General features: G+C 48.2%; 2 protein-coding genes and 1 pseudogene across 3 annotated transcripts; all 3 read right to left on the bottom strand.

Annotated features, from left to right (window-relative positions):
- Positions 1 to 16,174: 16,174 nt before the first annotated feature.
- On the bottom strand, positions 16,175 to 17,927 carry LOC144140131 (uncharacterized; annotated as a pseudogene). The gene is made up of 2 exons (XR_013316344.1): positions 17,481 to 17,927; positions 16,175 to 17,398 (listed from the first exon to the last, which is right to left on the bottom strand). The product of XR_013316344.1 is annotated as an uncharacterized LOC144140131 (transcript).
- Position 17,928: 1 nt separating this feature from the next.
- On the bottom strand, positions 17,929 to 20,314 carry LOC144156065 (uncharacterized; the record flags this gene model as incomplete). Its single annotated transcript, XM_077687850.1, has 2 exons — positions 18,242 to 20,314; positions 17,929 to 18,177 (listed from the first exon to the last, which is right to left on the bottom strand). Coding segments are annotated over exons 1-2 (2,079 nt in total), but the record flags the coding sequence as incomplete, so codon positions are not given.
- Positions 20,315 to 43,139: 22,825 nt separating this feature from the next.
- Positions 43,140 to 44,288, bottom strand: LOC144156072 (putative exonuclease GOR). Its single transcript, XM_077687862.1, has one exon. It carries the CDS (start codon positions 44,286 to 44,288, stop codon positions 43,140 to 43,142), a length of 1,149 nt encoding a protein of 382 aa, XP_077543988.1.
- Between the last annotated feature and the right edge of the window lie 27,801 nt (positions 44,289 to 72,089).

Below are 72,089 nucleotides of genomic sequence, written 5' to 3' on the forward strand. Positions count from 1 at the left end.
GGCCGACTACGGACGACGGAAGACGCCGGAGGGACAAGGCGAGTTAAAGAGATGCGTCGCATCTAAAAAGCTAACGCAACGTGATAAAGCTATGAACGAAAGACGAGCGGAGCATAGCTTGCGCTCCGATCCAAAGTCTTTTTGGAAATATGTGCACGACCACACGCGCCAATCTTCGCACCACATCTCTTTGCGCGTGCGCACTGATTCTGGAACCCGTCATCTGTCCTCACCGAAGGAAGTCGCGGACACATTTTCCTCCTTTTTTAGCGAATGTTATTTGCCACTTAGCGCACGACGTTGTCCTGATTTGTGTGCAGGAGATACAGATCAAAACGCCAGTATTGATACCTGCTCCATTTTCACTATTACCGTCTCTGACATCATAGCGGCGATAAACAAGCTCCGACCTAAACGTTCTGCGGGAGCTGATGCAATCCCGCTGTTCATCATCAAAGGATGTTGCCCGCTGATCGCCCCTGCATTGGCCTATGTTTTTAAATCTTTCGCTCAACACTGGTGTCTTTCCAGAACTTTGGAAAAAAGGCATAGTCGCCCCATTTTTTAAAACAGGTGATGCTTGTATCCCGTCCAACTACTGCCCGATTTCTTTGCTTTGTGGCTTTTCGAAGGTTTTTGAGAGAATTGTGTGCAGGCGCTTCTATGCTCATCTGTCCAAGCTGTTAACAACTCAACAGCACGGCTTTGTGAGAGGGCGATCTGTTGAAACTAACCTCTGTTCCATCCTGACCCACGTGTCCCCTGTTGTCCCAAACAGAGGTCAGGTGAACTGCATTTACTTTGATTATCAAAGGCATTCGACAGAGTCCATCATGAATTACTCATACGAAAGCTAAAAGGCTATGGCTTCGTCCCGCGCTCTGTAAATGGATGCTCAGTTATTTATCAACGCGCCAAAATTATGTCCGTGTTCATGATATTTTGTCCATACCCTTTGTTCCGACCTCCGGAGTGCCACAAGGGTCGGTATTGGGCCCACTGTTGTTTCTTGTTTTTATATTTGATGTTGTCACTTGTGTAAATTACGGAAAAGTACTTCTGTTCGCGGATTATATGAAGCTGTTTTCAAAAATTCAATCAACAGAGGACTGTGTAAACCTGCAGAAGGATATTTGTGCCATTTCGCAGTGGTGTATGAAAAATTGTTTATCTCTAAACAAGTCTAACACCAAAATCATTACTCTATCGAGGCAGAAGGTGCAAGTGTTGTTTTCTTACAAGGTGGGCAACGAAGCTATTTTTCGAGTAAACGTTATCAAATATTTAAGAGTACTTATTGATAGTCATATTAATTTCAAACCGCATGTTGCGTCCCTTCGTAACACCTGTTTTAAACTACTGGGTGTAATTTCGCGCCTCACACGCAATTTCAAATGCCCGGATACCATCATCCACTTGTTTTGTTCCTTGGTGAGATCGCGTTTGGAATTTGAATTGGTTGTTTGGAACCAGCTCCCAATAACGTATTCCCACCTAATAGAATCAGTCCATAAGCGCCTGGTTCGAATTATCTATGACAGATATTTCGAACGTAAAGTTTATTATGAATACCACTCTCTTGTAAATATAATAGGCATCACCGAGCTAGAAAGTCGCCGATGTTATCGTGACGCTAGGTTTTTCTATAAGATACTAAATGGTCATTTTGACGCTCCCGATTTACTGCACAGCGTCAATTTACATGTCCCTCAGCGATTCCCGCGCCATTGTACATTATTTGCCCCCAGTATGCCACATAGCAAATCACCTGCTGAACGCCTGCAAATTCTGTGCAATCGTATGTCAACAGACATTGATTTCTTCATGCCTCAAAGTGTTTTTACTCGTGCCTTAACAAATCTGTTTCTAATGCCATGACTTGCGGTTCTGCCTTCCATGCACGGTTATTTAACTGATAAATCTGTGCTCGCGACATCGGCATTTGCTTGTAGCTATATTAAATTGGTGATGTTCTTAATTTTCACTTTATCACATTTTACTATCTGACTTGTGTACCAATGTAAGAGCCTGTATGGTGTATTGGACACGCAATAAAACATGAATGAATGAATGAATGAATGAATAGCACGGGGCATGAAATGCGGCAGTTTTTTTTTAAATGTGTTTACACGGAAAACAACAAAAAGGAAAAGGCGAATCACGTTATTTTAAAATATTATGCAAAAAGTAAGCAAAACCGAATAAGTAAAAAAAGCACCAAAACGTGTATATTGCTCTATGCTTTTCTTTGCCCTGCCTTTCACAACCAAACGTGTCATCAATGCGAAGGAAGTGAGTTCCGTGGTCAGTTTTTGAGGACAGTACAGTGGACAAGTTCCGTTTTTTAGAGATATAAATAACAACAGATGTGTCCGAGAAAACTGTTAAGGTGCGCACTGTTACGAATCGGCCAGCGCCGCAGTACTTCCCCGCATCACTCCTCGGCTGTGCAGCGAAGCCACTCGTGCGCCTTCGAAAACAAGCGCAACCATGTCAGTAACAAGTTGCGACAAGCCGCGTCAGACGCTTCGCTTTGAGCGCATTTCAAAACTTCGTCTCTTTCAGAGAACGGGCGCACCTAAAGTGCGATACAAGAAGGGGAAAACTCGGAGCAATAATGTGAGCTCGAATCGCAGCTCTCAGCGCGAGAAGTGGCCTGTAGACGCCTGACTTTCTCAATTTCATTGTTTTTACTGGAGCAGGTTTCGCCCTTTACGATTGCATTTTTTTGTGTGTGTGGGACATTTCCAATCAAGCGAAATGTCACCTTTCAAGTTTGTCACTTGTCTAAAGTACTGCTGGGCAAAAATATAACTAGAGTAGTTAGTTATTAGCGTATTTTTTTATCGCAACTAAAAGCCTGGTAGATCTTCAGTGTTGATTTGTCTTCGCACTTGCCGGCGATGCGGTTGTGTCTTCCTGTGTTGTTCTGTTGCTTGCCTGACCAAGCCAGAGACGTTCTTGGGGAGCCACTACTCGTCCAGTGACCCGCCGGTGAAGCTCCAGCACGGTGTCGTACAGCCAAGGCCTGGAGTCGAGCATCTGCCGAACACTTCACTTCGACAGCATCCCTCCGGACAACGGTTGAAGACCCTTGTCCATCGGGATCTCGGACCCCCGGCGGAGAAGCTGTTACGAATCGGCCAGCGCCGCAGTACTTCCCCGCATCACTCCTCGGCTGTGCAGCGGAGCCACTCGTGCGCCTTTGAAAACACGCGCCACCATGTCGACAACAAGTTGCGACAAGCCGCGTCAGACGCTTTGCTCTCGGCGCATTTCAAAACTTCGGCGGCTGCCTGCGAGGCTCGTCTCCACGCTCTTCAAGGACACAAAGGCCCCGTCGATCGCAACGGAGTCCTCCTCTCTCCCCTCTCTCGGACTAAACGTGCCCGAGGCTATGAACGGCTTACGAACTCTGGAAAGAGTGTTGTGTGTGTGTCTGTGACGTTCATGGCGTGTTGCCGCTTGTTTGCGTTTGACCGTTATCGCTTTTGGGTATAAATAGAGCTGCCCAAGCGTTGTATCTCATTCCTGTTAGAGCAGCGAATCGATGTTGTCGCTCTGCTCGAGTCCTGTATTGTAACCTCGCCCGTCGGGGCATTGTTCTTTGGCTTCGGCTCACCTCTCGCTATGAAGTAAACAGTTACGTTAGCCTACGCCTTCTGCACTTCTTCACGGCTGCAACAGCGGCTGGCCGCTCGCATCAGGCCGGTAAAGCTGGCTCGAAAATGTGTCTAAACATGGATGCCGCCATGATGCCACGCTGTAGTTGCCAGATCAGTAGTTGAAGATATGGCTAACAATTTTTTTTGAAAATGAGGCACAAATTTAGAGCCCTAAGCTAAAATTAAACAACTATTATGGCAATAACTGAGTTTTTTTACGAGTTTGTATGCTTTTTATTAGTTTTCTTGAAGTATTCATGCTTGACGAACAAAAATAAATGAAATTATAAGCAAAAAGAGGACGTCGGGTTGAGGCGCCAAATTCAGTTTCGGTATATTGTGAGGAGCGTCAATCGTGTGGGGCTAATTTACAAAGGTTCACTCTAACGAGCCTTAGTGTCTGCTGTGTCACTTCGTTGCTTGCGAAGACAAGCTTGCGAAGACTGCCGACGATACGGAATAAAGCCGCCACCACCTATCTTCAAGGACACCTTCTCTACATATCCGTAGTGGTTGCTGCCGATTTGAACTCGCCAATTATACCCCTGTCACACGGGCACTTTCAATCGCGATTGAGTCGATCCGGATCGAGCTCAATCCGGATCGGGCCTCTGCTACACGGCAGTTTCAATCGCGATCGAGCTCGATCCCGCTCGAACTCAATCCTTGTTTCTCAAGCGCGATCGAGGCTTCCAAGCGCGATCGAACTAGAGTTCCTGTATATGCTACGTAGGGAGCATATACAGGAACTCTAGATCGAACCAAAGCGGCGATACTCTCGTCCCCGCTGAGTAATGGCACAGAATGTGACAACTTCAACTAACGCCACAAATTGTGTCAAATAACTTGACCCAAAAAAGCGCGAGGTAATATTTACATAGTTACGTATACCTACGACCGCGCGAAGTTACCAGACGCCGGCCGCAAGTACATTGTTAGCGCCATCTGCCGTACACGAGTGCAACCGGTGCAACTTCTCGATCGCGATTGAAACGGGCCGTGTAGCAGCGGCAGTATGCCGAGCGCGCTTGAAAACTCGATCGCGATTCACTTCAATCGCGATTGAAAGTGCCCGTGTGACAGGGGTATAACGCACTTGCACAGCATTTTTTTTCCCGTGGTTTCATTAACTTGCCTTGGTTCTTGCTATGTGGCGTGTGTGGGCACATATTTAACGACGCACAGGCTTGGAATTTACTGAACATTTTCGCATGGTTTATATTCTTATAACAGGCATTAGTTATTGTCCGGGATTGGGTAATCACATCCCCGAAACACATTTTTCTGCGACGTATATATTCGAAACGAAGCCGCGTTCGTTGTCCACGCTGCAAAATGAAGCCATTGCAACCTCTCATTGTGCCAGTATCAGGTCTAAACGAAGCGACAGTAGAATTCATTTGTGCCTGATGTTTTGGAGGTGAGATGGGTGATATGCTGCTGCCGTCGCCGACGCCCGGGAGAGCGGCGACGAAGCGCGCAGAACCGCGTCCCCGGGTAGCTCTTGCAGGCGATCGCGTACTCTACGAAGACGCAGCTGCTTTTTAAGTGACCTAAACGTACTCTTTGCCTATAGACGTCAACATAAGTTTTTTTTTTTTTTTTAAGGCGCGGAAAGGCGAAAAGAAGCGAAACAGAACCAAAACACTGCACGAACCCCTATCAGCCACGCAGCACAAATCCCGTCAACGCCGCGGAGAAGCGGCGGCAGGCGGCGCAGCGATCACAAAGCTCGAGGCGTATACGCGGACGATATTACCCTCTTGGTCGCAGGAGGTAGTGACGCTCTCATTGAAGAAACCCTCCAACTTGGAGCCCAGACAGCCGCGGACGAAGCCAAACTTGCTGGACTGACCTGTTCACCTACCAAATCAGAACTACTACTCATGTCACCAAAACGTGGCACTAAAACGCCACCCAATATTAGAATCTCCATTTATAATCACCCGATCCCAGAGGTACACACTCTAAAGATACTCGGACTGCTCATACAACAAAATAGGGCAAACACACAATTCCTCACGCAGCTTAGCAAGCACGTCACACAGACTATCGGACTGATAAGACGTATAGCGAGCGACTCGGCGTCAGGGCTTACGAGAAAATGAGAGGATGCGCTTGACCAGTGTTGTACACGTTCCTCTAAAATAGGAACGAAAGCTCGTTCCTCGTTCCTTCCCAATTTTGAAACGAGTTCCCGTTACAAGTTCCTTTATTTCGAAAGGAACGCGTTCCAGTTCCAGTGTGAAAATTGGAACGTTTCGTTACTTTAACGTTACATTCGATTTTTTTAATTGAAATATAGGGTCTGATAATCTGAGGTAAAATAGAGTTAGAATTTTAAAACTATCATCGAATTACGTATATTATACGAATATGAACACCGCCGGCAGCAGATTATCTAGAGATAAAAAGAATCCAAAGGAACGCTCCCTGACAAGTTTTTTTTTTTTTTTCAGGAAGCACCGGACAAACCCCAGACATGTCTAACTGCGTTTTCGGTGTTCGTTTATTATAGGTGCAACACATATAATAGACGCAGTAAGGTTCCGTCGCGTCAGATGTGCAAATACAAAGTTACTCACGTGAAGGAAGATAATTAAATTTCTTGCATTAGAAACCGCATCGAAAGCAACAATAAATAGACCTTTACTGAATGCTGATTCAATATACAGTTTATTTAAAATACTTTACAGGACACTTTGCAGGATTTGGTTAAGGGGGTTACAAAAGTGAAGCGTTGCGGATCGTACAGCACAAATTTGCGAGTAAGAAAACACAGAAGAACAAGTAATGATTACGAGGTTGGCAATACAAGTTTAAGTCGGAAGATGATAACAAGAAAAAAAAAATTAAAGTCAACAGCGTAGTCACACAAGAAATATACCCACAAGAATTACAAAGTATACCGAACACAATCAGGGTAGTACATAAAGGAAACAACCAAAGATAGCCAAATATGTGGACGCGGCGCACAAATAAGTTGCTGGGGTTAGGAATACGCAAAAGGGAAAAAACACAGAACCTAATCACATGTGCTATGAAAAATATTACCGCACACAAAGTGCGACACTAAAAAGCAAAAGAAAGAACAATAAATACAAAATATACAAATAATAATAATACAAATATAACAAAATAAATACAAATACACACTAAAACACATGCTGTGGTAGAGAAACGACCGATTCTTTGGTTCTTCAAGCAGGAAAAAGTTAAGTACACAACAAAGTTTAGTACACAACAGATGAGAAAAAAATATAGAGTGAATGAAAAAATGTGAAAACAATTAGTGTGAAAAAATGCCGGAAGACATAGTCGAAACTTAGTACAGTCCCTTGTTCGAACTTAGCAAGAGTTGAATCTCTATGTTTGAGTCAGACAGACGAACCCGTTTTTTTGTCAGCACTTCGTTGGCAATGCTAAACAGCCGTTCCACGGAAGCGCTTGACGGTACTGACGTGTTGTACTTGAGGAAGAGTTGGTGCAATCCCTCGAAGTGTTTCATCTTCGACAGCGGGTACTCAACTGGTACCAGCAGGTACCGCGAGAGCTCGTCCTGTGCCTCGGCTGGAAGCGTTTGATGCCCGAACGAAAACAAATCCTCGGGCGTAGACCAGGTGGCGCAATCTGCGCTGGACGGCTTGGTTACCGCAGCCAGCTCTGTCTTGATGTCGTTGGTCGCCTTGTCTCGCATTGAGCTGTCGGGCATCCATGATAACTTAAACCTTGGGAGTAGGCAGCTGGCGACAACGAGCTCGCGCTTTCCTTTGAGGTGCCCAAACCTGCAATCCCCAACAATTCATTAGAAAAGAAGCATATTCAATTCAAGATTCTGACATCGCTTACCTCTTTTCGATCCCGTTGAGAACTGCACTTGCCAGAGGGCCACAATATGTCAGTCCCTTCATGGCCTCGTAGTTGATTCGCTTCTCAAGGATGCACATGCAGGGTAGGAAGAAGGTAGCCAATGAACATGTGTTCCTGTCGCTGAAGTACGTCCAGCGCGCAGGAGAGTGGCTTCATGACCTGTGGATGATAGCAAGTATGGCACTTTGTTAACCACGGGTTTATTGACCACGTGTTCGCCAGGGGGATCGCGATGTTTCACGTTTCTCGTTACGTTTCGTATTTGTTGAAACACCGTTTTGCGTAAACATCACTGAAAGCTTCGCTGTACGTCGATTCCCACCTATGCGTGGGATGCGCACATTTTTTTCTTCCCACAATTTTCCGCCTTAATATAGTAAAATAAACGTTCTCTCTCTCTCTCCCCCTCTCCCTCCCTCTCTCAGCTTGTCTGGCAGACCAGCCTCGTTTCACTCGCGCCGTAATCCCGTGCTTTTCTGCTGGCATACAGTTTGGTCTCTCGCTCTGCGTTGTGGGCGCCGAAGCCGTCGCAGCTGCCGTGAAGCGCTCAGCTATTTTTTGGAATCTTTGGCGTGCTTGTAACGCACAGCTTTATACCTCGCCGATTTCAAGCAATCAGTAACTTGCATTGCAGTATTCCTCCATGAATTTGTATTCCGCAGGCCTTTGAAGGGCCTGCAGTTTCAGGGTGCAGAACAGTCGGTCAAGGTCTTTTCCTTCGTCGTGCAGCTTAAGCAGGTGCTCTATGGCGTCATGAAGTGAATTCCACCTCGTTGGAACTGGTCGTCGTAGGTACACTCCGCAGTGACTTTTGATCAAGTCGGCTGAGACGTTGGACTGACCTTGCTTGCTCCACAGTGCAGAACACTTCCTGAACACGGATTTCGCGATTCGCGAATACTGGGTGTCAAGTTCAGCGACAGCAGTCTGATGTTGCAACCAGGTTCAGAGTGTGAGCTGCGCATCTAATGTGCGGAGGAAGCACGAAATCAGACCCGTCCGGCGAATTCAAAATGCCTGTCAGTTCCACTGGTCGGATTTCACTCTCATCGTCTGTTTCATTGGTCTCATTTTCGCCGAACACCCTGAAAGAAATAAAAAATACGAACATTAATAATGCAAACAACACTACAAGTGGCTAAACGTTTGCATTATAATTTTTTTTTTTTTGAGATTTACCTGAACGCCTTAACGAAGTTCGACCCATTGTCGGTTACCACGGAGGTTACCTTACTCTCGATGCTGTATTCTGCAAACACCGAAGACAACACCTCTGCCAGCTTGTCATAAGTTGCGTGACCAATGACACGTCTGAACGCGAGCACGGCAGTTTTCCTCTCGAAAGTGCTCGGATTTAGCCACAAGGCAACAATGCCAATGAAGCTCCTGCAAAAGTAAATGAGTAGACAAGCAAATATAGGCATCAGACAGTACTGTATAACGCTCAAGTAATCAACCGCCGTGGTAGTCAAATCTCAATATAACGAATTACGCTGGACCGTTAAAAATCGTTCGTTATTTTGAAATATCGTTCTAATGTAAAACTGGTGGTTAAAAGCCAGTGTCCAAACCTAGGAATGAGAATGACGCACGTTAGCAGTAGACGCATGTGGAGACAGTCAAACTCTCAAATAAAATGTTACGCTCACTGCTTTATTTGAAGAAATCAGTTATTTTCTTTTGGCGCGTGCAGCACGCTAGACTGATTAAGAATGCCTATACATATTCCACCTTGCATAATATCTCATCAGGTACGTCATTGCACCGAGCAATGAAACTGCGGACTTTGATCATGCGCACTAAAACACCACTGCTCGATGCAATCTCATCTTCTGTGTTCGGTGAACCACAGTCGTAACCCTTCGCGTCGTCATCGTCACTAAAGATAACTGCTCTCGCTTCTTTTTTGCTTTGCTGCTAGCTGTATTCATCGTTGGATCTCGCCCAAAATTCGCAGCAAAATCACCCCCCACAAAGAAATACCTGCCCGCACATGTGATTAGCGTGAACAACATCCGACGGACCTATAACACCCAACACAACGAGACAGGAAAGAGGCAAACGCGGCCTGCTGGGCTACTGCACATTAAACCACAGCTTTGTGCATGGTGGTGCTAGCTGTTGGCCCATGGTGATGATGATAGCTACTGCGCTCAGGAAATACACAGAGAAACGGCGGCTTTTGTTTCACGCGAGAGTTGCGGCGCTGTTATTCTTAGCCGAGTTCGTAATACTGATGTTCCTCGATTATACGGGGGAAAATAAATTACGTGCATTATTCTGAAATATGCGCTATATTTAAATTCGTAACCCCGATTTTTTTTGCATGGAAAATATAGGCAATCTAGACAGGATTCTTTAAAAAATCGCGAAGGTGAGAAACTCGTCATTGTGGGGTTTGTAGTAACGAGATTTGGCTGTAAAACACACCTGTGAAAGCTCGACCAAAGGTCGGCCGAGACCGCGATGTGGTCAACGTTGATCAATTCCAATGAGAGCTTCTGCTTCATTTCTTCAAAACAGGAGTCAAGGCGGTCGGTCAGCATTCGTCGAGTGAGTTTTCCGTCCTGGAGCGAGGTGTTCCACAAGATCCTTGAAGGCTTTTTCCTCGACAATAGAGAAGGGGTGCAGGCCTTCCACAACAAATGTCGTGACAAGTTTGTCCAGCGTGTGTTGAGAGACGGCTTGCTTGCTGTCACTGAACATCTCCAAGCGCAATTGCTTCTGGGGCTCTTCAGTCGAGTGTGCGCCTTCGGAGAGGCGTTTACGTCCTCCTTTTTTCATCAGGTTCTCGTATTCCTGAAGCTTGTGCAGGTGTGCTCTCTAAAAAAAAAGAATAGAATTGATGGTACAAGTGACGGACTAAGTACTTCGCTTCTATAATCCCCTAAAAATAAAAAAAGGCGCATGCATTTAGCACGCGCCTTTAGCACGCGCCATGAGACTGCCTGGGCCTCCGTAGTCCCACGGTCGTCTCCTCTTGCAAGCCAGCCGCGTTAACTAACGCCCCAAGCCGCGCGAATTTTCGGAAATCAGCTCAGCGAAGCGGCGCCGGCATATCCGACGCCGTAAACTCAAGTGACCCGTTATCCGAGGCGCCGGAGAACGGTAGGCAAAAGTCGAGCGTTTCAGCGTCCGTACGGGTGTGTGCGTCTGGTGCCTGATCTGAGCGGACCCAGAGAACGTATGTGAGCGGTTTAAAAGCAGCGCTGCCCATGCGCCTCGTGAGTTGTACATGAACCAAAGACCGTTGTTAAAGCTTTTGATTTGCCTTCTCCTAAAAAAAGGTGTACGGAACTTGTTATTCGACTGGGATGAAGAAAGAAGACGACCAGAGCACAAGTTAGCTATCAGAGAAAAGCTAACAATAACGTGTCACTGTTTTCTTGTTTTTCTTGCGCATACTATGAATAAGCTTTAATTTTCTGTTAAATTTGTATAGCCACCCACCTTCATCTAATGGCGAAAGGTCATTGAGGTGTAGTGAAATGATAAATAAACTCTCCTCCAATGCACAATTTCATGGGAAGCCAACCAAAAATGACGCATCACACACAAGAAATGTCCATTGCCTATAGTTATCAGGAAATCAGGCTATCTAGTGAGGTGGGCGGTGTTTGGTGCATTGAAATTTTTGAATATTCCTGAGTGGTTAACCTTTTGGTCTCGTAGCAAAGAAGGTACCGTTTTTATTGCAAACAAGCTGGCAATCACCGAACATAATTCACGAGGTTCGTGTTAGGACGATGTTAACCGTATTATAAGCACGCACGCACGCATACGAGCCTAAACGCTTCAATACAGAAACACTTTCTATACGAATTATAGGGCTTGAAGCATCATTTTTTTCGGCAGGAAACCTTTTAACGTTCGGGAGTTTTGGAGACTTTCTAGTTATTCTTTTTTCTTGTTCTTTTCGCCATTGTTACCACGTTTTCGGTTGCAGTCTCAAAGTTTACCATTATGTGAATATACGACAGGTTACCAGCACGTCATGTTTTTTTTATGCCTGTTACCTGCAATTTTCTGAAGTGCAGATACGTGCGGGCTTTTTTAACAGCACACATTTGAGTAAGTACCGCTAAAAATAAACCACCAACCAAAATGTAACCAAAATTCTGCAACTTGAGAAGAGCACAACCCAAGCAGCGAAAACGTGCACGCATGCATTTACTGAGCGTTCGTTTAGTTTTTGGAGATCAAAACCTGGTAAACACAATGTTTAACGTGAATGACAAACTAACGTGTGACTGTCTACACTTAAAATGCAGAACTCCTTTTCCCGCATGCGAATATAAATGAACAATAAATAAAACTTACCTGCACGTGCTTCTTCAAGTTTGCCGCCGACGTCTTAGACGCCGAAATCGTCTTGCTTGATGGAGCACAAGTCAAACATTGGTAGGCGATGTTTCCATTTCTCTTGTCTTCAATCGGTTTGAACATCGGTGACAGCCAGGGCCAGGGGCAATCTACATCGTCACTCATTGCAGCAGGTGACAGAATCCAGGTAGGTGCCGGAGCAAGCAAGATGGCGTTCGATGATTTTCAAATGTCCCGTGGACCCACAAAGACCCAACTTGCTACTTGCTCAAACAAAACGAAAAAAAAACAGCTATCTCTCCCTCTTATGCTCAGTCTCGGCGCCACGCGATTCCTGCGCCCCTGATAAACGAAGTTCACATAATAAACAGAGAAATGTTTAAATTAGCTAAACCTAACTAACTCACGAGGGGCTCCGCGTTCGCTCTGGTTCTGTCAACCGACCGGACTCAAGCTTCTGTAAATCGACGTTCTAGCTCTCGCTCCGACTGTCCAAGAACACCAAGCACTTCGGTTTTATTACACTAAAACCAAGTCTCGAGGACTTACTAAGTTCTAACTAACACACACTGGGCCGCTGATTGGCCAGGTCAACAAAACCCAAAGATTTGTGCACAAACAATCACGTGATCCACACTATCACTCTCACTCAAACTTCCAGGTATTCATCAAAGCACAAGAATAACATAGGTTTAACTTGAAACCGATTAACTACACCAACTCTGAGCGCTGGAAATTGACCTTCGGGCGGCCTCTCTCAGGTGTTGTCCATACGACGCGCGACTAAAATATGCCCAACAATGACGGAATTGCTGCCCTTTGTCAACACGACGCATGCAATACAAAAGGACCTTGCACTCCCGTCGGCCCATTCCCGCCAGATCGGCGACAGACCTCGCCGTGACGAACTGCGCGCGTACTCTGTAACTTCGAGCAGTACAACATCCCGAGAAAGTGCGGCGCGCCCAGCTCTTTTGAGAGCCGGCGACCCTTCGAATGACCTCACAGCGAGCGCAACTGCCCCGACAACAACGCGCCCGCGCCTCGCGAGCACTAATGCTGTAATTACCCCTGACAATATACAGAAAGGGTGGTTTCACAAGAAACCTGCGGCGCCAACAATTCTATCGGCCAGACGTGCATTTTGGCCACCCCATACAAACGATGAAAGGTGAAAAGCATTCTCGCGGCTGCACTGTTCACCCGTCGAACGCCGCGTAAGCTCAACCGTCATGAAAGTAAGCCCAAGCTGCGGCCCACTGCGAGGTTATTCTTCTGCCTTTCCTTCGAGGAAGCAGAATCCGCTGAAGGGCGGGCAAATTGTGCAGCTTATAGGAAGAGAAACACGGTAGCGACTTGTGATTTTTGTACTCGAGCTTTGGCATCAAAAACAGCCAAATCCTAGCAATGTAACGAAGGAACGCCGTTCCTGCCGTTCCTTCATAAATCTAACGAGTTACCGTTACAGTTCCACCGATCCTTAATGGAACGGTGGCGTTCCTCCGTTCCTCCAAAAAGGAACTAGTTCCAGGAACGCCATTCCTTGGAACGCCGTTACGTACAACACTGGCTTGATCCAAGCCTTCGTCGTGAGCAGGATCACGTACTCTCTGCCGTACCTCCACGTCAGCGCTACTGAACTTGAAAAAATCAACTGCCTCATTCGAAAAGCTTACAAAGCTGCACTTCAACTGCCCCTGCACACATCCACTGCCAGATTCGAACATCTAGGGGTGCACAACACGGCAGAAGAGCTAGTAGAAGCGCACCTTTCTGCTCAAATAGCCCGTCTAGCGACTATCCCTACAGGATTGCACATTCTTGAAAGAGTTGGCCTTAAAGGAGTACTGACACGAAATTTTTGTTACGTTTTTTTCGCTGCTATGCGTGCCTACCAGCCCACTAATCATAGAATGACAGATTAGACGGTCGAGTGCAGCGTAAACATTCATTTACGGCGTCGTTTATTCGTGCCAGTTTCGGTTCCGACAAAAAAACGCCGAGCGGCCGCCATGACAGCATGTATCACATGGCGTCACCATTCTTGCCGTATCGCTGCCTCTCTGGAAGCGCGCGCGAGCGAGCGCACGCGCGCGCCCAGATAGGCCGAGGTCTTCGCCGTCCCCACAGACCCGGGCAGCATGACGTCAGTCCCAGAACCATGACGTGTACACACGCCCAAGCAGCGCGCGCCAACCACAGCCAGCGCGTCGGCTTCGTCACGGGAGCCCCGACGTCGGCAGTTTGGGGCACGTAGCAGATGATGTCACGTCGGCCCGCTCTGGGCTTTCTCGTGCGGGCGAAGATTAAAATGGATTTTAAATATGTTTCGCTGAACGGTTGCTGTTGAAACTTGCTGGGAGATATCTCCTGATAAAAAGGAAGCGTTTTACATAGTTATCTCAGCTTTGAAATTTCGTGTCAGTACTCCTTTAATATCCCGGCAGGCTTAGACCGGAAAGTCTCCATTCCGCATACCACCCACGCTCAACTCATAGTTCGGCCCCTATCCCGCAATATGCATCCAACATATAACGTGGGCCGAAGAACACAGAGGGCACGAGCATTCGAGAGGCGTCTTCCAATCCGCCAAGATATCCACTACGTGGACGCTGCTGAATACCGCCACCATGACGCATATGCCATAGCCGTGATCAACAGGCCCGACACCCCTCCCATTAACTACTTACGGTGAACACTTCTCATCGCGGAGAGGCGGAGGAGGCGGCAATAGCGCTAGCGCTGTCACACAGGCCGACCCCCGCAATTATAATCTCAGATTCTCAAACGGCCGTTCGAAATTTCGCTCGTGGCCTTATTTCGCCACTCGCCCTCAAAATTTTGGCTCAAAATTCCTCAACCTCCCCGGTGGAACTAATTTGGACCCCGGCTCATGCCGGCCTCGGAGGAAATGAGGCAGCCCACGTCGTCGCTCGAGGACTTACAATCCGAGCGGGCCCCAGCCTCGTTCCCTACCATGGGGCCAGATCTGCCAGGGACAGACTGACTACTTACCACGACATTGTCAGTCATTAGACAGATTTAGTTGGGCGTTCCGGGCGTTAGCGTATTGCTGGGCGTAAAGCGGAGCGTACGCTCGTCGCGTCGCGCTCATGGATAGTTTTAGTACAGCGTTTTTCGTAGCGTGCGCTAACGCTTGTGGCGCCACCTGTTGAACCCAACGCGAAGTACCCAAATTTAACCTTGCGGCGCCACCTGTTGAACCCAACGCGAAGTACCCAAATTTAACGTTTTTTACGTGGCTAACCAAGGCAAACTGTAGCTGGACGGCGTTTTTTTTTTCAATGCGTTGACGCCGGTTTCGATTGTAAAAATCTTGCAAGTACGATAAAAAATACCCTCTTATCTTGATTCAGTATTAGGGAAAAATATGATACACCCGTCGCGATTGTTTTGCTCAACCGCGCGACGCCGAAGTTTTGAAGCAACACGCAGTGCTCGGGATACTCACTTTATTCAGTGAAATATGGCAGGACCATGCGACAAATACAACTGAGCATGGCATGCGACGCTAATGCGACGCGCAAAATGAAACAGCGGGTAGGCTGGCACGGCGGTTTAGTGATACACTGCACCCGGGTGTAGCAACTCAATAAGATACACGATGCGTTCCTATTACTCACTTCCTCTTATTCGTGGAGTCCAACTACAAATCCTTCACGTTTCACACGGTAGCGCAACGTCCTCGGCTCGCACCCGAGGGCGCGACGACGGCGCAGGCGAAAATTCTTGAATTCCCTGAATGGAGGCCGCCGATCTGCACCAACACTGCGCGCATTCCACCGCCGCGACACGCACACAAACACCGCCGCCCGCTTCGGGAGCCATCCAGGTTGTCCTTGGTCGCTCATTTCTGGTCTGCATGCCTGTTGGAACTGAAACGTTGTCGCCTAACGAGAAAAACACGCGACGGTCCGCGTTTTCAGTCGGGGAACCTCCTGCCACGACCGGCCGCCGACATCGCCGAGGCAGCAGCCATTTTGAAAGCAAGGGGCCTCCCAGCAGGTCCGCAGCGCCCCGCAAGCGCCCCGGAGCATACGCTCCCAGCCGTTGCGTGCGTAGCACCGCATCGCCGGGGCGTTTGCGTAGCGTACTGCGCATGCGCAGTCGCGAGCCGCCCCGCCGGGGCGTACGCTCGTCCGGAGCGCGCGCCCAACTAAATCTGTCTATTAGTTGGGCGCGCGCTCCGGACGAGCGTACGCCCCGGCGGGGCGGCTCGCGACTGCGCATGCGCAGTACGCTACGTAAACGCCCCGGCGATGCGGTGCTACGCACGCAACGGCTGGGAGCAACGTTATTAGATCCTGCCAGTTCTCAAACTCGCACGGCGGCCGCCGTCGATGCGTGGCCCCGTTTCGTTTCCGCTCACCAGATGGCGCGGCGGCCACGGTTAGCCCGATGCTGCGCGGCTGAAAGCGCTGGCGGAGTGCGAAGTCAACGGCGTTCGTCGCCGTGAAATCCTCATTCAATGCGCCTTAAATTTTTACTGCCGTTAGAAACCTCTTAGGACAATATGAGGAGGCTTATATAATTAAATGAACGCATGAAAGTACAAAGCAATAGCGGCGGAGCTGCCCGCAAGCTTCGGCAACGCAACGTAACGGCCGCTGTCCGCGTCAGCGTTACGTTGGTTTGCGTATGCTCGTTACTGAAAAGCAAATCTGAGCACAGAAAAGGAACTTTTATTCTCAGTGCCTCGAAAAGCGTTTATTCCGAGGCCCAAGGGACGAGCACACAATTCAAATGTTGTAACGGCTTCACAATAGGCGAGCTTTCTTCGTGGCGATGGCGACTTTCTCGCGGGTTTGAAGGCGTCGGTTGACATCCCTGGCATAAAAATGCATTCGCGTGACAATGAAAAAATATAACACCTCGCATGTAAACGTGGGCTTGTGCTGGTCACAACCCAGCGTCGTCAGATCGCACTCATCCAGCTCGTCCAGCACTTTCCAAAACAAGTCTGCACAGAGACCTTCCTCATCAAGCGAAAGTGAAATAGACTCGTTTACAACTCTCATGAAGTGTAACATCTTGACGCTGGGGTGCCTGAGACTGCCTTCCTTGAAGCTCCGGTATATGGTTAAGTATGCATCAGAACCAATCACAGGAGCTGCTGAACTAATGTCATGCAGACACAACTGGCACTCTTTGCGCTTGCTCATTTTGTGTACAACATACCCAGCTAAGTAATACACAACACTATCGTCTGGTGAACCTCTGAAGTAGCTGTGCTCATCACTCATTTGGTCAGGAGGAATACATGGAAATGATGTCACTTCCAGCAGCCTAGCTTCAATCTCATTGCGCAAACTAGCTCTGTTTGATCTATGAGCTTCTCCAGCGGTCTTCAGTGTGTCTTCCACACTAACAAGCACAGCATTCGGTTCCCCTTGAACACTTCCACGTAGTGCTGTCTTGATGGGCGTGTACAGGCTCAAGAGACGAAAAATCTGTGAGAAATTCACGACTGTAGGGTGGGACTCATCACCTCCGAACGAACGTGCAAGGCCAAAATGCCGCTGAAAGAGAAATCACAAGCGTAAGAGGGATAGTCAATTGGGTCACTACATGCTAAATTAAAAGTGAAATACGTCGTGCTACCTCCAAGGGGTCCTGGTTCAGCTTGGCGGTCAATACGTAAACTGCTTCCTTGCCAAAGAGATAACTGATGATGTCTAGCGTCGACAACAGTGTGACACGTAGGGACGCCGTTGTCTGTTGAGAGGCAAAAAGCTTTGTGCCTTTCTCCACCGCATTTCGCTCAGTCAGATTCAGGACGTCCAGGAACTCCTTTATGATCTGAAAAAAAAAAAATCGTTGAATAAATAATGAAGCCAAGGGATGGTATATGTACTGGTGCGACTAGGCTCTACGAAAAGTGGTTGGGCTGCTTGCCTGTATCTCCTTGGAATTGCGCCTGATTCCCCGGGAAGGAAGCTTCGTGTTCAGTGCGTCGAAGACATCGTTCAGCATTCTAGTAAAGGTCTCAGTGTCCTCTGAATCTTCCAATCCAGTGACTTTTGCCTCCCTATAGACGCGTAATCCAATAGCTGTCCCACGGCTGAAGAGCTATAGAAAAAAACATTGCATCATTTCCACGTATAAGAACACAAAATAAAACATAGCATGCTTTTACAAAAACAAAGTCTACCTGTGTAGCTAGCCTGACGCTCATTTTGCGTAGATTGTCAGGGGCAACATGTGCCTCAGTGAGTTTTGGCACAACTCGTACGTGCTTGTTTTTCTCTGTTTCGTACAGCGTCACGTAATGCTGGAAGTTGATGCGAAGGTTTCCAGCCTGGAAGTAATAAAACCAAACTGTTAAACTGTACCGAACATTCAACGCATGCTTTTTTCTTTACCATTCCGTAGGTGTGTTTCCTCAGGTGATTCCTCACACACTTGACGATGTGTGGCACATCACATAGGAAGTAGATATTCTGAGATGGCTCCCACGGGTGTTCAATAAAGTGGTGAGGTGCGTCCAGTTTTCCTGAAACTCCAAACTGGCTCCACATGGATTTGTTGTTGCCAGCCCCGTCACTGATCACAGCCAGCACTGACGCATTGTTCTTGTGCAGTTCGAGAACAGCACTCATGACAAGTTCCGCCAGGACTTTTCCAGGAGCTGCTCCCCTTGTCGCAAAGCTTGCGACTGGTTGCACCCAGTCTTCGAACAACGGAACAAACATCAGCACCAATGCGTGGTCAGCAAGTTGGTTGGAGCTTGGGGCTGCAACCTCACCGTAATCAACAAAACCATCCATCTTGCATGAGGCCTTGTTGAAGGAGACACCCTGCTTTAACTTCACCTCATCGAGGAGCAAGACTCCCTGCCGTCTGAGGTGGCTTTTGTCCGAGAAGTGGCCTTTGATGCTGCTCAGCGCTACTTCATTAAAACCATACTTGCACGGAATGCCCTTTATAATCTGGCGAAGGCGAGCCTTTGATGGTAGCGGTAGCAGCTGCATGTCAGCGATCAAAGTGTAGGCCTTCGGGCTTGATATGTGCAGTAGTAGGCAGGTCATTAGCCACTCCGCATCATATCGCCGACCATTTTTTGATTTTGCTTTCGCTGCCATGACAGCTGTCTTGAAGGCCAACTGCTGCCTGGAAGGAAGAACCCTAAGAGTGCTGTCAATTGTTGCCTCCGTAACTCCACTCAGCTGCCTCTTCATCAAAACAAGTTCTTCTTTCATTTTTTCTCGCCGTGAGGTTGCACGGATTGCTTTCCGTCGCATCGACTTCAAGCAGACCCTCTGCTTTCTTTTCTTGCAGTCTTTTTGCTTCTTTGTTCGCTGCAGAAAAAGCTTCTCCAAGGTCCGACATTGAGCACATGTCGCATTAAAGCTCAATACAGTGCAGGTGTTGCGTCTCCACGTTTCACCTTCCTTTGTGGCCACCACTGATGAAACGATTTTTGGGTACTTTTCAGCGGGGCATCCCTGGCACAGCTTAAGCTTATCAACGTAATGCATGAAGCATTTTAAGTCATCAAACGACTTTAGTGCAATGCTCGGCTCCCCAGCGTAGACGCTGCGAGGCACAAGTCGACCATTCGCGCAAACAGTCAAATTGAGGTCCTCAGACAGCGCCACGGACGTTTCCACACGGGGAATGTTATTTCTTATGCTGAGCTTGTACAACAGCGCCGTTTGTTGAGCAACGTCAACAGACCAACCGTCAATCTTCTGTTTCTCTTTGGCCAAGCTAGTTATCATGTCAAATAAAGGCTCAGTATTATCCGTCGACACGCTGTTCTCTGTTTCGACGTTGCCATCACTGACTTCTTGAATCGACTGCTCACCTTTCCCTTTACGGCGCTTGCTTTTCGCTGGGGAGAGTCTGCGAGCAGGGGCTTTGCGTTTCCGTGTCGGTTTGGAAAGGTAGCTCGGGCAATTCGGAAACAGCCGAGGCACGGCGTCGTCTTTCAGTGCCCATTTGTCGCGCGGTATCGCTACCACCTCACCGCAAATATTGTGCTCGAAGACTTTCGAGATGTCCTCATCGCGGAAGTGAAGGTCACACACAGAACACGTGCTCGAAAGCTCTCTGTCCAGCCTGGGCACTGCTCGCTGCCATAGTGCAAGGCGTTCAGCGTCTCGGGGTGGCTTGAAAAAATGTCTCTTCTCACTAGCAGATTGAACGGAATCGTACCCGCTTTTACACCCGGGCACGAAACAGCGTGGCATGGTTCATGCAGTTGCCAGCATGGGGCACAAACACAGGCACAAATCTGTAGGTACACAGTAGTACTCGCGCAAGCCAAACACACCGCCGCACAGAAACCGCCGCTCGCTGCCCACGACAGTCATCCGGCCGTGCGGGGTCCGGCGCCTCGTCGGGCTAACTCCGTCGCGAACGCCCCCACGCGGAGCGCAACAGAAAGGCGTCAGGCGGAGCTCCGCAGTTTGAGAACTGGCAAGATCTAGGAACGTTGGCTGGGAGCGTATGCTCCGGGGCGCTTGCGGGGCGCTGCGGACCTGCTGGGAGGCCCCTTGCTTTCAAAATGGCTGCTGCCTCGGCGGTGTCGGCGGCCGGTCGTGGCAGGAGGTTCCCCGACTGAAAACGCGGACCGTCGCGTGTTTTTCTCGTTAGGCGACAACGTTTCAGTTCCAACAGGCATGCAGACCAGAAATGAGCGACCAAGAACAACCTGGATGGCTCCCGAAGCGGGCGGCGGTGTTTGTGTGCGTGTCGCGGCGGTGGAATGCGTGCAGTGTTGGTGCAGATCGGCGGCCTCCATTTAGGGAATTCAAGAATTTTCGCCTGCGCCGTCGTCGCGCCCTCGGGTGCGAGCCGAGGACGTTGCGCTACCGTGTGAAACGTGAAGGATTTGTAGTTGGACTCCACGAATAAGAGGAAGTGAGTAATAGGAACTCATCGTGTATCTTATTGAGTTGCTACACCCGGGTGAAGTGTATCACTAAACCGCCGTGCCAGCCTACCCGCTGTTTCATTTTGCGCGTCGCATTAGCGTCGCATGCCATGCTCAGTTGTATTTGTCGCATGGTCCTGCCATATTTCAGAGCTGAATAAAGTGAGTATCCCGAGCACTGCGTGTTGCTTCAAAACTTCGGCGTCGCGCGGTTGAGCAAAACAATCGCGACGGGTGTATCATATTTTTCCCTAATACTGAATCAAGGTAAGAGGGTATTTTGTTATCGTACTTGCAAGATTTTTACAATCGAAACCAGCGTGAACGTATTGAAAAAAAAAAAAAAAAGAAACGCCGTCCAGCTACAGTTTGCCTTGGTTAGCCACGTAAAAAAGTTAAATTTGGGTACTTCGTGTTGGGTTCAACAGGTGGCGCCGCAAGGTTAAATTTGGGTACTTCGCGTTGGGTTCAACAGGTGGCGCCACAAGCGTTAGCGCACGCTACGAAAAACGCTGTACTAAAACTATCCATGGGCGCGTCGCGACGAGCGTACGCTCCGGTTTACGCCCAGCAATACGCTAACGCCCGGAACGCCCAACTAAATCTGTCTAATAGCGTCCTCGATAAACACGCACCGGTGTTGCCCCCAAAACCGGCGCGGTGCACAGTGCCCCACGACGGTGCGTACCGGCACGGAGCGTTGATCGAGGACAAACGGGGCGGTTCTACCCAGGCGCCATCTCTTAATCTAAGAAATCAACTCATAAAAACGTTCACAAGTAACAATACAGCACTGTAATGAGACACAGCGCTATTTGAAAGTGGTATTTATTGAAGGCCAATGATTATATGTACGCACAACTTAAATCCGTCACACATGCGGAACAACGTACCGCCACCGCTTCCACTAAACAGCTACATACAAGCTGCTTCTAATCTTCGTTTGAGCCATAATGCGAGTGCCTGTTTTGTTCCGCCCTTCCGTTACAGCAAAACAAGTAGGTCTTCATCGTCTAGGCACTCCGGTAACAGTTCATGATTATTCGATCGAACGAAACGAATGTCAATCCCCAACTTTCTGGCAATGCATGCAGCCGTCTTTGAAGTACACAAAGTTCGCGTCCTCATTTACAATCACTGGCCGTTGTTACCGCCCGTTAGGAGACTGTCGCATCGTTGCCCGATGAATTCACAAGCACGCCATCCTTGTCAGCAACAATACACAACTCCGTCCGCCTTGACACGAGTGCGGCGATGCGCCGTCGCTGCAGCAGACGGCGGAGGAAGCTCCTTCGCCGGCATCGTCCGCGATGCATCTCGGGACTGCACGCCGGCGCACCGTCGACTCTCTCGGTGCGCGGCGGTGCAACCAAAAATTGCCCCGTGACGGTGCACCCCGGTTTATCGAGGACGGACGGTGCACACCGGTGCGGTTTATCGAGGATGAAAAGGCGCACCGGTGTGCCCCGGTGTGCACCGGTGCGGTTAATCGAGGATGCTATAAATCTGTCTATTACCGCCTCGCCCGCCGCAAATACCCCCCCTGCCCATTCCCAGCTCACCCACGCGCAGGAACGCACATGGCGACTCCTCCAGACTCACACTCTCCCTTGCCGAGCGGTACTTCACCACATCCACCCCTCCCTTTACCCTTCCCCCAATTGTCCTGCCCGTGGCACACGCTCCACTGTACCCCACTCAATGTGGGGCTGCCCTAAAGACCCTTTCCCTCTAATTTCCTCCGACGAGCAGTGGGAGGGGGCGCTGGGTAGCTCTGACCTAGGGACACAACTCTCCCTCGTGGACAGGGCTACGCTAGTCGCCGCCAGGCTGGAGCCTGCGGCCACCCCGACCCCTTAAACCTACTGCAAATAATAAAGTTTTCTCTTTCTCTCTCTCTCGGGTATTTATGTTAATGTATATTTTGTTTCCTGCGATTGGGGGTGGTAGCCAGCGCCACTCGGACTACTCGGGGTGAAGGGGACCTTCTTTTGAACCCCCGGGCCGTGACTCGAGTGTCTACGACATGTCGAGAGTGGTCGACCAGCGTTGAACCCTCTTAAGCTACCTTTGGCACCAAGACTCAGAACAGAGGCCCTCGCTATGCATGTAGCGAATCAGAAAATGGGAAATGAGGGGCTCGGTGAATTTAAGACAGAATAAGGGTTGGCAGTCAAGAAAACCTCGGAAAGCAAAGGGGGGAATGCGGTAGGTCATAGAAATAGAAATGGTCCTGCCGGTAGCGTAGTGGTCATCGCACCAGACCGGTATTTTGGGGGTCGTGGGTTCGGATCCCACCCGGCGGGCATTTTTTCACCACTTTCTTTCTGACTCAAAAAATTCTTCATCTGTTTCTATGACCTACCGCATTTCCCCTTTTGCTTTCCGAGGTTTCCTTGACTGCCAATCCTTATTATCTGTCTTATTTCACCGAGCCCCTCATTTCCCATTTTCTGATTCGCTACATGCTTAGCGAGGGCCTCTGTTCTGGCAGTCTTGGTGCCAAAGGTAGCTTAAGAGGGTTCAACGCTGGTTGACCACTCTCGACATGTCGTAGGCACTCGAGTCATGGCCCGGGGGTTAAAAAGAAGGTCCCCTTCACCCCATGTAGTCCGAGTGGCGCTGGCTACCACCCCCAAGAAGAGGAAAATAAAAAAAACCTTAACATAAATACTCGAGAAACTGGTAGGGAAACAGCCCCGCCGGTAGCGTAGTGGTTATCGCACAAGACCGGTATTCTGGAGGTCGTGGGTTCGGATCCCACCCGGCGGGCAGTTTTTTACCAATTTCTTTCTTACTCAAAAAATTCTTGATCTCCTTCTATTACCGGCCACAACCTCTTCTTTGCTTTCCGAGGTTTTCTTGACTGCCAATCCTGATTATCTGTCTTATTTCACCGAGCCCCTCATTTCCCATTTTCTGATTCGCTATATACATATTATATATAGAGAGGATCGAATACGTTGTAAAAAACGGAGGTAGCCTGAAAGCAGCGAAGAGACGTCTTGGCGTGGGGAAAAATCAGCTGTATGCACTTAAGGATAAGCAAGGCAATGTCATCACAAATAGGGATAAAATAGTCACAGTGGCCGAGGAGTTCTATAGAGATCTGTACAGTAGCCGGGACATACAGGATTATGCCGAACGAGACAGTAGTTCAGAGGAGATAGACATCCCACCAGTAACGACCGAAGAAGTAAAGAAGGCTTTGAAAGAAATGAAAGGGGGCAAAGCACCTGGTGAGGATCAGATAACAGCAGACCTCTTGAAGGATGGCGGAGAAATTGTACTTGAAAAACTGGCAAACCTGTATACGCAATGCCTAAAGACCGCAATGGTACCGGAATCTTGGAAGAACGCGAATATCATCCTAATCCATAAGAAAGGCGACATGATGGACTTGAAAAATTACAGGCCGATCAGCTTACTGTCAGTCGTCTACAAGGTATTTACCAAGGTAATCGCTAACCGAATCTCTGCAACCTTAGATTTCAGTCAACCTAAAGAACAAGCAGGGTTCCGTAAAGGTTACTCAACAATGGACCATATTCACACGATCAATCAGGTGATAGAGAAGTGCGCTGAGTATAATGAACCCCTATATTTAGCCTTCATAGATTATGAGAAAGCATTTGACTCGGTCGAAACCCTAGCAGTCACTCAGGCATTACGGAACCAGGGGGTAGATGAGCAATACGTAAGAATACTAGAGGATATCTACAATGGGTCTACAGCTACCATCATCCTCCATAGGGAGAGCAGTAAAATACCTATAAGGAAGGGTGTCAGACAAGGAGACGCAATCTCTCCAATGTTATTCACAGCATGCTTACAAGAAATGTTCAGATCGCTGGATTGGGAACAGGTGGGAGTAGGGGTTAATGGAGAATACCTCAGTAACCTCAGATTTGCTGACGACGTTGCGTTGCTAAGTAACTCGGGGGACGAATTGCAAAGCATGCTTTCTGCACTGGGCGAACAGAGTAGAACCGTGGGCCTGAAAATTAATATGCAGAAAACTAAAGTAATGATCAATAACCTCGGTACAGCACAGCAGTTTGAGATAGGTGGCGAGGCAGTGGAAGTGGTAAGCGAATATATCTACTTAGGCCAAGTTGTGACCCCAGATCCCAACCATGAGGCAGAGATAATTAGAAGAATCAGAATGGGGTGGGGTGCATATGGCAGACATTCCCAGATAATGAATAGCAGCCTACCATTGTCGCTGAAGAAGAAAGTGTATGACAGCTGCATATTACCGGTACTCACCTACGGGGCAGAAACTTGGAGGCTGACTAAGAGGGTTCAACTTAAATTGAGAACGACTCAGCGGGCAATGGAGCGGAAAATGCTAGGTGTAACATTAAGGGGCAAGAAGAGAGCGGAGTGGGTCAGGGAGCAAACTGGTGTTAAAGACATATTGGTAGAAATTAAGAAGAGGAAATGGACGTGGGCAGGGCATGTAATGCGAAGGCAAGATAACCGCTGGTCGTTAAGGGTAACAGAGTGGATCCCTAGAGAAGGCAAGCGCTGCAGGGGGCGGCAGAAAATTAGATGGGCAGATGAGATCAAGAAGTTTGCGGGGATAAATTGGTCACGGTTGGCACAGGGCCGAGGTAATTGGAGAAGACTGGGAGAGGCCTTTGCCCTGCAGTGGGCGTAGACAGGCTGGTGATGATGATGATGATGATGATGATGACATACATATATATACATACATACATACATACACATACATATATATATATATATACATATATATATATATATATATATATATATATATATATATATATATATATATATATATATATATATATATATATATATATATATATATATATATATATATATATATATATATATATATATATATATGGGATGACCGAATGTATTGCCCCCTACGGGAAAATGAAAACTCTACGCCTATGATGCCACGTTCCACGTTCCGCTGACCGGTCGAGCAGCGACCCGGCACCAGCACCTCCGCGCGACCGCTCGTTAGCTGCTGCTTCCGCGCATCGCGGGCCGCTGCATATAGCTTGTTACCGCCTGTCCGAATGTAAAAACTAAGTTGATTGATTGTAGGGTTTAACGCGCCGACGCAGCGCAGGCGATGAGGCGCGCCGTAGTGGAGGGTTCCGGATTAATTTCGACCACCTGGGGATCTTTAACGAGCGCCGAAATCTCGTGCACACGGGCGTTTTTTGCTTTTCGCCTCCATCAGAAAAGCGGCCGCCGCGGCCGGGAATCGAACCCGCGACCTCGTGCTCAGCAGCGCAAGTAAAAACTAAGTTACACACGAGAGGAAGGGGGATGATGGTGTGTTGAAAAATTGTGCTAGGAATTGTGACTAGCGCTGGTAGTGAAAGCGGCGAACCAATATCTGCACAACTTCCCTGCATCCGAGAAATAGAAGTCGGTCATGAGCAGTTGGGGGAGAACCCCTTTCTAAAACTCGCCGCGAGCCAACTTGTTACGTTTATACTTCCCTCAGGCTCTCATTCACCAGAGGACTTTCCGTCCCGTACCTAAACGGGAACAGAACGCGCTCTTCAGGCCGAGCGGTCACCGTATACTATAGCGCCGGCACTTCCGAATATGACGCCATCTGCCGCCGACCAATCGCGAAAGGCAGCCAGGGCTCTCACCGCGCCCGCGGGCAGGGGTCGTTTGTTTTGACGAAAAAAGATGGTTTGGGCGTATTTGCACATAAAATAAACATGTTCTTCGAATTCAGCGTCAAGAAAACCACAAAGTAATGCCCCCAACAAATTTTTTTTGAAAAGCTCTTCACCAGCTCTTTTAGAAGTAATTTGACCAGGACGAGAAGGGGTGGACCGGCGTGGAACGTGCAGACTAAATACGAAGAGGATATAGACGTTCTTGAGGACACGTGAATTCCGTGACAACAAGACCATGCGTGTGCTGCGGTCAAGAAGCGAGACGACGTTCTTCTACCGGAGTTCTAAAAACGTTCTTTTACCATGGGGCGCACGGAAATGGGGGAACAGTGTACGAACTCTGAGACGGGATCCATCCCATCTCGACGCCCGATTCCTAACAGCTCTGGATGTGATCCGGCGGGCTGTGGCGAGACGTTTGCTTTGTGACTCCGTAATTACACAAATGATATTACTTTATTTTGAGTACCAAACAGCTTCGCTGGTCATCCACCTTCACAGATTGGAATGGCTGAGAATTTTGGTAACCGCGAACAGCTCTCAAGCCGGGGTTTGAATCAGTCGCTTGTGTTCCCAAGCAGGGTCACCAGATCGTTCGAATTACTAATCGCCAAATCGTCCTCCGCAGTAGCCCAAAAGTAGCTCGATGCGAAAATTTTAAATAGCCCAAAAGTAGCCCAAAATTATTTTCTGCAAGTGATTTTTTGCGCATATTAAATTATTTTTTCACAAGGGCATTTTTTTTCGTAATGACATTTGAGGTGCGAACGGTGTGGTTATCCGAGTCAGCGCGCGAAACCGCATGTGTTTTTTCTAGGCAAAATGCCATCACGAAGGCCATGCGCCACAGGAAGATAACCGGGGTCAGAATCCCGGGCGCGTAACTGGCCGCCAAACTGTACGATATTTCGACATTTTTGCTGTACGCATGCCAGGAACAACCCCCAGTCAGAAATAGCTCCTTTGTGTCACATGGTTTACATATACATATATAGTTTGTCGCAGAACAGGATCGAGCGATGACTGTATACGATGTATAAAAAAGTTAATTGCCACTTGATGCAACACAAACAAAACTTTAAGAGAAAGACAGCACAGAGAACATTTATTTAAAATATGTACAAATACATACAAAAACTGGCAAGGCTTCATAGAATCACATAAGTTGACGCAACAAACAAAACTCTAAGAGAAAAACAGCAGACAGAACGATCTATTTGCAATCTTGCGTACAGAATGACACGGCTACGTAAAATCACGTAACTATGTACTACAACAGGGTAAGAGCTTATTTACAAGCCCACATTCATATCTGCAAAAACTTATTAAAATAAATATCATAACGAAGAAGATACACTAGGCTAGAGAGTATGCAAAGAGTGCAGTATACGCTATAGAGAGGGATCTTAGCCATCATGATCTTATGTGGGAGTGGAGCTCCTTGCCCCATTCATAGCGTTTGAAGTAAAACGGGACAAAAATTCTTGGCCCGGTTCAAAACACTTGCAGCAGCCTCCGTTCCTTGCCAGACCAAACTTCACGTGAAGGAGAGCTCTTCTAATGTCTCGTTAAACATTCTATTTCGGAAATCGGTTTTAGTAAGCGAGACTTGGCTGAACACTCGTTCCACAGCAGCGTTTGCTATGGAGCTCCAGCTGCTTTACACATTTTCTGTAATACCAGTTATTTGTTTGAAGTTTGCAATAAAATTGATGTCATTTGTTAGTCTTTTTAATTAATGAACGAAACTTTTCGTGGCCACAAAACAGTGGTCGATAAACAAATGCTCACTTTCTTTGGTGGCTTGTAACGATTCACTGGAATTTCACATGGCCAACCCAAGGAATCCATGGCTCATACACTGCAGGGTAGTGCTAGTCTCCAAAAACATTTGACAGGACGACTGGAAACTAGCGCGGCCCACACGCTCCATAGGTGGAAACCAGTAGCCCACCCACACAGTGCCATAAAACAGCTAATGAATGGAGTGAGTCTCTGCTAAATATTAAGCAGGTTCAAAGGGTAGGTTCGCATTGATAGATTTTATGCCATCGTTCACTGTGCGTAGATTAACTATTTAATGGGCACAATAGTCATTTTTGTTATTTCGGACAGTTCTTGAAGGGTTGCCTAAATGTTCTTTAACAAAACAAAAAGTGAAAGCTCTCAGTTAGGGATTTTAAAAACATTGTTTAGCCTCTCCAGCAATTGTCCCAGCGTGAAGGAACTCGGCTGATAGTTGGTGCCGACTGTCGTCCTCGCTTGCTAGCTCCCTGACCAAGCACATGAATGCAGTGACTAAGAAAGATGGTGACCAAAGTGAGAAGAGAAGGTGGATCCCGTACAACAGCCCTTGATCATCTAAACACCAGAAAAAAGCGCCGATGACTCACAGGCCACGACTAGGGCGTTAAAATACCTTTTGACATACATTTACAGGGCATTTACAACCTTTTATAAAAAAAATTCTTATGATTACACACAGTCCCTCCATAGAAGGGGTTTGTTTCAGACAAGGTCGTTGAAATTTGTTATTAGTAACAACATAAACTCATCATTGGTCCCTTTCATTCAGCACACTTACGGGTTTCATTTTAAAAACCCTGCTGTACGTTTCTATTTCACGTATAAATGAACTGCTTATGCAATATTCTCTTATTTACCTATGTTCGAAGTAAACTGTGTTATACCGTAAAATGTGATGCGCCGAGTGCATGCAGGTGTAACATTCTTCAATGGGATATGCAGAACATGAAGCTCAGTGCTGATAAACTTAAATCGGGGAAAATAAAGCTTCCCATGTTGCTTCTTTATTTTTGTAACTATTCTCTCTACCAAATACCTTGGTGGTAACTTAACTAAGCTCACCTTTACCCTAGGCCTTTATAATTATTTTGCTCTGCAATAATACATTCTCAGCTGGAGCATGCCTGCTGAATTCAGGCCCCAACCACGCATTGCTATTTCACATTTGCAGCTGTATGAAATGTTGTTCTTTAGGTTTTTCCAATGATTTCCAACAGGCCACTTAACTAGTGTCAAAACCATTTTATACCTTTAATTGCTATTTATAGCAAACAGTATTATATCATTTTTCATAACACATTTTGTTGTAACCTCATTCAATGATTTTGTTACCCCGCCAGACTGGTGCATAAATCTTTGCGTGAACATGCTTGTCTTGCAGCTAATCTGCAGTAACAGACACCACACATTTTGGCTTTCCAGCGTAGCTTTGGTGTCCGCAAAAAGGAATCTTTTTCTTGGCTCGTCTGCAGCGCTTTGTAGAAAAAGATCACTTGCTGGTTTGGCTTTCCCGCAGGACTCTAGTGTAGTGCGAGAGTATCGCTTGCTTATTGCTGTTTTGTTGAGGTTTTAATGCTGTGCATCTTCCAGAAGAACCCCGGTATTTTGTTTAGAAACGGAGCTTCACACCAGAAACAGTGCACAGAAAGTAGAGCTACTCACTTTTTGCATAGACACGGAAGTTTGGCAGATCACTTGTCATTGACAAGCAATTGATTTCTCGCTTAAGGTGCAACGCTGGGATAGTTTACTAGTTGGGGGGAAAAAAACGCAGCGCTGATAAACGGTACTGAAGTACTAGGAAAGGTGCCGTGATCAACATGGTTTTCATGTGTTGGCAGCTTTTTGGTCCAGTGTTTTTCATGAATATTTGCCAGGGGGCCTTAACATGGCCTGCTTTTGTGTAACAAAAATGTCAACAGTGAAGCACTTATCAATGCTCACATGCTGCTCATTGATACCAGAGCAAAAGTATGTTCAGCAGTCATTTTATTGTTAAAGCCACCCATGATCCATACACCTTCCAGCTGTACTGCAACTTTCACAACCACCGGCAGGCATTCACATCCACGCACGTGGCCTTGGCTCCAGTTCTTGCACAAGGTATTAAGAAGTACTCTCGGTAGTGGGCAATGTCACGCTCGACACCAACCATTACCCCGAAGTTGTACTTGATGAACTATTTTTTAAGCCTGTTGGCTTAAAGGATTGTTTAAGTGCCCGTTTTTTGGAAGAAAAAGAAACAGCTAATGGGCACACAACACACAACCCGTGAATGTGTTTTCTAGCAGCTGGCTTCTGACGAGACTTGCATCATTGTGAACGAAATGTGGGACATTTTATAGTGCCCCTTACCACTAAGTAAATTCACTTGAGCAATTTTCCAAAACAGTTTACACAGTGCGGAGTTAAAAAGCAATAGAATGTGAAACGTCCCCACACAATTGGAAACTCTTCCTGTTCACTACCCCAAAGGCTTTGACAGTAGACGCTTAAGCACGCTTCACCAGTTGCGAATACAAGCATTAGTGTCAAGTTGAACTCCGCAGAGTGCTTGGGATGGGCATATAGATGTCACAGCCACTTGGAATTTGTGCATAGACTGCAAGCCTCCGAGATAAGCTCTCATCATCATTAGCCCATCCTGCTGAGAGTGAATGAAAGTATTGTGGCTGGTTATGTTCAATTCCAACCAAGCCAAACACAAGAGTAAAGAAGGAACGAGCCTATCAAAATACATACTCAAAGCAGATGCAGGAGGAAGTTCTGTTGCCTAACCAGGTTAGAGGAGGCGAAAGGTACTGGAGCGAAGGAAAGGGAAATAAAAGCCAAGCAGTAATTTTAAGCCTTGCCTATCATTTCATTAAGACTTCCTAAGTTGAAAGCAGAATGGTACTCTAAGCAACAAATCTGAGCATAGATGAACAATAACTGAATTGTCACTTGTTAACCTTATGCACACCAGACTTTTAAAGGACTATTAGCAGAAGTTCCAAACTTGGCTCACACGGCGATCTTATCGGCTGCACTTCTCCCATGCTTGCACAGTTGGAGCTTGAGCCTCCTTGCACAAGAAGCCAGCCAGTCAGCGAATGGTTTCAGTGGTATCTTGAATAGATATATCTTTGGACGGGCAGTTGGGCTCCACCCACGGAAGTGAAACTGCGCTCCCTGCACGGATTCTGCAGCGCCACGTGCACAGATCGTTTCTGCGGAATAGCCAGGATACATTTCTCGGCGACAGTACTACTGCCCCGGGGGAAAAATTGCAGAAGCTACATGCGAGATCGGATTGCGTTCGATGATGCTGTGCGCTACCTGACGACACTCGATTCGTGCACACGCTGACACTACGTCGCTCGCCACGGCGCGACGCGATGGAAAATACTGATCCCTACGTTTTATAATTGAGCCACCACTACAGAATCAGAACACAAGGCTTGGCATGGAAGAAGCGAGACACAAGTAGACAACAAATGCAGGCGCGTAAAGCCGAAAGCACGCGAACTGCAAAACAACGTGAAGCTTACAAAATATTAAACGACAACAGTACAGTTCTAGGAGCATGTAAAAAGCGGGGCGAAGCAGCGTGCAGAAAACAATGCGTTAGGCTTACCAAGACGTGCAACAAGTTCACAAAAAATACCCAATCTAAATAATTACAAGCACACCTCCCAACAAGAAAAAAGCGCCGCGAGGCAGCCGCTGTACAGGGAGATAAGGACGTAACGATGCGTCAGGCCTGCCATTCGAACCACGGGCGGAGAACATCGGGACACAAGACGCGAACACCCGGCTGCCGTCGTCGTTTACACAAAAAAGTGGCATGATCAAATGACGTAAATATGACGTTTGTTTTGGGACGTCACAGGAAGTCACGTGGTTACTTTAGCTTGACGTCACTTCTGCGTGGCAGCAGCTGTTGCCAGGGGGGCGCAGCTCGTGCCACGCGCGTGGCAGGAGACTCAACCTAAGTATTAACTCTATGGCTAGACCTTTGCTTCACTAAAATCCTCCCTGTTCTGTGGCGTGACCGCGCGCTGCGCGGAGACAATCCCGCGCTTGTTTAAAACTGTTTTTTGTGTGATGCATCGCTTTCCTGTCGCCTTTGCGAACCATATTCTATTTAAAGGAGTACTGACACGGAATTTCTCGCTTTCAGTTTTTATGCTGTAAAGACTTATTGTCCCAGTAATTATGAAAATCGAACCGAAAGCCGTCAGCCACCAACACACAATTAATTATAGCACGTTTATTGCAACCAATTTCAAATTTGGTCGCCGCGCGGGAAAATGGCCGTTCGAAGGCCAGCCTGCAAGCGGGCAGCCTTACGTCACGGTCTCACCCGTGACGTCAGGGACGTTTTTCTTTCCTCCATGCGTTCGCCGCATTGTCTGCTACGATTGTACATGGTCCGCGACTCGCCCGCGCAGTCGACATGTCGGCTGAATCTTCAGACTAGGATGAGTCACTACCACCCGACAGACAGAACAACTTTATTTGGCCAGGCGATTAGGCCGGCGATGTCTTTGCCGTCGTCCGTTTTTTAATATCACTGCGGCTCGAACCGGCGCAGACCGTGATAGCAACAGCTTGTCGCCACTCTTCTAATCAATCTGATCACGAAAAAGAAGCTCTACATGCGAGAAACTAGATGTTAGTGTGTTGAAAATTGTGCTAGGAGTTGTTATCAGAGCTGAATTTAAAAGTGGCGTTCAGATATTTGCCGCGATGGGAAGCCTACGCTGACCGGCAGCGGAGGTTCGGCGCTCCGACCCAGCACTGTCGGCGTGGCCTCCGCGATCGGCTACCGGCGGCGCGCTCGGCTACCGGCGGCGCGCCGTTGCTCCGGCCGTCCCAATCGCCCGGAGAGAGCGTAATTCCGAAGAGGCCGTTTCGCCGTTTTCCGCCGCACGGCGGCGCGCGTAGCCTAAGGTCGTTTTCCCTGTCGCAGGCGGGTGCAGAGGACCAAAACTCGGCCTTCGCAGCCTGTGTGCGACGTTTAATAAAAAAAGTTACCGCACACCAATGTCGGTGAAAAGTAGAAGTAGTTACTGGTGCTAAGGGTAGTTACTGGTGCCTTGAATTTTTGACGTAGACTATGCCCGGGGTGACGCATAAGTGAATTTATTGCACACCAGTATTCTTTCTTGTAGTCACGCATGGTTCCAAAACACAACACGTTTTCCGGTTTTATTTCTGAAAATCTCGTACATGTTGTTTGGAACGCACGGAACGCATATTCCGTGCGTTCCGAGCACGAACCAAATTAGGGGAATTCAACCGACCGGAGTCAAACCATTAGTAAACACGAAAATACCCCCTATGTCGTTTCCTTTTTTCTCCTTTAAACGTGCGGTCTTCGACAGATAAAGTAGATGACATGGCAACACTACTTGAAACGTTTGGCGTAACTTTTACCGCGATACTATTAACAGAGACGTCGTATACTTCAGCATCTGAAGTGTATACTGTCCAAAAGGCTATCGGTATTTCTTCCGCAATAGGCAGGGTAAACGTGCTGGTGCCGTTTATTGGCGTGCATGCTTGCATATACAAAGGTACAGAGAGACTTCCAGTCTACCATAAATGGACGTGGTCTAGGTATAATAAAAATCTTTACCCGAGTTACGATTGGTATAGTTCTCCACTTGATTTGTTTATTCACTAATATCCCGAACAACTTACTTACAGCCGATGTTGTGCATACAGATATTAGTGATCAGTTTCACTGCTCCCCGAAAAAAATAATGCCCTTAATATGTCATGACAACCAATTATGTGCAGAATTTATTACCCCAGCAAACCTAGAAATTCAGAAACAGTCTTTGGAAAAAATACATATGTAGAGTCGATAGCGATATGAAAGGCATCGCGGAATACCATGACTGTTTTCCCTCACAGCAAATAATTTGGTAGCGTGATTGCAGTCGGTACTTGACACCCCTAAGCATGTTAAATAAAACGCAAAAATATGATTGATTCGTACGTACCCGTGGAAGCCTAACAGATTATTTGACTATCGTAGTCGCGTGCCTATAAACAATACACGAGAGCTTATCGGTATTACGCTGTTTTCGCGCACGTGCACTCGCACAGACACACACATACACGCCGCACACACGCACACACACACACACACACGCACGACATCCGAAGAAAATGTTTGATGGCAGCAGGCCTAAATTTGCAGCAGGACACGCATTACCATCGGCGGCTCCATGGTCCTGCCTATATAGACTATATCGGGGAGGCCAACCTAGTTTCCTGGATATAGATCTGACCCGAATGGTGTCTACTAAGCCTTGAGGCCATTAAATAAACGAACACGCACACGCACACGCACGCACGCACAACGGATACCCAGAGCGTTCGAAACAACTCAAAAGGCAAAAAAAGCATATTTTCTCGCAGCGATATCGCGCGAAAATGATGTAAAAGAATTCAGCGCGCGCTGGCATTCACTCTGCCCGAGATGACAGAACCCTGGGCTATGGCATTCGCCTTTCAAGCAAACGACCACTAAAGCTGCGTGCAAAGGCAATCGTGGGTGTTAAACAAACTTTGTACTTGTAGGATCTAGTCAAAATACATAGACCGTATATTGAGAATTTTCTATCCCGAAAACGCGACAACGAAGGCTGATTTACAACTCAAAGCGCAGGCAGCGTCGGCCAGACCAGCCTCGCTTCAACCTTAGGCTAGCGGCGCCGCCTTGCGGCGTGTGTCGCAGTTAGCAAAATTACACCGCTCCCCTTGTTTCCGCGCCGAATGGGACGGCCGGAGCAACGGCGCGCCGCCGGCAGCCGATCGCGGAGGCCATGCTGTCGGCACCACGGTGCGGCGAGCGGCCGAAAGATGGCGCCACCTGCGCGCTAGAATCAAAACAGGCCGCGGCAGATGTCTTGGTCACCGATCGCAGAAACGGAAATTATTGCCAAAATAAAGCTTCATATGCGAAAAAGGGGATGATAGTGTGGTGAAAAGTTGTGTAAGGGATGGTCATTCGCAGTTGTACAGATACCAGCGATCAAATAGTCGCCACGATACTAAGTTTCCAACACCCAAGGTGACCCGTGCAACCCCGAGCCCGCTGGCTTGGGCGACAGTTCTTGCGGCCGCCGGCGTGCACGAACTCCACGAAGTCCACATTTAGCGCTGCATGTCGTCGCGTGGAAAATAATGCATCTTGGCGTCGTCGTCGATTTGCTCGGGCAGGCTTCCACGAGCAGTACTTCGCATACCGCGAGCTTGCCATAGCACAACTTGGGCGAGCTCGGCGACGCGCACCGCCGCGTCGCCGCGGTGCCCGTCGATATCGCGCACCACGCCGTTTTCGGCACCAGTGTCGAACACCATGCGCCGGCAACGAACTGAAGAGCAAAGACGTCGAACACGCAACGTTTACAAGCACTGCTTACACAGCTACGCCCACGTCTCCTGCCCAAACGAATACCACCGACAACAGCAGCGCAGGATATCGTTTCCGGTTCTGAAAACGACTATATGACGTCACCCTGAGCCGGCCAGACACGTAGGCCAATGTTTCGTCACGCCGAAAGCGATTGCGCTAGTGCTGCCGATTTGTGGAAGCTCGCGGCCTGGACAATCACAATCGATTTTAGATGTGATTCCGGCCTCGGATCGCTGCAAAAATTTCTGTGATGCATCTGTACAAACTACTGAAGCCAATTATATCATTTTTTAGGTATCAAAATTTGGTGTCAGTACTCCTTTAATAAAGTACCGTTTGGCTGTTCGTATCGCATGGCAACAGAATAGCGGTCATTTGTTCTTTCTCTTCTAATAATCGTACTGCGCTGAATACTATCCTCCGGACGTCGTTTGCTCACGGACTTCAGAAATTATGCCTCCGTTGCCCGCAAGATGGCGCTGAACACAGAACATCAGTGGCGCCACCATACAAGCGCACGAGGCCCATAAGTACAGCTCGAGCGAACGAAAGAGAAGACCCTTCAAGCAGCAACCGCTCGCGCAAGTTCCGAGGTAATACGCCCGCAACGAACTGGTCACGCAAGGAATCTTCCTGAGAAGGAAAAGAGCACGTAGCAGAAAGCTCACGTAACGCGGTAACGTTGATTGTTTCACTGACTTGCTGCACGCGCCTACCGAACCGGTGCCGTTCGACCACAACATTGGTTGTTGTCGTGAAGTGCGCATGCAGCGCTGCGACAGCGGTATCGTACGACGACGCTTCATGCTTTGTCCGAGTAGTGTCATTGACAGCTCCAGAATCTGTATCAGTAGTTGTTGGCTCACCGGGCTTAGCGTTGGCCGAAGATTGAAGCGTAGTGTGTGAAATATGCGCTGGCCTTCGACGCCGAGGAGTAGGAGAGCCTTGCGACGGTCCGGCGCACAGTCCGAAGCACCAGATGCGAGCAGAAAATTCTCGAAGATGCGGATCCATTGCGGCCAGGAAACAGCAGGGCAGCCAGGCGTGGGCAGGAACGGGGGCGGTGGTGCCAGTCAGGAAACACTCATGGCGCGGGAAACAGTCGGCGAAAATGACGAAAATCACTCCCCCTCCTAAACGAGCATCCTCGTCGCCATAGAGTTAATACTACTCGTCGCCAATGTAGTGGCGGCGTGTGCCGCTGATGAATGAACGACTAGACAACTTGAGTGCACATCGGAACAATTTAAAGCCCCTTTATTCCAACTTGCGCATGCTTATATACCTAAACAACACTGGCGCCACCTGCGGCAGTGATCGCGAAACCGAAACCAAATAGACAAATATACAACAATAATCAATCAAACAAAAGTCGCTGCAATAAAGTTCATGTACAGTTCAATTCAATGGCCACTGTCCACACTTCACTGATTAATCATCCTCTCTTAAGTACTATCAGCACTAGTCCGTAGTTCGGTCATATATTACGTGTCCCAACTGGACTGGCCTACCCCGGTCGTCGGCGCTGCCGTGTCGCACCCAAGGAGGTTGTATAGAACCTCCTTGGTCGCACCTTTGCGTGGCCGCGACTCAGTGGTATACTCGGTGACAACTTAAGAACGGCACCGGAAGTTGCCGCTGTGCCTTGTCACCGTAGCCGGATGTTTCTCCGCGCGGCGCAAGTAGGGCGTTACTGGGAATATTTTGAACATGGCGTGAGCCGTTCCCGTGATTTTTTTTACTTAATATACTTATAAACGACTCCAGTGACGACAAACAAACTGTGTGAGACAAGGCAGACGATATCACGCATTCATAGCAAACCCCTTTCAAAACGCGCGCGCACTGACGACACGGGTCCGGCGCTTTGGCGGAGTGATACACTACATGAGGTAGTGCCGTTCTTGAGTTGTAACCGAGTATAGCTGGCTGTCTCTTGTTGATGCCGGCGTTCGATGCGCGCGGCTCCGCGCGTCCCGACGTGTTTCCTCGGTAGATATCCCCTGGTAGCCGCTGCCGCTGGAGGTCCCAGGTAGGTCTCGGCACGAATGTAGCCCTTCAGGGCCGTCGAAACGAAGGTCGACTGGGCGTGGTCGCTGAACAGCTGGTGCCCGACCGATGCCACCAAAACACAATTTGGTGGAGCTCCAGGACGCCGCAGCCGATGAGAGGTCGGCCCGCTCCTGCCCAGGCTCGAATGGCATGGTAGATGGACTCGCCGCGTCTTCCTGGCTCGTTCCTCCCGTGCTTTTTTTTTTTAGGGGCGAAGCTCCTAAAGCCATGGGTCTGTCCATCCCTTGTGTCTCGTGGTACGTGACCGCCGCATGCTTTCGGAGATGTCGCAAAGTGGGCCGCGTTGCACGCGCAAGAACCGGCTGCAACCGGCAGCGCAAACTCGGCACCGGGAGCGCGAGCTTGTCTGTGTTCGCCAACGGAGGCGCGAGCGCATGTGCACTGCGAGGGGGAGATCACGCAAGAGATCACGCCACGAACGCAGGCAGTCGTTCTCGGAGATCGAACGAGACGCAAGGACCTTTGCTCGTTTCCTCTCGCCTTGTTCGGGCATAAGTTCGCCCTAAATAAAAGTTATTTCTTTACCGTTGTGTCCCATCCTACGTGACAAATTGTGGTGGAGGTGCGGGGTAGTCCTCGATGGCGCGGGGTCTTTCACCAGGTCTGGGCCAGAGTTACTCAATGTAGACAGTTGCGAAACTCCGCTTCAGAATCCGGGCGGCGCTAGCCCCCCCACTCCGTGGAAGCTGAGGGGCAAGTCGACGCGCGCGGCACCTAGGAGATAAAAACAGAACTTCGCTAAACTATTATTATTCAAAATTCTTCTGTAAAATAAAGATTGCTTTTTAAATTAAAACACAATAATTACGTAAAATTTACTTGTGTTTTTGCGGCTTTTCTTTTTATGACTTACGGCAGCAGCCGCAAGCACTTGAGTACTGCTTCAACGTCCTGCCGACAGACGACAGGCTAGTCAACTTGCCCCGTGCTTGCCCCGGCGCAGGGGGGCAACCGAAGACCGGCTTTCGATACATGGGGCCTATGGGGAGTTTCGCAACTGTCTATATCCAGTAACTCTGGGTCTGGGCCTGGGAGCATTGACTCCGAAAATAAAAGTTGATTTGTACAATGTACGCACACAGTCTTACGTCTTTCTTAATGATGTAATTGCCGAACTTTCACGGGAGAGTTACGGTTACCGATGATCTCCCCCTCTCGAGCTTCGCCCCACTTATCATCATTCATTCCGTGGATATGGCGTGATTTTTTTTTATTGCGATAGTATGCCCGTTGGCATAAAATACTGCGTTCCTCACGTGCTTGATCGCGGCACACTCTGTTAGATGCGGAGCATCTTATAGCGGTGGCCTGTCCCGCGTCGGCGTCGTCGGCGACCGCACTCACACTGCGCATGCGCAACTCCTCCTTACACCCACAGCTGCACGATACTACACTATGAAAAAAAAGAAATGGTTAGCGGCGCCCGGTTTCGATCCCACGACTCTCCGGCCGTAACGGGAGGTACGCGGTGCTCTTCCCACTACGCTACAAATCCGGGCCAGGAGCAAGTGCTACGAACGCGCCTTATGTCATCGACTCATTCAAACTACGTCAAGAAGTTGATTGATTGATTGTAGGGTTTAACGCGCCAACGCTGCTCAGGCGATGAGGCGCGCCGTAGTGGAGGGCTCCGGATTAATTTTGACCACCTGGGGATCTTTAACGTGCGCCGAAATCTCGTACACACGGGCGTTTTCGCTTTTCGCTTCCATCGGAAAAGCGGCCGCCGCGGCCGGGAACCGAATACGTCAAGAAGTTACTGATACAACGAAGGCACGTGAAGCTGAACGTCAACGGAAACGATGAACTGAAAACTTTAGAGGAGGATGTTGAATTTCCCGTGGGAAAGCTGTGGCGGGAAGCGCCACGCGCCTTGCAGCTAAACCAGCCCCGTCCGCAGCGCCTCTGATGCTGATTGTGGCAGGATGCCCTTAGGGATTGACCAACCAAAGAATCCATCACGAGATAGGTTCGCGTTCAACCACCGTCGTCATCTTCCCGTAGGGGAACCGCCGAAGAAGAAGAAGGAGAAGACAAAGCTGCGAAGAGGAGGGCATGTACACAATCTGAATTGGCGCCCACACATTGATTATATTTCTACCAAAGGAGCATGGTCTGTCTCTGTTTTGAGAAGATTAAGTAATAAGAGATTTGGTATGCGCCGTGACACTTTATTAATGATCTACCGAATTTACTTCCGGCCAATCCTAGAATTTGGATGTGTGCTTTTTTCAGGAAGCCCTCAGTACAAACTTCGGCCGCTAGTAATGCTGGAACGTCAAGCCCTAAGACTATGCCTGGGTCTTCCCCGATATGTACCGATCAACGTTTTGTATATGGAAGCCAGAATTTCCCCATTACTTTTCCGCATGCATGCCCTCACTGTTGACGCATTCATAAGAGTAATGGCGTCTCCCATATCCAGACCGCAAACTGCCTTCGTAACATGGCATTCGCTGTTTTTCAGCAGTCCATGGCCCCGATTCAAACGCCCGCATGTTATAGTTGTACAGTCCTTACTAGACCCCTTACATGTGGCCCTTTTGTCTGTCCCTGTTCCTAATCATTCAGTATCATCTTTAGAGGTAGCCTTCGATGAAATTTTTCCCACGAATGCTAAATTACTCCCATTGAGTCTTTTATCGGGCCTTTTGCAAGATCACCTTACCGGTTTCCCCTCCCATGTAATCATTGCAACCGACACCTCTGTGCGGAATGAGAAGGCAGGAGTGGGCATTTTTTCTCCCTGTTTGGATTGGGCCTTTTCCCTCCGATTGCCTGACTTCACTACATCTTTTCATGCTGAATATCTAGCGATTGTTCTGGCCCTTAGAAAGCTACATTCGGATACACAACACGCAATTGTGCTTACAGATTCTCTTTCTGTTTGCACTGCCCTATCGTGCTCAAAGTCCTCTCCCCTACGTCGGGCCCTTGGGTATTTACTGCAACCGTCTTTACAAAAACTTCGTTTGGTGTGGGTGCCTGGACACGCAGGCATCTGGCTCAACGAAGAGGCCGGCACTCTGGCGGGCATTGCATTGGATGGCCCAGTGATGGAGGTTCTACCACCCATAAATTTTGTCATCTCGGCACGCTTTCGAAGATTAGGCCTGCTACAGACCATGGCGGAATCTGCGTACGCAAGTTCTGACCTCGAGCACCTTCGGCACTCATGGAAGTGCCGGATTAGTCTGTCACGAGCTTGTGAAGTTACCCTCACCAGCTTTCGGTGTGGCGTCCCAAACTTAAATTATTACTTGTATCGCTGCAATCTGGCCCCTTCACCACTCTGTGCATTTTGTAACGAATTAGAAACAGCTGAACATTTTTTCCTCTCCTCCATATGAAAAAGATACTTAGAAAACAGCTTTAACAAATTGGCCTTCCCATTGTCTGTTCCTCTGATCTTATCGTTCGGGGCGAAGGCACTGGGTTTTAGCCGCGCAGATTTTTGCTCCGCCGTGCACTTGTTCATTTCGGAATCTGGCCGTCTCCCGTGCTAGCCCCAGGCCATGCCGGGCTTCCCTCAAAAAGATCCCTGCGTGTATGATCGCTGCTATCAGTGCCTTCCCGCCCACTGCCTCTCCTTCGCCAGCTTCCCTTCTTGTTTTATTTCTCTACATACTTTTCATGTTTTCTTTCCTTTTGTTTTTTATTTTATTTTATGTTGGTTTCAACACTTCCTGATGCTACGTCTCATGTTTCAGCAGTTTTTTTTCTGTATATATTTCCCTAATGTTTTATTTAATTCCTTAAATGTGTTTCTTTAATTACTTTGTAATTTCTTTCTGTGAGCGCCCCTTTCCTGGCCAATCGCCCTGAGTGGGTATGAGCCATCTCTTTTGGCACCACCACCACCACCATGTATACATTGCTCTCAGCCGGTGCACCAATGTCAACAACCTTTACCTCACCAACGCTGACGGAGACTACCGATTCTACCACACAGACAACATCGACAAGAACATGATGGACGAGTTTCGGCGCCTCGAGAACCACCGCCTACTCACCGTAACACACCAGTACTTGCGTGCCTTTGCCCCCGGTGTGAACCCGGACGCGGAATTCCCTCTGGCGCTAGTAAAAACCAGATCACTCAACATAACGGCGACACAATGGAACCACACGGAACCACCACGATTGGCTCGATCCTTGCCTCTTCGTGTCCAATTTGGTCATCACGCCACTTGCCTCATGCGCGGCGTTCTCTGATTGGCTGGCCAGTGAGCTACCATATTTGACCATGATGCCTCGGTGTTTAGGCGCGGCGTTCGTTGATTTGTGCGTTCCTGGCGCGCAATTCAAATTTCCGTTTCTTTGTTCCTTTTTTTTTCTCGGGGTTTTTTTATGCATCCCCTCTCCGGGAGTGCCCTTGACACATGACACAGCGATGCGAGGCACATACTTCAATTTGATCTAATTTTATCACGCCGACGGAACAGCACGCGTAGCGAAACGGACATCGGTGTGACATCACTCCGTGGTAGGGAAAAGAAGTGGCGTAGCTGTGTGCCTCCAACATTCGTCAGAAACTCGTGACGTCACTTCCCACGCGCGGCCCGGCCCGGCGACCGTCATCTAGGAGCTGATGCGTTCACGTACTGTTGCACGTAGCCAGAGCTACATGCATAAACCGCTGCCCAGAAGGGTACTCTTGCAAAAACTAAAGTTCCACGCGCGGGAAAGAATCGCATTAGAAGTCACCATGAGGACTTTTATTGAAAGCGGTCATCAAATTTCCGCCGCAATGGTAGACCTAAACGCCTTCTGGCAGTTCAGCCGCTCAGCTCCGGCGGCGGGGCGGTCGAAACAATGCCTCCACCGGTTTCCGTAGTGTTTTGGCACCCGCATAAAACGGTGAGGTCATACCATACGCCACCACTGGGCTGGAAGCGCAGGAAACCGAAACTGAAAATTTTTAGGTCGTTCAATGTAAACAATTTAGAGTACTGTTTCTGGTTAGCCAGGCCGCTAACCATCGATAAAAGAAGCAAAAAAAGGAACATAAAATTTTATCAGTGCCCTTCTAAAGAAAGAATGACAACCGCAGGAAACGAGCCATTGCTGAAACTTTTCGCTTTTATGCAAAAAAAGTTCTCCACATACACATGCCGATACACACGATGTCACAACAGCGCTTCAGGTGAGCCGCTCCCACATTCCAGCCTCGTAACAAGCAGCATGTCCATAGGCAACAAAAAGGGCCACGAGCGGCGGCGGGGGAGAACCGCGTGAACTCGGGTTCATGCTCTCCGGAGGTGGCTGGCCGTAGTTTAACGGTGCGAACAGTTTCTGGCCTGCTGACGCGCACGGGAGTCCACACCCCTCACACCCATTTTCCGGCGCTACACACCACACACGCGCGCACAGAAAACCCGTTCCGCGTCATATGGCTGCACGGATTACCCCGCGGCCTCTCCCCTGAAGCGCTCGTGCGGATTCAGATCCGACGCCGCTTTCCAAAGCACCAGCTCCATGCAGGCCCTGGCGTCTTCCGAGCAGTCATGTCCCCGGGGTCCAGCCTGCACATCACGGCGTAGGTAGCTGTTGACCAGCGAGCGCAGTGACCGCCGGTAAGGCAGGCCCTGGCGGTGGGGGAACAGCATTGCCGTGTCTACCACCGTGTCGTGGATCAGCTTCAGAACGCGCAGGTCATTTTCGAGCCCATGGCCGACCAGCACCGTCGAAGCGGTGAAGAGGCGGAGAAGCACCTTCTGCACGTCCTTAAGCGTGGTCTGCACGTTGCTGAGGTGCTCAGCCGTCACGCCACTAAAGGACGTGTTGTAGTCCAGCACGGGGCTAGTGGGCCTCACGTACGTCTCGAACACGGTGGCGCCGTCCCAGCTCACCACGCACACCTTCGCAACTTCCAGACCGCGGATCGTAAAGCACATCTCGCAATCTACGGCGAACACGCCGCCAACGATGCCAGGCCGCAAGCGTGTGCGCACGAAGCCACGCGGCAGCGTGTTCCTTTTCCGTGGTAACCCTTCTGCGCATACATGGTAGTCCGAGGATTCGCAGCCGGGATGTTCAAGTGTAGCCTGGCAGCAGCTGAACACGCCTCTCCAGCGTCGCCCCGGGTGAAAGTGGCAGCCGTTTTGGGCGTAGTACTCACCACCTGGCGTTATGAAGAAAATGGCGCCGCAGCGGCAGCAAGTCTTGCGGCTGGAGTAGGCCTCGCCACCGTCATTCTTCCACCATACTGCGCGGCCGGGCTTGTCGGGGACGGGGCGTGGATAGCCGCAACGGTACATTTCGCTGGGGGTAAGTCTGTAGTTGAGAATCTGCTGGTACAGCTCGTCGGCGCAGGGCGAAGGGTGGCAGGCACCGTTCAGCGGTATCGGGCGCCGTAGCGTAGCCGAGGCCATGATGGGCGCCAAGGCCTTCTCCCGGTCTCCTTCGGAGGCAGCGGTAGCATGCTGCGGAGAGGGACCATCAGGCGAAGTCGTGAGGCCTTGTGCGTTGCCTTCGAGCTCCAAGTCCAGGGGGGTGCCGCTGTGTTCCTTTGAGGATCTCATCGGGTATTGGGACTCTTCTTCCTCTACCATTTCCATGTCCTTGGTTGCTTCCAAGGGGTCCTGTTCTACATCGCTTTTCTTTCTGTCAGTCATAAAGATGACTAAGCAAATTAAAACGCTGACGACAGCAGAAAGCACCAGGAACACGATTTCATCAGCCATTGTGCTGCTGTTGCTGCTGCTGATGACAGTGTGAGGATGCTGATGATGATATATGCATTGTGAATGGCGCGCGATCTATACTATAAGTTTAATTGCACATATTCCATTGAGGGGATCGGCCAATCAGTAGACTAATAAAAATCCTCAGCTGGCACCAGGGGCGACGTTTGAATAAAATAATCCACAACAGCCGGCACCTTCTGTTTGGCTGATGATGATGATGATGATGATATGATGATGACATCTGAACACACTTAGCGCTATCTACTGGAGAAGGGCGCGTCTGGCTCGGCCCGGCTGCTAGTCGGTTAATTAGTCGTGTCGTGTGTAAAGTCGTGCACTGCTCCGAGCGCGGATACGAATACCATCATGGGGGCGCCTCAAGAGAGCAGCCAACGTTGGAGAGCAGCATTGAAACGGCGACAGCACGATTGGTGCGCCTAGAGCTCGAATTCATCGCGTGAAGGATCGAGTCAGCCGCAGAGGACGAAGAACACCGCACCAACGTCTGCCTTGTCTGTCTCGTAGTAATGTGAACAAAGACTGCGTGCAGTCGGGCGTCAAGGGCGTCAAACTAGACGCACCACGTTTGGCGTGAGAACAGAACTCACGGTGCCGCGTTCACCATGTCTTCAGGCATTTTCATTCTCCTAGCTTATAGCAATACCGCGGTGCCAGCGCCCATGACGCCGGCGCTCTCGGCAACTCCAGTACGACTGGGCGCCACAAGAAACTCACAACCAGGCTAAATAAAAACTACTGGCACCGCCACGGATCGAACCTAGGCCCGAAGAGAAGCGTAGCAAGAGCGCGTCGTCTTAGCAGCTACGCCCGCACGTGGAGAAGGGGGAGACAGGCGCTTGTTTTGATTCAGCGGTTGGGGAGGGGGAGAGCGATTTTTGGAGGCAACACATGAAGCAAAAAGGGCCCATCTCCCCGCGAGGGGGACTCGAGTAAATGCGTCGCATAGGGGGTGGGTGTATTGCGTTAATTAGTGTTTGGGGAGTTGGTGGTAGTGAATGCGTTGTATCAGCAGCTTCTTGACGTAGTTTGAATGAGTCAAGGATATAAGGCGCGTTCGTAGCCTTTCATTCTGTGTCGGTTTTGTGGCGCAGTGGGAAGAGCACCATGTACCTCGCGTTCCGCCCACAGGTAGTGAATGCGTTGTATCAGCAGCTTCTTGACGTAGTTTGAATGAGTCAAGGATATAAGGCGCGTTCGTAGCCTTCCATTCTGTGTCGGCTTTGTGGCGCAGTGGGTAGAGCACCATGTACCTTGCGTTCCACCCGCAGGGTCGTGGGATCGAAACCAGGCGCCGGTAAGTATTTTTTTTATATAGTGTAGGTGGAGGGGTGCGGACCTGTTGTTGAGAGCGAGGAGGGTAGCGTGATGCGGGAGAGGAGGAGTGGGGGAGAGGGCGCACCTGGAACGGCTGTTGCGGACGCCGAGGCACGCCAACGCCGGGTGACATCGTGAGTTAAAGAAATGCTCTGTATTTAAAAGTGACGGGAAGGCAGTGAGAGATATGACGCAGTAGCCGCGAATGCCGCCCTCTTCCACACCTAAGCGGTATTCACACGACGGAGCGTTTCAGCGGAGAAATCCGAGATAGGTCGTGACGTCACCGCAGGCGGACTTCCGCTCGGCCAGCTCCTTCCGCTCCTTCGCTCGAGGTTGCGTCTGTCGGGCATGTAGTGTATCACTCCGCCAAAGCGCCGGACCCGTCACGTCAGTGCGCGCGCGTTTTGAAAGGGGTTTGCTATGAATGCGTGATACCGTCTGCCTTGTCTCACGCAGTTTGTTTGTCGTCACTGGAGTCGTTTAAAGCATATTAAGTAAAAAAAAATTGCCTCCATCTCCCCGCGAGGGAACTCTGGTGTGATGCGGCGCATCTGGGGGTTCAATTGGCGTTTCCATTGGGTTGATTCTCTACATCGCGTGAAACGTATTGTGAACGCGTAGGATGCCTTCCAAGTTCCAACACATACGGATGTTCTCATACACGGGACGATGGAGGCAATTTTACATTTTCATGCACATGCATACGCGAAATGAGAGAGTACACGTGTTTTAGCGGCGACCACCCATCGCGATACCCGCTTTATATTCACAGCGCTTGAAGGAGAGGAGACCACGGATGAGAGTCGCGCATGTGCGCACATGCGCACCGGAGCAGCTGTTAACTGTTAACGCAGCGTTAACGCAGCGAAGCGCGCGCCAACTAAGCGCGCCAGCTGTCGTTATGCTAATGCGCCGGAGTGAGAGTGTTGCGCACAGCTGTGGGAGAGACGAACGGAGGAGAGTCGCGCATGCGCAGGTGGCGTGCGGACGGACGCCGACGACGCAGGAGGGACATGCATCAGAGCAAGAGATGCGCCGCATCTAAAAATCACGGGAAAGGCTCACGCCATGCACAAAATATTCCCAGTAACACGTACCCTACTTGCGCCGCGCGGAGAAACATCCGGCTACGGTGATAAGGCACAGCGGCAACTTCCGGTGCCGTTCATAAGTTCTGCGACGGCGGCAACGGCGGCAATTTGTGCTGAAGCCCCTACGTACAGGGGCGGTATTCTCGAGTTTTGTCCCTTTTGCGTCCCTTTCAAAAGTGTCCCTTTTGGCGAGCCCTGATTGGCTAAAAGCAAACGGCCAGAAGTGACGTAACGCAAGCGAAACAAACCTACTGCCAACGTTTTTAGATTAGGTAAATCTAAAAACGTTGCCTACTGCTAACGCTTATTGCTTAACCGGAAGTACGTTACGTTGAAAGGGACGCGAAAGGGACGTTTTCGAAAGGGACAGTTATGAGAATACCGCCCCTGATCCTGTCAGCCGCCCAAAAATTGGCAGTGGACGCGATGCAAGGGCTGCCCGGGCTGCCCCGGGTAGAGAACGGCGCCAGGCCTCTCAAGCTTGGACGTTCCCTGTCTTCCCTATAGGCGGCGTAAAAATCGACGCCCCACGTGACCAACCTAAAGCGCTGTTTTCGACCATCAAGCCCACCAGACGGCGCAGGCAAAATGTTACTTTTGGTATAGAATACAAAACATTCATTCCGTGACTCAAAGAGCCCACACAGTTCGCTTACAATGTGTTATTTAAAAATACTATTAACAAGTTCCGCATCAAACATCCGTTGAGCAGAAATGTACGCAACTTTTTACGAACAGCCGACTGGTGCACCACCTCGTTTCTGAATTCGCAACCACAAAGCCGCCAATTCAAATTGAAACCGCTGCAACGGCCGACCGTTTCAATGTGCGCGGAGCACCGGTTTCGTGACTGTTATTGCTGTTATGTGCTTTTGCGTCCATCAGTTGTTGAGAGGACTGGCAAAACACGGGAATTGAGTGCTTGTGGAATGACAAATGTGGGAAATTCCGCATCGGAAGGCAGCTGTTGAGGCCAGAATATTCGATTCTTCCAACAGAAGGTGAGTGTTATGCACTCCGCTAGAAAGACGGTGCAAAGGAAACCGTTGTCGCCGTCAATACTTCATTTGTGCCCTTCGTTCGAAATCTTAGCGCAAGTGAACGAGTTGTTATGGCAAAAAAAAAAATGTTGTCACGAAAGCGACGTACAATTGCAGCGATCGAAATGGAATGATGTCCTGGCCTCTGTAAACTTGCGGATGTCAATAAACGATTTGTTCTCACTTGCTGCTCACTGTGGTCTGTGCCAGTCGAGGCCATCTGGTCACCTGGCGTAACATCACTTCACTAGCGCGGCGCAAGTAAACACGCGACCAGCGTTACAGCCAGGAGCCAGCAGGAGCAGCCACGGCCGGACTCGACGCCCCTTTCGCGCGCGGGAGGAGGAGAGTCGAGTCCGGCCGTGGAGCAGCGAGCCGGCGGCCGCCGTGCGAGGGCAGCCATGTTATTAAGGAGCTCAAGCGGCCTGTGCAAAAAGCATCCGCCATGTTTACAAAGCCGTGTTTACAGCGCCATCAAGCGGGCGTACTGGGTAGTTCACGACGCCGCCACTACGCTTTTTCTGGCACTACAGGCAAAGCTAGACCTTTGCTTCTCTAAAATCCTCCCTGTTCTGTGACGGCGCGCGACGCGCGAGGCGGTGGTTGGGGATACGCGCGCTGGGAGCAGCCGGCCGGTACGCCTACGGCGCCTACGGGCCCGCATACAGATGTTCAGGCGTTCACTGCGGCGAATATATTCGACTGCCGCTCTTGCAAGCGGCGCAGATGGCGATTTTTAATGCAACTTTCGATCACACCATTTCCCCCTTTCTCGTATGTGCAGCTCTGTTTGCGCCTTGGGGAACGATAACAAGCTATCGCTCGAGCTACCTGCGCCGGCCTGCGCCACTTCGCGTCCGCGGCCGCCGCTCGCCTAGCGACCGTGTTGGCTCGCTCAGTGCGCCTGTCGTGTGCGCGGCGCATTTTCGCGTCCATTGTAATAAGCAATAAAAATAGAGTGCCTGCAACCGCTCTAGAACTTGTGTCCTTGTGTCGCGGCCAGCTGCCCTACGAGCAGACGAAATCCCGCCGCCTCCGCCGCCAAGCATCGGATCGTTTGTAGCGTTTGTAGCTCGCGAGCAGAAGCTCCGACGGCTCCGACCTCCGATGGGAGCGGTGCGCCGGAGAGAAACCGTGACGTAGGGGTCACGTGATGCGCACTCCTAGGAGCTAAACGGCGGATTTCTCCGTCGTGTGAATACCCCATAAAGGCGCTCCGCCCTGTTTTCTTTATACCGACGGCAGGGGTAGGAAGGCGCTGCATCCGCCGCTCTAGACTGGCCGTGGCCGACGCTGCTGTGTTCGGGACGCCACCCCCGTGAATCCCAGGTAACAGCTGGCAGAATCGCTGGTTTCACTCTTTGTAGAGCCACATGTGAATTCAAGTGACATTGCGTGGGCAATTGTTGCGGGTGTTGTTTACAGCTTTGCTTTTAAACAACCACATCCAATCCACAGCATGGATTGGAGCCAATTTTTTTTTCAGTGGCGATCTGCACATGCGGGGGCTGCCAGTCCGGCATTCTTGGCAGGCACCTCCGACAAAATAAACAAAAGGCGAGTGCACGTGGCTATGCTGTCTAGGGCTGCCCGTTCGTATTTTTTCTCTTTCAACACCTCGTGGTGGTTTTGTATGTGCACAAGAAAATGGCTCTCTAAGAAAAGGGGCAAAGACGTTCGAGGCTGACCATGCTGTGATCACATGGCTGCCAGTGACGGAGTGACGAAAATGAAAAAAGTGAAGAAAAAGGGGCGCTTTGACCATTGCAGATTAGTCACAGGAACGTGCGCCTGCTACCGTGACATTCATGTCAAAGGTATGGGGAAGGGGTGGGTGTTGGAGGGACTGCAGGACCAGGATATTTCGTGCCCGAGCTCTCCGAAAGCCAGACTTTATGGGGTGCCTGTCTTACTGGCATTTTTAGTTCGTCATGACGGCCGCTAGGAGGACTGGTACTGGTAAAAGGTCCATTACACACATTTATTGAGCAAAAATCGACATGGCTTCGGGCTATCAACAGACAAGCCATGTGCACCATCAGTACATTGTCCTGTCCTGATCTCCTTGGTGCAGAAACACATCCAGGTCAGTAACATCACTGAACTTGTAAATCAGAGCAAAACAGCAAGGCGCCTCCACTTCCCAGTGGTTGTGGTGCTCCATTCTCATTTCTATGGTGGGTTGCCGCACTTTTGTACCTCAGGGCCACTCTGCGTTGTACAAAGCAGCAGCTGTTCAACTGACCCATCCAGATGTTGAGTCACCTGTAGCAATGTGATCAGCACTACCATTGCCTTTTGGGACGATTAACAGCCCCGATAACCCCACACCAAACTCCCTGATCAATAACACTCTCCACCCAGCCACAGCAGAGGCGGTGGCCTTGTGCTAGCACTCTCACAGAGTCTAACTCGTTCAATCATAATCTCCGAATCTAAAACGGCCACTCGATATTGCTGATGACCTAATCTTGATTAAGACCTTCCAAGTTGTGCAACCACATCCATGCAAATGCCCAGCAGAACTTGTCTGGACTCTGGCAGACTCTGCATAGTCTCATGGGAAATGAGGTTTCCCACAACATGGCTTCAGGGATTACAATTTAAGCCAGGGCCAGTCATGTTCCCTACCACGGGGCCAGATCTTCCATGGACAGACTAGTCACGTACAATCGAATTGCTTTCCATTGCTGTCTTGCCAACCGTAGATACCTTCCTGCGCACACTTTAAGGGACCATGAAGACATACACAACTTTGCTTTATTTGAAAGAACTAGCTTTTGGTAACTCACTCAACTCCATTTCAGGCACAATAGACCCCTCCGCCAAACGAAGACGATGGTTGAACGTGAAGCTTTCTCATGACGAATTCTTTGGTTGTCGTTCCAAGTTTTCCAAACTGCCTCGATCACGTCAAAATGGAGCAATAGAATAGACGTCGGCTTCATAACGCGAGGGAATCAGGTTCGATTCCAGCCACGCGAAGCATATTTTTCTTTCACTTCGCCGTTTTTGTGTTACAGATGCCATGAGTAAGAACACTGAAGCTTCGCTTTAATATTGAATAACTTTCAAATTTCGTGCTACTGAGTGACGCACCATGGGAAGAAGTGACGTAATATGGGTAGGCACTAAAAACAGTTATCAGTGTGTTAACTGCACATTAGCATTCAAGTACGTGATATATGATCAAATGGAACCAGATGCCCTATTACAACCTCAGAGCCATGTTTCTTGGCTGTGGCGAACGCCGGCAGCCACTTATCCAACAAACAAGTTTCATATGTTTTCATATTTCATGTTTTGAAGTTTCATATGGTTCATATGTTTTCCTTAATATCTCCATTATTTGTCTAAAATTTGCGGGAAGATTGGTATTGTTGTCATTGGGACAAAGAGTTTAATGAGCCAAACTTGTATTTTGTCTTGATGGCCCCTTTAACTCACCCAGTCCTGAGAACACAAATGGTGTCTTCTCTTGACAAACACCTCTCTCAATCTCGCAAAACTTAACCTTATCCACCCCTAATAACACCCCTTCCAGAATGCCCTGCATGTGGTATCCTCACCACCCTTCATTATAACCTTCAAGGATGCCCTGAAGACCCGTTTCTTTGAATTCCCTGTGAAGAGCAGGGGGAGGAGGTGCTGGAGAGCTCAGACCTATAGAGGTGCAAACTGCCCTGGGGCGGTATTCTCGAGTTTTGACCCTTTTGCGTCCCTTTCAAAAGTGTCCCTTTTGGCAAGCCCTGATTGGCTAAAAGCAAACAACCAGAAGTGACGCAACGCAAGCGCGGCAAACCTACTGCCAACGCTCACTGCTTAACCGGAAGTACGTCACGATGAAAGGGACGCAAAAGGGACGTTTTCAAAAGGGACAGTTACGAGAATACCACCCCTGGTCAGCAGAGCTACCGAAGTTGCCACCCAGCACAAGCTGGGGCCACTATAGCTCCTTAGACCACAGAATGCCCAATAAAGTGTTCCTATCTGTCTCCCTCTATGTCAAAAGCCATACATGGTGGTGTTAAAACTGTAAGTGCTCTACATCACGGAAACGCGTGTACATCAATCAAGTCAGTGCAGTGAAGCACCTCAAGCAAGTTAGAAGGTACTGCCAGCAAATTCACGTCCGCCAGAACTTAGCACAAGATTCTACCACACTTGCTGCAAGGGACATCCCAGGTCTTCTTAGCAACTTGGCCGACCACGTTCCCATTCAAGTTACTTGAATCCTCGCCCAGTCATTGCCTTCCTGTTCCCGTCACTCCCTTCCTTAAGCTCAAAATATCTGCACCCTTGCTCATAACTGTTTCCAGGCAGAGAAAGTGCCTCTCCAGAGACTTCTGGCTTGGGTGGTCCTAGCTGCTTTGGTACTCTGGTAATGTGTCTGGCACCCACGACTGAGGGTGAACATGCTCATCTCTAGTGGCTTTGCCCAAGAACGAAGGGCACTTGCGACAGGGTGTGCAGCAAGGCAGTTTATGGCATAATAGCCTGTACCAATATGGCCGCTAGGTGCACATTGATAAATACCACGGGTCTTTTCAGCAGTTGTGAAAACAAACTGCATACTTGCAGCCCTGCCCATCTCATTCGTGCTCTTTCTGCTTGATCCCCATTTTTCACATATATTTTATTATACTGAACGGCAGTCTGTGAAATGAAAAAAAGGGAAAAAGAGGGAGTCTTCGTAAACACTAAGTCAAACTTCGTCAGCTGAACTCGTTACACAACAATCAGTATATCTGAGGACCAAAATGAACTTGACACACAGATCATATTAAGAACATTTGATTCATCACTCACACTATCTTACAAATTCTTCAAATTTGTCACCACGTTGATTACAGCAAAGCTTTTCTGCAATGGCAGATTTCACTACACCGTACTTTCAAGCCCGCTGCCTATGATGGGCACTGCTGTACCTTATCTGGTACAGCAATTTGATGACATGCCGATGATTCCCAAGGGTCTACACTATGTAACTCGTAGTCCCATCATTGCCTTGTTTGTCGTGCAAAGAGGAGTCTGCTTGTCTGTCCTGGCTGAACGTATGGCTGCATGACAAAACCAGTATGTCAGCCCCTTTGAAGTCTATGTGGCTTCAGTTAATAACTAAGCCAAAGGCTACAAGAGCACCTAGCTTATCTAAAACGTTAAGTGAAGTTTTACAGCACTAAGATTGCTCTGATTTCACGAGCCGAAATGGTGAGCACAAGTGAGTTAGGCCACAGTGCTCTGTAGGTATTGTAGTTCTCTTGTGTAGGCAGGTTCTGCACTCAATGTTTACGTACAAAATATTCATAAGAACACCAGCGAGACAAATGTGTAGTGCCCCTAGAGTAACTAAATAGCTTTATGCAGTGGCTCTAGCTTTTCCCGATATGGATGTGGCTGTCCCGTAACTGTCGTGGTACTGAAATGCTTCAGATGCTATGAACACACCCCCTCTAAGGAAAGCATCTGCAATATTTTTTGCCGTGCTACGTTCCCCTACCCCTTCTGACTTGGTGTTGTAGGCGACACGTGGTGCCAAGTTATTACTTTGCCTCCCAGTGTATATTTAGAAACGCACTTGTTCTTCATATTGATGTTTCATGCAACACAGTTGTGTGTGGTGCTTCAAAAAGGGCTGCGAAGAAAGCTTACATCTAAGAAGCTCAGGCTGTTCACATCTTCCTACAATCTTGTTCTATGGGAAATGGTACTGCCATCAGTGAGGATTCGGAATATAAAAAAGAAAATTTAAAATCTGCCATTTGCCCCACCATAATACGACCTACTTGGGGGAGCAGCTGAGAATGAGCAGTCAGTATGCAGGTTGGATTATCTCCAATTCAGCCTTCATAAAATCTGCAGAATCCAACAGTACAGTTACGATCAATTTGAAGGTGATCACTTGAGGGGCGAAGAAACAAGAAGCAGTGCCATATTACGGGTTTTATCATGGTTTTACCATGGAAGAGACTATGAGGTGAAAAAGGTAGCGATATTTTTATCTCCAAAGTTCTGAAATCGGCCGCTATGCAGCTTCTAACGCTCGCCATTTGATGCTCCCGCAATCACAATCAAATTGATCGTGGCTGTACAAATAGCTTGGTTATCAGTTTCATTATTGTACGTGTGGGACAATGAAGCTCAAGCTAAAAACTTGACGACAACTCGGCAACTTGGGCCCGATTCAACTGCTGACGTAAATGCTTCATTATCATCGTCAGCCTGTTTTATGTCCACTGCTCCAACTGGATCTCTTGTTTACATAAAAATTCGAATTTAGCATTAGACACACCTAAAAATGACATTCACCTGGTCAATAAGGCATGCCACATTAGAGGGGTGGAATCATCTTTGCTAAAAGGCGAGCCTGGAAAAAGTAAATGAGCCTTCCTCTATGATGTTTGCTCAAATATGCAGCATTCTTGCTGCCATGTGCATTAGGATGTCTTTCACCACCTTTTAGTGTGTACATGGCATGATGCTATGCAGGCCACTAAAAACTGCTCAGTCTCCCATCAGCTGCCTGGTCCATGTCGGAGGCCATACACTTATGCACCTGTTTGTCGGTAATTCTTGAAAATATTGAATGGGTTCTTGTTTCTACGGGATTGCAATGCAAGTTTACTGCTTTTATAGGGTCCACAATGACAGAATGCAAGTTTGGGTAACTAAAAAGACAGCTTTGTCTTGGCAACAATGACATCAATTATAAGGCAAACTTCTTAATTAGATATTGAGGAAAACAAATATAAAGCAGTGGCTACTCACCAGCCACCTTTCAACCAGCCCATATAACATCACAGGAACTTATTTGCATAACTGGCAGCCACCGACAAAAGCCACAACATAGAAACATGACTGTGTGATTGTAGTAGTGCCCCTAATTCCAGCTGTAATTTTGGTGATTAGTATGTATACAGTAAAAGCTCGTTAATTCGAACTGCATGAGGAAGCCAGCTCAGTTGGAAGGTGGAAGTTGAAAGTTGGAAGTTGAAAGGTGGAAAGGTTGAAAGGTGGAAGTTAAAAGGTGGAACTAATAAAAGTAAAGAATAACTACAGTACACTGCCATTGGGAAGCAGTAGGGCAGGTAACCAATTTGATGCTTGACACAGTCCTCTGCCTTTTGTCGTTGAAGGCGACGGCCAGCACTTTTTGCTCGAACAAGCTAATGTGGCACGAGGACTCCTCTTCGGCTTCTTCAATACTGAAGAAGGGATGGGCTGCATTCAATGCAGACATAACTTCCAAGTGGGCAGCCACACTGGTGCATAGTCCTCCTCCTCCATGTTACTGGCAGTGAAAGGTTTTGTGTTCCTAACATTAGACAGGCTATCCTCATCTGTCAGTGCACCCCACACCGTTGCACTTGCGTCTACATTGACGTGGTCCACAAAAAAACATTTCAAAAACGTCCACCTTGGGTGTTTTAGATTGGTTTTACTCTATTTTACCTTTTCTCTCTATTCTTCCCTCTGTTCTGGAGGCGACGCAGCATCGTGTGCAGGCAGCTGTGGATGTAATTTTCTGACAGTGTACCAGTTGCCACACAACCGATGCAATGGTGCATAGTTCAATCCATGGTGGAACTAGCTTGCGTTCAAATCAACAGGCACTTTTATACATTGATATCTGTGGAGCTTGGCCAGACCAAATCACACAGTTCGAATTATGCATAAATTCGACTTATTGAATTTCGAATGAACGAGCTCGCACTGTAGCTCTCTAACTAGTAGCATGCCTTTGTTTTGATATATCAAGTGCAGGCTAAAGCTGCGTAGTGAGAGTTGTGGCGAGACAAAATGCGGCCCGTGCTGAGGAGGCCATTGTCAGAACTGTGCTACATATCCGTAATAAAATTTCTTCACTCAACTGTCCTTGTTTTACTTTGCAATTGCACTTCATTGTCAATACGCACTTAATCAACAATCACATATGTGTTACTACCTTTCCGCGTCTTTGTGAAAAAGACCAGTCATCACCAGTACATTAATTGCAACTAATATGTACTCTTTTTCATACTTTACACAAAAATGCTTAGCCAGCAACTTCATTTAGCAGCAATGTCAAGAGATTTATCATTAATAACATAAAATTAAGCACATAGTATGAACTTTTAACAGTGATACATTTCCGCGCACAGATAATGAAAAAAAAGTTACGGTTGCGTCTTTGCAAGGAAATGGTAAGTATAATGTGACAGCCATAACAGAATCCTCCTCAAGAATGTATGCTAGTGGCATACTAGTATTCATGCAGTAGTTAATCTTGCAATATGCCACCATGGATAGGATATTGAACGGAATAAAGCTGAGGTGGAGCTTTATATTAATTCATGCAATCACTACATACAATCATTGAATCGCCAGGCTGTTTTGTCCACTGCAGGACAAAGGACTCTCCCGACATGGGGAGGTTTCAGCCCAATTTCCGCCCAGGGTGGCCAAATCCTGTTCTGGAGAGGGTGTGCTGTTTCTGTCCCACAAAGCCTTCATACTATGGTTGCACCTATATAGTTCAGCCTTGCAGTCAACCAGTGCTGTTATTTCTGTCAGACCGGATAGCGCTTCAAGACCTGGGGATATAAATCACCAAACACTTTCTCAAAGCCTCTGAAATAAAATTCAAAGACAAGTGATCAGTGTTTTGTTATGGCAGAATACACCTGTCAAATCCTGTTCTGGTGAGCAATGCCAGGCACATAAATTTACAATCACTTTTTGGCATTACTGGAATGCAAATATTTCAGCCACCATTGTTTTTAAAGAATGGTGGTGGCAAGCTTTCTGCCTCTTCACTTGAACAATGCTGCAAAGTTCCTTAAGCTTAATTACAGAGGAGGAAGATTATAATTTTTTTTTTTACATTGCTGGCATACATACACATAAACAAAGCAAAACTTGAGATCTGAGGCATTGCGTATCCACAACTATTGTAAGCACTGACTAAGGCAGACATGAGGATATGTGGTTATTTCCCCAATGGCTATGTGCCAAAGGCTATGTTCCACCTACTTGCCAGTGCCACCTGCCTCGCTCACCACGCACATTGTCATCCTCACGCTATCATCATTGGTGTGTGTTCTGGGATCTCCACGCTCGACCTGGGCTTGCTAGCCTGTCGCTCTTTGCAAGATTCACCTAATAAACCGGTTCCCGACGACTCCTGGCCTGTGCCTCAGACTATTTTTTATATTGCATGTTACATCTTGGAACACCGCAGGCTTACAAGAAAGGAACACCCGCCTCCACATCCAAAGCTCACCAAAAAAGAATCAACACAACTACGAAGACTTCAGACAAATTCATTCCCACATGCCACACAATTGCATATGATGTACCCCACATTATACAACTACGAATGCAAGTTCTGCAGCGGAACACCCAACACCCTATACCACATGGTGTGGGAGAGTAAGGGTGTTGAGGAACTCCCGGAGACCCTGGCAACATCACCAGAGCAGTGGAAGGCTGTACTGTTCAGCGCGGTCCTGGAGAACCAGCGTGGTCTGGTGACCCGGGCTGTTTGTGCTATGGCAGGCCATGGCACCCCTGACTAAGGACGCCGACCACCCAGGACGATCACCTCAAGATTAATACAGAAGATCATCCCCCACTTCCTTACCCGTTTGTGGCCAATAAATGTTTATACTCCTTCTACTACGACGTGTGTACATTGTTTCGTGCAGATGTATCCTTGTTATTGGGGACTCCTTCATGTTTAAAGCTGCACACTACACTAGTGCTAGGCATGAATACCACATTTACACTATTCTAACACACCCCTGGCAGCACTGCTTTTTAAAATGGACATGGCGATGATGTGCTGTTGTTGAACTAGTGTTGGCTCAGCCAATGATGCCTTTATAACCATTGCCTAACACGCGAGCAAAAATGGCCAAACAGCCACTCTCCTGTTGCTCTCTCCTGCCCTGTCCCGCTCCGTAGCTTTCCTGTGTGCTTTCATGTCCATCAGCCAGTGCCGCTTCTAGGGAAACTATGCAAATTGACAGTTTGTGTAGCGTTCCCCAGGCGGCGCTCCTACACCTTCTTGTTTTCACCATGCCTGTCTGTCTTGGTCGGCCGCTGATAAAACCGCCTTTGCTACAGCGGACGCAAAACCACTTGTTCTTCTGCAGGCTGATGCCGGCTTTGCGCGCTTATCTACTTGGATCACGGGCCCCGAAATTTTCTGAGTGGGGCATCCTCCCTATGTCCCCCTCCACATTTCGGCCTTGCTATGTCCACACTGTTCGCACTCCGCTTGGTACGCAGTTTCAAAATTGACGACTGTACTATAGTACAAGCACCCGGACAGTGTGGCTGGACCCTCAGCTGCATGTATACTTTTGTTTGCTATAATCTCTTGAAATTTAAAAGCACGTGATATTTATTTTTTTTTGGAAAGTAATGGTAGAAGTGAGCGCTTACACAAAAAATGTGCACTCAATTTTTCTCCACTAAATCCTCTAGAGAGAAAAATATCAGTAAATTAATGGCTGTACCATCTGGAATTATTGTTTTTCTCTTTGCTATTTGTCTGAATGAGATCCCCAGTGCGCCCCAAAGCTAGCGCCCCGTTGCGGTTAAGATGTGAGTGAAATGCCTCTTAAAACCCAACAGGCAAACTGACAGACATGCATCATAAAAGTGGGTGCAGCGTTTGCGACTTGCGAGCAGTGATATAAAGCTGGACATTCGCTGGCGCACAACACATAGCAGATGAGTGCCTGAACTAAGCGTCCCTACCGTTCCCATTGGAAAGCGGGTGACGGATTAGGCAATGTATATACAGGCGGCGCTGGCTCAGCAATTCGACTCTCTTTTAAGTGATGCAGCAGCAATTTCTGGGGAAGATGGTTAGCGATCTTTAAAATCAGGCAAATGGATTGCTCGCGACTCCTGACTAGATTTTGAAAAGTATTAAGTAAAAAAAAAAAACACTTTCGGTTTACATTACCTTTGGTACTGTACTTGTTCCTTCAGACCGGAAAAATTTAAGCGCACAGTTTCAAGCGAGCATCAGCAGATACTGAAATGACTCCCAACTGCCTGACACTGGTTGAATGCACGCAAAAAAAAACACAGCAATAAGTACGGATGGGACATATCGAGCACTGCACTCAAATGCTGAGGTGTCTCCTCTACTCTGCCTGCAACTCTTGCCGTTTCTTTCTACCAATGCGACACTTGGTTAGTCACTATAAGCAAGTGACTGCTCAGCCACAGGGTTGGTATTGGTCAAACTATGTACTTGCAGCATTCAGGGTCATAGTACTGGCAGTGACAGCACTACTAGAGTAAAGTCAGCACGTGAAGTTGGATCGGTATTGAGTCACACGACAGACTGGCCATATCTGAGCAATGTGCTTACGGTAGTTATAGAACAGGGCCTGAGGAAGGCAAAAATGCCCTGTTTTCAATGCCGTGGCTCTGCGCTGTGCATGAAACACACTTTCCAGATGAACCACCTCACTGGTACCTGTGCTCATAGCAACACACGATGATGCATCACAGGATTAGCAGCCACTGTGCAAGAAAAAATCTCAAGCACCAACCTGCACTGCCGAATGTAACCGTTGCATGAACATGTTGCCCTCATCATGTGACCTGTAACAACCGTAAAGGAAGTGACGACACAATGTTGACTTGTGAGTGACTGCGTTTTTGGCTTTTTGATGTCACGACTTCCAACTTGTAGAGGCATGAAGGGGACCTCTCCCATCTACTGGTTCCCTCTGAAAACCCCCGATATTCTCTGGAGAAACTGTTGGAACTCGTGGTGCTGCTTCTGTGGCCCAGAGGTGGATCATTGGTTCTACAGGCAGAGGCCCGACTTCTAGCCCCAGCAATGTTAAGCATTCTCAGCAAGCCTCGTTAATATTTTTTTAAATACAAGAAACTGTTCACTTAGTTAAATTCTACACATTTTCTTAAACAGGGGTGGTTTGGTATCTTCTAGCTCGGTCCAGGTGGGGTAGCAGCCTGTTGCAACGTTTAGTTATCATTCTGCAATGCCTCAGGTGTTTGCATTGGCCTTGTGCATCCACAATACCGGCCTCGGGCATTCGCAAACTTTTACTGGTCGCAAAGATGTGCATATGACCAATTCGCAATTACATTACTGCCAAAAAATCAAAATGTCTCAGAGTAGTGCATGGTTTGTCCCCCGAATGCACATTTTAGCAACGACTTTGAAAAACTGTAATGTATATTTAAAAAAAAAACTATAAACAAGATTGGGTTGAAATGTAGCAGGTTCAAATGGAAAGGGCAAATTGTGAAGCGGGTTGAAACAGGGCGAATGAATTCAAACGGGAAGGTCATTTCGGGAACAGCTGGACACGGGACAGGTCTAAGCAAGAATGGCGTTTTGGGAATTGGTTCAAACGGTGCAAGTTGAAATAGGGCACTGGAAAACTTTCCACTGGAACGTAAGGAAACAAAGGATGGTTGAGAAAAAGACAGACACAATCAGTGGCGTAACTAAGGGGGGGCAGGGGGGTACAACTGCCCCGCCACGTGGCGCCTGCTCGGCGCCACTTGCGAGGGGGCGCCGAGCTGAGTCCTCCCAAGATGTACTTGAGGGAAAAAAGCGGCAGCAGGTTACCGTATGTCACCGCAGTGGGGCAGCACTGCCGCAAAAGCTGCTGTTGAAGAGAGAGCGCCAGTTTGGGCTTCTTGGTAAGACATTGTAGCAAAAGGACAGCGCTGAGGAAGATAAGGATGACAAGAGAGGGTCACACATGGGGCACAATGTCGTGGGACACACACGGGGTGGTAGCGCCCCCGCACCTCCCGGCATGGCGCTCCGTATATGTCCCCCTCTGTCCGTCCTTGTGTTCCTCAGCACTATTCTTTTTCTATAATGTCGCTGTTCAAGCAGTTAAAGTGCTTTCCTAGTCACGAAGCGGCGCCACCTATGTGTGGATACTTAAGTATGGAGTCCAGGAGGCAACCCCAGATGATATCCAGTGTGTGTGCGAATTTCATGTATGCATATGATTTCATCTGTTTTCGTTTGTATTCCAGAAGCGGGCGGCGGGGTGGAGGGCGCTCTTAAAATTTGCACCCTTACAATTTGATTAACCCTTTGCAGGTATTCTTACATCGTGAGGTGAACCACATACAGTAGATTTTATGGATCCGCTTTATTTTCGCACCAAAGCATTATGGACGTGTTCTATAAAAAATTACCCGCCGCAAATGCTCCGAAGAAGGCGTTGCGCGTCTGAGCGAGCGCGGTTGCGTTCTGTTTCCTGCCGCAGCACTTATTTTTCTGATGAAGTTGAAACACGTACTGAAACACCCAATAAAGAACTGGTCATTGACGAACGACTGATTTTAAGAAGTTAGCGATGGTCGTGGTGGAGAAGTGATCCGCTCGTGGCTAGCCTATCTTCTTTCAAACAGGCAGCATTTTGCATTTGTCGCCTCGTTGTTTCCCGCTCAGATCAACTGTCATCTTTGGAGAAGAATGGGCGACTTAACAACTGGAAAGCACCTGAGAGCATTACACTTCACGAAGATGCGAAAAATCACCGAATGTTTCACACAGTGGAAATAAATTTAATCGGTACCGCAGGAATAATTGGTGCCGACCTTCAATCACAGATGAAGAAAGAAAATCACAAGTGGCGTGAAATTTTGACGACAGTCCTCCCCTGGATAAAATTCGTTGCTTCTCAGAACTTAGCATTGAGAGGGCATCGAGTGTCTTCAAACCGGCACGAGAGCAATTTCGGAAATTTCCTAGGTCTTTTTTTTTATTCGAAAGTTTACCCTGCGGCATAAAGGTGCACGATTCAGAGGTACATGAACAAGTTTGCATCGCGTATAAAGTCCAGAAGGTGCCGATGAAATGGTCTTTTGAAGTTGCTGTTTTTGATCCCGTCATGAAGCAACACCTCACATACGTTGAATGTCATCCCGGGTCCACACCGTACCTATCACGTCTTGCCCAAAACGAATTCATTCACGTGATGGCTGCCGCAGTTCGCGAGTCCTTGTCGCAAAGAAAGAAGTATTATGACATTACCGTATTTATTCGAATATAAGGCGAGGTTTTTTTCCAAAATTTGTATTCTCAAAGTCATACCCTGCCTTATATTCGAAGCTCAGTATATTTTACGGCAGTTTCTTCTTACTCTCCAAACTGCACCCTCGCCTTATATTAGTGACTGCCTTATAATCGAATAAATACGGTATGTTCGACACGACTCCCTACCAGGCGCACCGTGAACAAATCTCAGGGGTTGTGCGATATGTGGTAGTTGATTTCGATAAGAAATAAGTGAATGTTGAGGAGTCCTTCCTCAGTTTTATCTAGGTGAGGAAGAAAGATGCTGAGAGCTCTGCTGAGGTGATGTTACGCAAGCTAGAAGCGGACAAAATCGGGCCACAGGACAGTCGGTCACTGTGCTACGACAACGCTGCCATGATTTCTGGGCAAAAAATTGGTGTCAGCCAATGAATAGCGAAAAAAAAACAACTGGCAGTCTGTAAACTGCGACAATCACTTGCTCGACTTGGTTGGTTGGAGTACATGCTGCAAAGCAAGACACCATGATGATGACCTTTTTTGGACCACGGAAGCGTTTTGCGTGTTTTTTCTCGCTCAACGCACAGTTGGGAGAAATTAAAAGATGCTGTGCCTGCTGTTGTCAAGTCGCAGACCAACCAGATAGAGGGCACGGGTTGAAGCGATGAATCCGGTCAGTAGATACCTTGAGGAGACACTGGAAATTCCCCAAAGAATGGCAAATAGCAGTGAAGAAACAAGCGGAACGAAAAGTGAAGGCACACTATTGCACAAGCGGATGTAAAGTTATGATTGCTTTTGCTCGGCTTTCGGAACAAGATCCTGGTTCGCATGGATCTTGTTTCCCTGTACCGACGTTGACGCGCAGGATCTCTAAAAAAGATTTTAGATTGCCGACTGCCGCTTTCTAGCGGGTTGTCACAGAAAGTGCCAAGACCTCAAGTATGTCTGCAATTTATCGTATGGTATAAAGCGTATTTCCCAACCGTGGCGTCTTCATTCAGATATAGCATAGCATTTTTCCTCCCTGGCTGCGAGAGGTCCTGCAGCAAGCTGAAATTGACACTTGCCTATTTGCGGGCCACAATGGGCCTGGGCAGAATTTCTGAACTCTCTAGGCCGACCATGGGAAGAGTAGAAAACGAAAAAACGAACTTTGATGATATTATAGAACAGTCTGTTTCATCGAAAGCACGAAATGTGCTGCTACAGATTTTACAGAGTGCCTTAGTGTATAGTACTTTCATATTTGTGTTATTACAAACAAAATCACGTGAATAAAGCGTTTAAAACACAAAGAACGAGTTTTTCTTGGCAACTTTCTGACGATGAACATCAGCACTGGGGTCACAAGCGGCCGTCATATGCGACGAGGAGACTACAGGGATTGCCCAGATGAGTTTTTAACGCATCATTAGCATTAATATAACAATGTGGGCATAGTAGCACATATAAAGTTTGCAATGAATAATTTTGAGCATGGTCCTATTTCACGTCAAACGAGACAAGAACCACTGACTGACAAGGTCCATTTCTTCTATCACTTTTCTTTTGAACCTTGTGGACTTCTGGGGCCGGATTCTCTAAAACGACGGGGCGTCGCTTTGAAACGACGGGGTAGAGCCATGCAAATGCATGTGTTGTGGGGTTGGGGCCGTCGCTTTGGGGTTCCCTGCAGGTGCGTGAGCCGCAGAAAAGCGCTGTGGCTAGGGCGCGAAGCGACACCCACTGCCCCCCCGTCGTTTCACTTGTCGCTTTGCGCCCTTGCCACAGCGCTTTTCTGCGGCTCACGCACCTGCAGGGAACCCCAAAGCGACGGCCCCAACCCCACAACACATGCATTTGCATGGTGCTACCCCATCGTTTCAAAGCGACGCCCCGTCGTTTTAGAGAATTCGGCCCCTGGTGTATGGAACGATGTATACATATGCTAAGACGGCTATAGTCCTTTGTAGCGAACAATCAATCAATAAATCACTCATTCACTTTCCCAAAACCGCCAGATGGCCTTTTTTCAACATAGATATGCGGCACATCGTGTTAGAATGTGAGGGTATCCATCCAAATCTACATGAAGGGAATATTGGGCTTTCAGAAGCCCTAGGATTTAAGGGTATCAGAGAGGAAGTTAACTTCAAGGCTGTCGAGGGGACGAAAAGAAGATTAGAATGCTGGTGGACGAAAAGCAGAGAGGGGAATATTGCCTAGGACAGTTACCACCTGTAACAGGGAAAAGAAAGTATTTCGGGCCTAATAAGCTTTAGTGCCTGCCCTAAGCAGCGCTAGTATTGAACCAAAAGTGTAAAACATAGGTATATTAGTCCTTTTTGGTAAGATGACATGTCATCACCCCGATACAAAGGGGAAACCAATAGAAATCATCATCATCATCATGAGGACGATGATGATGATCAATCAATCAATCAATCAACCTTTATTTTCGGTGCCCAGGAACAACCCTAGGGTCTTGGTACTGGTACACCATATACAAAACATACATAAAAACAAACTAAAATCAAGACAGCACAACACACAAAACCGTATGCATGAAAGAAACAATAAAGTAAAGATAGTTACAGTAATCTCAGAAAGCAAAACAGCAAAAAAAAAAAGAAAAGAAACAGGAGACCTAGCGTTGCAAGCCATGACACTCGGACAGCGAAATGTTGAAGGCACGTGAAAAACAGGAAATACTCACTGAACATGACAGAGATACGTTATACGCATAAAACGAAGGTTTTATAACAAAATGTTCGGAAGTTTCAACTTTGAAAGTTGAAACTTCCGAACAGAATAATAATAATAATAATAATAATAATAATAATAATAATAATAATAATAATAATAATAATCACTATCATTATTATCATGAGGGGCACAAAACTATATTTGCCATGGGCGCCATCCTATCTAGTTACGCCACTGGACACAATGCTGACTAACAACTGAAATTTACTGAAGAAAGCACACAGATACGTATACACAAAAACATTACATACACAACTTGGTGAAAATTTGGCACAATCAGGCATGGGATAACCCCAGACGATGTCCTTTCCTTCATCAGTTAATGTGACGGAAGCGGTGCTAATGCACGTGTTGCCCTTCTTGTCGATAGCAAGCGCTTCAATAATTTCTCGTGCCAAGCGATTGTGTTTCCATCCGATAATGTCGATTTCGTTGACGCGTGCGGTGCACGTACGATTGCGGCAATGGAACGGAAGGTGGCCGATGGCGCTGTCTTGAGTGATGCAGCGGGTTCCTCCGCCCTGTCATTTATGCAGTTGGCAGTTTGTCCAATGTCAACTTTTCCACATGATAATGTGATGCTATAAATGGCTTCGCTGTTGCAATCCGCATACCTGGTGCGATGGTTCTTGTCACATTTGTCGCCTCTGGGTTGGTCGTTTACTCGTCGGCACATTTGATAGGCCTTGTTGGGTACACTGCATGCAACGAAAACACCCTGTCTGGCTGTAATCTTCTTAAGGTTGTGCATGAGCCATGCACGTTGGGAACCACTGCAGTATCCATGCACGCAGGGAACCACTGCAGTATTCCATTTTGTGTGTTCCACGCCAGGTGTCTCAAATATGCCGACGAGTGAACAACCAACCCAAAGGCGAGAAATGTGAAAAGAACCATCGCATCAGGTATGTGGATTGCAACAGCGAAGTCATTAATAGCATCCCATTATCATGTGGAAATGTTTACATTGGACAAACCGGCAGGTGCATAAATGACAGGGCTTGGGAACATGCCACATCACTCAAGACAATGCCATTGGCCACCTTCATTCCATTGCTGCGATATCGTACATGCACCGCACGCTTTGACGAAATCGACATTATCGGTTGGAAACACAATCGTATGGCGAGAAATTATTGAAGCACTTGCTCTCGATAAGAAGGGCAACACGTGCGTTAGCACCGCTTCCATCATATTAAGCGATAAAGAAAAGGACGTGTTCCGGGGTTATCCCGTGGACTGATTGTGCCAAATTATCACAAAGTTGCGCAATGTTATTGTGATATATGTGTGCTTTAGTAAATTTCACTTGTTAGTCAGCATTGTGTCCATGTTTCTCTTGACCATCCTTCGTTTCCTTACGTTCCAGCTGAAAGTTTTCCAGTGATCATGAACCAACTCGCCCAATCCCTAGCAACACTATTGAAATAGGGATAGGTTGTTTCGGGCCACCCCCCATGTATACAAGCCTCTTTAAAGTCGGTTTCACTACTTTACAAAAGTGCATTGCTGAGAAGAGATTTTATAGGGGCAATACAGGATGTTTTATATGTTAATATGAAGGTCGTAGGGTCTTATATTAAATACCTCCATAAAACTTGCTTGAAGAAAGTCAAGATCAAGGGGCTTTGTGACATATGTATGGACAAATTTTTACCTTTAGTCAGGCATGCATCACATTCTACAACAAAAAAATTCGAAGGTATTGTTCAGAACACAAGTGTCAGATGACAGGTGCATCCATAAACATTTTAAACACACACACCTACACGCACGCTACTCCTCAATTTGCTCCATGCTGGTGTGGAAAGTAGAGTACACGTCACTCTTGCCTCTTGAGGACAAGGAGATCATTGGTCGAGAGGAACAATGGTGCATCATCCCACCCTGCAACCTACCTTACCTCCTGTCAGGAGAAAGATTATGCACTTATGCCCCTTGTTTTTTCGCGATGTTACTAGTTAAGAAAAGCATAACTGCCGCTGCGGCACGTTGAATAAGTGGGATCTCGGTCCTGCTCAACGCTCCACACCTTCGTATTAGTGAGGATGACATCACAGTGATGGCAGTAATGATGTGCAGTTTGGCAGTAACTTTGCTGAAAATTTTTTGCTTCGAGCCAGGTGTAAATCATATTCCAATATACAATCCCACTCCGCAAGAACATGTACAGTGCAAATCAGGCTTCTCTAGGGCAACCTGGTGTGTGGCTCCGGAGCATGCTGGCGACATCTGTTGGCGACTGCTGGGTCAGAGATAGCTGGCCATCGGACAGGCGCGGGCGGTCATAGCTTCGGATGGGCCTGTCTAATTAGCAGATGCCACCACCCACAAGGGGCGCTTTTCTTCTGGAGTGGCATCTGTAAGAGGTGACAGGGGAGATAAGCTTGTTTGATGCAGCAAAATATCACCACAGGCAGTTAGGTAATCACACGAAAAGTTTAATGTAAAGTGCTACATACCATTTTTGATGCAGTGCTTTTCATTTGCTGCGCATGAGATTCAGAATATTAGCGAGAGTCATTTTGTTGCGCTTAGGTAGCTGCCTGCGGTGATAATAAACCGTGTCGAACAATGCCCTTATCTTGAGAGCGCACAATGGGCACTTGATGGGCAATGGCCCAAACCAGCAGCCACGAGCAGATGTTGCCAGCATCAGGGATGCAGCCAGGGGGGTGTTTCAATGTCAGAACACCCTTCAATGTCAGAACACCCCCCGAAAGTTTCTCAGCGCTGCAGCCCCCTCCTCTTTGTGGCCTTTCTTCTCCCATACTATTTACACACAGCTTGACATACTAAAATGTAAAAACTAAAATAAAAATTACTAAGGTAAAAACAAAAAATGACTGAGATAGTGTTTGGCCCCAGGCTCTTTTGGTTTTATGCTTTTCCTGGAGCTGTACAACACCCCATGAAAAATATTTTTGGCTACATCACTGGCCAGCATGCTCTGGAGCCGCGCGCTCGCTAGCCCTAGACAAGCCTGACACGCACTGTACAGCAGCAGATTAAGGGAGATTCATCAGGAGCTTGAGCAGCAGCAAAGTTTCTCTACAATTAAAGCGTAAAGTTGGGAGAATCGGTTACTAACCAATGAACTGATACTGCTAGCAAATGTGACACTGGACGAAAAAAAGAAAGGATGCAACACATGCTAGACTACAACTCAGTTTAAGCCATAAGCAAGAAGGACACACACAAGGACACACAGGGCCGTTCACTTTAGGTGTCAACACGGCACAGCGTAGCCGCGCTCCGCGGAGCGCCAACGCACAGGCAGCGGCCGTGCATCGAAGCTAAGCGGCGCAGGCGCATAGGCGCTTGGAGGGGTTGCTTTGTGTCGTCTGCTAGCAGGGAAGCGCGCCGTGCTTGCTTTGCTGTGTAGCACGCCTAACTCTCGGCATGCTTGTAGCTTCTTAGCGCGCCGCGACCGTGTTGTGGGAAAGTGCGCCGCGTTGTTTATTTTCGGCGTATGACAACTGAGCGCTTTCTGTTTTCAGGCGCGCTTTCCCAGTTTAATGCATGTATTGTTGCAAACATTACAGAACTGGCTTGGTTTCGTTAAGGAGGGATGCTGTAGAGGAGGGCTGCGTCTAATTTCGGCCCCCAGGATTTATTTAATATGCACTGGTATTACACAGCACATGGGTGTCTGGGCATTTTGCCTCCGCGGAATTTTGGTCACAGCGACTGAGTTTCGATCTCGCAACTTCGGTATCGATGTGTGTTGGCTTTTTTCCTATATATGAATATCGCGCATCATCGAGATGGTTCATGCAGTCACCCAGCCAGCGTTTCACGCACCCAGCACAATGTCCTACCCTCCAGTCGAGTCCTGGACTGGTCCCGCTCTAGTCTGCTACATTTTAATGCGTATACCATTGGTTGCGCTGCCTACCTGGCTAGTTATTAGGAGACAGCGGCCCTTCCCTTTTCTGTCACCTGCTGCGTATCCTCCTTTCTGGTACAACGCGCACTTCCTCACAATGGGCCTACGTGAGTAATAAAGCTGTGGTCAGCAGTTCCATGCTGCACAATTGTGGAACAGCTTCTCCGTTCTTCAGTACCACAACTTCTGCATGCTTTTCTTTACCATCCCCTCACACATTGCCTAGCCAAATGCCACGAACTGAAAAATCACCTAAATGTTCAATACGTTTGCAATGTCCTTAATAATGCCAGCAATGCCTTACATTTAAACAAGCACCTGCATTGTGGGCTGGACATACTCCGATTTCTTTTCATATTTACGATATTTGTTGTCGATTTCCATGAGTTTGTTGATCACATTCGAAGTCGCATTGAGCAATCCGCGAGCCTCTTGGAGCTAGACTTAGCATGCGACACTCCGATCAAAAAAATTTAGGGAAGCTTGCACTCACGCACAAGACTTCAATAGCGAAGCTGTTGTTGGTGAGCATTGCCGGACACAGTTAAGTTTGAATATCATTTCTAATTTGCATAGTTTCGATGCCAGTAATTGTCATCATATGCACCAAAGAGGTCATTGTCTTCTTCGCGGTGAGTGGTGGATGGAAAATCATCATCAGCATTGTTTCCTTCGACCATCTCTTCGTCATCGACTCAAGGCAGCGGTGGCGGGATCTGCAGGTCGTATCAGGAAGGACTGGCACACTCGTAGCCATGTCTCCAATTACCCATAAAGGCTTCCAGAGGATGTGGCGGCCGTGGTGGTATCTCCCAGGCAGGGTGTCTTGTCAATTATAGCATTAGATCTTCATCATTATTGCTGGAGTTTTTACACGCGCGGTAGGGTTTGACGACATAGCTGGAGGTTTTTTTTCTTTTTTTGCTAAAGCTACTGCGCCAGCCGGGTACTCGGCGGTCTCTGCGAAGCACGCGCTCACGAGCGCTCGGCATTTTCTCGGCCCTCGATGTTTTTGCCAGTTTTTTATTTTCGCTAAATTCACTGCGTGTGCCGGAGACGCTCGGCAGTCACCACAAGGCGCGCACCCACGGGCGCTCGAAATTTTCTCGTTTTTTTTTTTTTCCTGCAACGGCGAACTTACGGCCAGTAACAACAGCTCCGCGGTTAAAAAAGCGGGCCGGATGGCATATCCGGTCATACGGCGTCCTGCTTTAGAGAGCACACGCAGAAAGTAAAGCTTTGTTCCTTGACCCTCTTTACTTTCAGGGTGCGCTGAAGTCATGAGAATCCCGCCAGGAACTGACCTGGGCCATCACGGTGGCTCAGTGGTTAGGGTGCTTGGGTATACTGAGCCGGGAGGCCCCTATTCGATCCCAGTAGCAGATGCCGCCTTTCAAAAGAGGCGAAATGGAAGAACGCGCGTTTGCTACGCGGTATCAGTGCACGGTAAAGTTCCTTGGGTGGTTATCCAGAGCCCTTGTCTACAGCGCCTTCGTAGCAGGAGTCGTTTTGTGGTGTTAAACCCTATAACCCCAGCCAAACCAGTAGTGAAATGCCTTCAACAATACATGCATTTAACTGGGACCGTGAAACTGAGCAGTGGAAGCGCTCAGTTGTCGTACGCAGAAAATACACAACGCGGTGCAGGGAGAGAAGTACGCTTTCCTGCAACGCGGTCGTGGCGTGCTAAGAGGCATGCTGAGAGTTAGGCGTGCTTCACAGCAAAGCAAGCACGGCGCGCTCCCGCGCTAGCAGACGACGCGAAGCCCCACCTCCAAGCCCCTACGCACCTGTGCCGCTCAGCTTCGATGTGTGGCCGCTACCTGTGCGCTGGCGCTCCGCGGAGCGCGGCCAAGCTGCGCCGTGTTCGCACCTAAAGTGGACAGCCCTGTACATGAAACGAGAATGTTTACGCAAACATTCGTTTGTGTAAACAGTGTCATGTTCACTAGCAGTACGAGTTCATTACTCCTCAACAGTCTTGAGTGCTTTCTGGCCTCCGTTGGTATACCTTTGCCAACGTGTGCAATGAATCGATAGGGTTGTGGCGGAGGAATTTTGTGACATATGTAGTCTTTGTTGAAAATTCCTAGGCCATAACAAAAGGTAATAGGCCATGAAGAATTCAAAATATAAGCTTACCTTTCAAGTGAGACTAGAGTGTTTTATAGCAGAAAGCTGGCGAAGGCACCCTTCTTCCTTACTGTCATAAAACAACTCAGTTACACTTGAACGTCAGGCTTTTGGTTTGAATTCGTAGTGGTCGAGAAACTTTTGGTATGGACATGAAGCTTGTGATAAAGACTGTATATACATGCATACAGATTTTTCATTACCGGGCACACATCACATACTGCAGTAAAAGGCATCTCTGACCGGCACGGAACTCTCAAAACACAGTCTGGACAACTGAGCTATCATCACAGGTTTCCATTTATAGGTACTGAGCCTGTCGAGTAAGCAGAGGCCAGCAGTTGTGCCATCTGCATGCATGGGCACACAAAAAGACGAAAATGCACGTGGCAAGTGAGTACGATGTGGCGATGGTCTGCCGCATTATGTAGGAAATGCAGAAACCGAGCTTGTTTCTAGTCTCTCAATGTCAGCGATTTGAGTGCTGCATTTGTGGATGTGTGTGTGCAGTGACTCTTGGACAATTTGGAGATGGTTAATGTGATTACAAGGTAGTGCTAGCCACACTGCAAAACGGTGCCAACAGCCAACAGGAGCAAGTGCCCCGTGATGTCAACACTGCTGGCATGCCAATTGCAATCTGCACGCAGGTGCAATTTCAAGATCATTGTAGCTCAGTACCTCCCACCCACTTGACTACTAGTATTATGGCCCTGTGGGCATTTCAATCCCACTGTTTGAAAACAATTCAGTTTTTAAATGTTGACTTTTGAAAACGAGAGCCTTAAATCTCTGTTTCAAGCACACGCAATGCCGAGGTACAGAAAATAGGTGGTCCAAAAAGGTTAAAGTCTCGCAAGCCAGGGATCACGTGTCAGGAAAGGGAAACAGTTGGACCAAAGGAAGGTAGGCTGCAGCCGCACTTGCAATATGAGCCACCATGAAAGGTGAAGGCACCGACGGAAGCAAGCAGGCTGCTCCTGGCGATGGCTAGGGCTAGGGGGCGGAACAAGCTTAGGATGTTCCTGGGAATGGCTATAAAGAGGAACAAGCTTCAAAGGGTATTGTCCAGGGGGCTGTTCCAAGTGGCGATGGATGCGACCCCACAGTTCAAACACAGTTCACAGTTTAAGAGCAGATCAGCAGAAGGTCCAACTAGGCTTTTGCCTTCACATTCTTAGAAAGTCCTCAGCATCCCCCATAATTTTTTGCACAAACAGTTTATGGGAAGTCGTTTTTTTTTTTTTTCATACACTGAAAAAGCTTCTATATACATTGCATGGAGGCTGCAGTTTACACTTGGAGTAAATAAAATTTCGTAAGAGAAACTATGCACCACAAATTAGCAATTTCTTTCCATATTTGCAGTATGTACCTATGTGCACAAGG

Source organism: Haemaphysalis longicornis, unplaced genomic scaffold (assembly GCF_048455015.1).
Source record: "Haemaphysalis longicornis isolate Haplotype H1 unplaced genomic scaffold, Haemaphysalis longicornis Haplotype H1 scaffold_1, whole genome shotgun sequence".
In the NCBI taxonomy this organism is placed as follows: Eukaryota; Metazoa; Arthropoda; class Arachnida; order Ixodida; family Ixodidae; genus Haemaphysalis; species Haemaphysalis longicornis.

Excerpts from the sequence above, each read along its gene's own strand:
- LOC144156072 (XM_077687862.1), bottom strand. The coding sequence starts at position 44,288 with ATGGTAGAGGAAGAAGAGTCCCAATACCCGATGAGATCCTCAAAGGAA.